Here is a 72,089-nt window from a genome sequence, read left to right as displayed (position 1 = left end):
CCATGCAGCTTCAGCACGATGCCACAGTTCATCAAGATTAGTGACTGGGGCATTGTGACGAGCCAGTTGCTCGGCCACCATTGACCAGACGTTTCCAATTGGTGAGAGAACTGGAGAATGTGCTGGCAGTAGAACATTTTCTGTATCCAGGAAGTCCCGTACAGGACCTACAACATGCGGTCGTGCATTATCCTGCTGAAATGTAGGGTTTCGCAGGGATCGAATGAAGGGTATAGCCACGGGTCGTAACAAATCTGAAATGTAACGTCCACTGTTCAAAGTGCCGTCAGTGCGAACAAGAGGTGGCCGAGACGTGTAACCAATGCCACCCCATACCATCATGCCGGGTGATGCGCCAGTATGGCGATGACGAATACACGCTTCCAATGAGCGTTCACCGCGATGTTACCAAACACGGATGCGACCATCATGATGCTGTAAACAGAACCTGGAATCATCCGAAAAAATTAGGTTTTGCCATTCGTGCACCCAGGTTCGTCGTTGAGTACACCATCGCAGGCGCTCCTGTCTGTGATGTAGCGTCAAGGGTAACCGCAGCCATGGTCTCAGAGCTGATACTCCATGTTGCTGCAAACGTCGTCGAACTGTTCGTGCAGATGGTTGATGTCTTGCAAACGTCCCCATCTGTTGACTCAGGGTTCGAGACGTGGCTGCACGATCCGTTACAGCCATGCGGATAAGATGCCTGTCATCTCGACTGCTAGTGATACGAGGCCGTTGGGATCCAGCACGCCGTTCCGTGTTACCCTCCTGAACCCACCGATTCCATATTCTACTAACCGTCATTGGATCTCGTCCAACACGAGCAGCATTGTTGCGATACGAGAAACCGCAATCGCGATAGGCTTCAATCCGACCTTTATCGAAGTCGGAAACGTGACGGTACGCATTTCTCCTCGTTACACGAGGCATCACAACAATGTTTCACCAGGCAACGCAGGTCAACTGCTGTATGTGTATGAGAAATCGGTTGAAAACTTTCCTCATGTCAGCACGTTGTAGGCGTCGCCACCGGCGCCAACCTTATGTGAATGCTCTGAAAAGCTAATCATCTGCATATCACAGGATCTTCTTCCTGTCGGTTAAATTTCACGTCTGTAGCACGTCAACTTGGTGGTGTAACAATTTTAATGGCCAGTAGTGTACCTCAACAAGGTCCTGTCCTATTACCATTATTGACTCAGAGAATACTACCAGTGAAAGAAAAGTAAAATACTGAAAATGGTGAGCTTATTTAACTTCGGTAACTTAGATAAAGAACTGCAATTTACAAAACTGAGTACTATCAAAAACTATTATTTAACAGTCGTGAACTTGTTGCTTACTAGAACAGCTAGTTAAGGAATGAAGACTAAAAATGTAATTTAAATAAATGTTGACAAAATATCACTTCATGATAATATGTTTCATGTGTGGATTGCAAATTTGCTCACATTTGCTAATTACGTAACAGTATAATGAAAATTACATATTCTTCGGCAAATGAAAGATTACGAACTTTCCGGAAATAACATGTTACAACAGAAAACAAGTAATATGAACATTTGCATTTCTAAAATCAGTAACAGCTGGCATTACAGTGAGCAACGCAAAACTATGCACTAAGCGTACTGTTTTGCAAACAATTAATTTTTAAGCGCATGTTGGCAGTACAAATTATTTTGCTGCTTTTCTGATTAATTTTAAGTCATGGTATTAACTGTGTTTTCACAACTGCGTTCGAGTCAATACTTTTGGTTCTGCTCTCGCGTGATTACAATGTAGTGATTAGTTCGTAATTACAGTCTATATACAATTAATAATCATACAATAATTTTTGCTGGTGTACGTTCTTTAGTAGTTTGCAATATGAGATTACAATACGTTCGGTTTATTTATTCCAAATTTAATTAAGTATTTCTTTTGTTTAATTTTGGTCAAAATTTCTTCCGACTGTTGTCGGGTGCTAGTGCCATTTAAAAAAATCTTAATTAACCGGAAGTGCAGGTCCGTTATATGGTGCTGTGGCGCCACTCCACGAATTTCCGTTTCGCTTCCGGTTCGAAGTGATGAACCAATGTTCCATCGCCTGTGACGATATATGACAAACAATTGTTACGATTAGCCTCCTAACAAGCAAGGAACTCCAAACAGATTGTCCCACGTTGCTCTTTATGGTCGTCTGTTAGACGGCGAGGAACCCGTTGAGTACCCCAACCGGTGGATGAGTATGTCAGCCCTACCAACAGACACAGCCAATTGTGCAGCCAGGTGTTAAATTTGATCCATCGATCATCTCGAATGAGAGTGTCCGCACGTTCCAACATCGCAGGAGACACAGCTGCGTGCGGAAGGCCGGCAAGCGGGAGATTGGACGGGGTTGCGCGGCCTTGTTGCGATGACGACAGATACCTCGCTCAACGACTCACCGTGCTTTTATTCACTGTCAGATCTCCGTATAAATTCTGCAAGTGCCTACGAATATCCCCAATGCTCTGATTCTCTGCAAAAAGGAACTCAATGACAGTTCTCTGCTTGAAACGGATCTCCATTACAGACACCGTTTTGAAGGCTACGTATAGCGCTGCCACCTACTGGAACTTCATGAAACTATAGAAGCTTGAGCCGTAGTAAAGTTGGCTTTGAAAAGCGCGTAGCGTGAAGCAGTCGCCCTCCGTTTTCTGGCGGTGGCGCCTTTGTCGCAATTGAAGGCTTCGGTGTCTCCCTCTAGCGGGAAAGGGGGAAAAGTGGGCGGTTTGCGTGGGTTTAAGAAGTGGCTGTATGGGCTCTCGTGGAGAGTTGGCAGTCGGGGCATCAAGAAGCGACTTCTCTGCCGGTGCTAGAGGGACAGCACGCAGACCGCGGCATCATCGTAGGCGACGCGAGCAGCGGCTCCGCGGTATGGGGCGTTAACTGCTCGTCGCGAAAGGAATCTTCCTGAGCGTGGGTCCGCAAGGGGCCTAAACTGCAGTTCGGCCGTATGCTGTCGACCGGCGTGGATGTTCTGAAAATCGGCGCGCTTTCCTGCGTCCGTTGAAACGGCTGACAGCGGGCGGCTCGGCAGAGCATTTGGAGGAGCTGCGTTGGTTCAGTCCTGAGAGTCGTAACGCACCAGAAGTTGAGTATTGATTGTTAACAGATTTTATGAAGCTTAAATGAATTCAATATACTTATTCTTGTTAATTATACCAGCCGTATTTTTTGGGGGGTTTCCTGCCATTCATTCTCGTCTGCCCACCCGCGGGAAGGTGGTAATATTAGAAAGGCTGGTCCGTTTGTCCCCTTTTGAGGAGGAAGGAGGGGGAGTCAGAGTAAATCTGTGGTTCGGATTGGTTCTTTCCCCTCCCAGCTTACCTACGGGTTTATTCGACTGTTAGCCTCTGCCATGTCTGTGAAAGTCTGAAGCAACAATGACTGTACTGTTCAAAATGAAAGGCACTAAGACCTGATCCATTCTCCCGCCTGCCATAACTAGTATTACTAGACTCACGTGTGAAAGGTACTCTAAGAAAGAAGAAAAATTCCTTTTGCCTCGTGGTAAGAAGTAGGCAATTGCATAACGAATTCCTATTCATCTGGAAGCTGTAACTTACGTAAATTTGTGTTTATGCATATTTGGCTATAATAAGCAAGACTGTTAATGTACGCCGTAGTGGATTTTTTATATTGTTTCTAATCAGCAAAAACTGTTGTGTGTTTTTCCAATTCAATACCTTTTAAGGTTTTTACTCATCGTGCTTATGTGTTTTACACAGGTAGTTGGTTATTAGTGTGTTTTCTTGCCATGCAAAAGTTTGCCATTTGATTACCGGTAGAAATTGTTGCCTCGAAAGGAGAATGTTGTAAAAGTTCGCAAGTCCTACCTGACGAGCGTGTGTGTAAGTTAACTGGCAGAAATTTGTTAAATTTGTTTTTTTATATATTTTGGAAATGTTAATGTTATTACCTGTGAGTGTCTCCCCGCCCGTATGCATGACTCATACGTTTTGCTTTTTCTATTTTGAGAACTTTTGTAAACAGGATTGTCCTTATATGTTGCAGACAAGTTAGATTTGCGCTATTTAATGAATGGAGTCAAATTCACTTGTAATTTAGCTGACTTGAAATATTATACAGTGTCGCGTTGTATGCGTTAAGTTGCTTGCCTGTACTTGCCTTTTACTGGCGTGAAATTTTTTATAATATAATAATTTAAAAGTCCTTTCCTGTCGTAAATTGCGACTTATTTGTGAAATGATTGTTGGTCTCTGTTTAAAAATCGTAAAGTCTTGCACCAAATTTGAATAAAGAGTGTTATTGAAAATTGTGTGTAATTTCTTGGTACCTACTTCCACTTTACATTTTGTGTGCTGATTGAGATTAATAACCTTTGGTGAACCAGTAGTAATTTTACGGCTCAAAGCTGAAACGAGTATATTCCACAACGTCCCAAACAAAATTCCGCATTTTTTCAACCGAAACTTTGTTACTGAATGCTCCGCGTATCTCTATTAATTTCCTAGTTTTGATTTTTTTTTTAACGACAATCTGAGTTTTGCACCTTGTACCGTGGCTGCTGACTGCCCCGCTTCGCTGTGGCCTATACTCACAACTCGAGCGCAAACAGAAGCGTCTGCTAAGCTACTCGTAGACAGAAAAAGAGCAGGCTGGGAAACCACAGCTACCAGCGCGGGGCTAACCACCGAGCCCAGCAGGTGAGTGTAGCGGAGCGGCACAGGGTGACGCCGCAGGGGGCATGGCCTCACCAACAGGTGGGTTATGACGCGGAGAAAAAACAAATACTCTCAGCTCAGCGCCCTCGGTTGGCTCAAGACGATGTCTTCCGTGGAGAAGTACATCGCCCTATCGCAAGGTACGAAGAGTCCTAACCCACAAGGGACTTTTGTAAATCCAAAGAACTGTTTACCCACTTAAATATCATCTGCATCTACTACATCTGTACACCGCAAACCATGTTACGATGAGTGGTAGATATTACTTTGTGTACATCTTTCACCTCCCCGACCAGCACCACCGTTTTCGAGCTCGAATGGTACGTGGGAAGAATAACCTGTTTTAAGCCTGTAAGTAGGCAGTTTAGGTTTTTATGTTGGTAACGCCACGTAGCGCTCTGTATGAAAATCGTTGACTGTGGTGTGTGCAGTCTGTGGCTGATTTGAATTGCTGGAATATTCGCTATTGTAGTGTTGGGCAGTTGGATGTGAACAGCGTGTAGCGTTGGGCAGTTGGAGGTGAGCCGCCAGCAGTGGTGGATGTGGGAAGAGAGATAGCAGAGCTTTGAGAGCGGACAATCTGGACGTGTGTACATCAAAAAACGAAATTTGTAACACTGGATGTCATGAACTGCAATTTATATTATGCCTTTTGAACTCTATTAAGGTAAATACAATGTCTGTTCTCTACCAAAATCTTTCATTTGTTATCAGTAGTTAGACCCTTCAGTAGTTAGAATCCTTTATTTAGCTGCCAGTATTGGCGTTCACTGTATTGCAGTAGTTCGAGTAACGAAGATTTTTGTGAGGTAAGTGATTCATGAAATGTATAGATTATTGTTAGTCAGGGCCATTCTTTTGTAGGGATTATTGAAATTCAGATTGCGTTGAGCTAAAAATATTGTGTGTCAGTTTAGTGATGATCAGAACAAGTAATGAGAGAAATGTCTGAGTACGTTCAGTTTTGCTCAGCTGTTTGAAAGTCAAATAACGTAAGAGATTTATCAGCACAGTCATTTATAATTTTTCTGAGGGGACGTTTCAAGCCTCCGTGTGAGATCGAGTCCAATTTTACATTCAGGACTTTATCACGAGATACATGAAGGGGGTCCCGGCCGAAGTTCGAATCCTCTCTCGGGCATGGGTGTGTGTGTTTTCCTTAGGTTAAAAAATGGTTCAAATGGCTCTGAGCACTATGGGACTTAACTTCTGAGGTCATCAGTCCCCTAGAACTTAGAACTACTTCAACCTAACTAACCTAAGGACATCACACACATCCATTACCGAGGCAGGATTCGAACCTGCGACCGTAGCGGTCACGCGGTTCCAAACTGAAGCGCCTAGAACCGCACACCCACACCTGCCGGCTGTCCTTAGGTTAGTTTAGGTTAAGTAGTGTGTAAGCTCAGGGACTGATGACCTTAGCAGTTAAGTCCCATACAGTTCCCCACAGTCGTTTAATGAACAAAGTAAGAGCATATGGACTATCAGACCAATAGTGTGATTGGATTGAAGAGGTCCTAGATAACAGAACGCAGCATGTCATTCTCAATGGAGAGAAGTCTTCCGAAGTAAGAGTGATTTCAGGTGTGCCGCAGGGGACTGTCATAGGACTGTTGCTATTCACAATATACATAAATGACCTTGTGGATGACATCGGAAGTTCACTGAGGCTTTTTTCAGATGATGCAGTGGCGTATCGAGAGGTTGTAACAATGGAAAATTGTACTGAAATGCAGGAGGATCTGCAGCGAATTGACGCATGGTTCAGGGAATGGCAATTGAATCTCAATGTAGACATGTGTAATGTGCTGCGAATACATGGAAAGATAGTTCCCTTATCATTTAGCTACAAAATAGCAGGTCAGCAACTGGAAGCAGTTAATTCCATAAATTATCTGGGAGTACGCATTAGGAGTGATTTAAAATGGAATGATCATATAAAGTTGATCGTCGGTAAAGCAGATGCCAGACTGAGATTCATTGGAAGAATCCTAAGGAAATGCAATCCGAAAACAAAGGAAGTAGGTTACAGAACGCTTGTTCGCCCACTGCTTGAATACTGTTCAGCAGTGTGGGATCCGTACCAGATAGGGTTGATAGAAGAGATAGAGAAGATCCAACGGAGAGCAGCGCGCTTCGTTACAGGATCATTTAGTAATCGCGAAAGCGTTACGGAGATGATAGATAAACTCCAGTGGAAGACTCTGCAGGAGAGACGCTCAGTAGCTCGGTACGGGCTTTTGTTAAAGTTTCGAGAACATACCTTTACCGAAGAGTCAAGCAGTATATTGCTCCCTCCTACGTATATCTCGCGAAGAGACCATGAGGATAAAATCAGAGAGATTAGAGCCCACACAGAAGCATACCGACAATCCTTCTTTCCACGAACAATACGAGACTGGAATAGAAGGGAGAACCGATAGAGGTACTCAAAGTACCCTCTGCCACACACCGTCAGGTGGCTCGCGGAGTATGGTTGTAGATGTAGATGTAGAAGATTTCACACACATTTGAACATTTTTTTACATGAAGGGGAACACACTGTACTAAGGTGCGTAGGAAGCCAAACGGGCGACTTCGACCAGGAGAAGCACCACAGAACATTTTAATTCCCATTGTCTATAATTTTACAAATAAATTGATAAAACTTTGTCAGTATGACCAGGAAGGATTCAGGATTCACACTCATAGCAGTGGAAGCTCAAAAACGTGACAAAATAATTTTTTTACATGTGATATTTCATCATTTTTTTCATTTACTATTGACTGCATTTGTTGCTGTAAGTACACTTTTCTTCATAAGTAAGAGAGATTCTTCGATGAATTTTGCAAAGCACACAAAACGTACTTACAGGTGTTTGAAACTCTAGAATTTATTTAATTTATGAAACAATGAATGAACAGTTACATTTTAAACTTCATGTTTACAAATAACTCAAATTTTATAGTTAATTATCTCAATTTTACCACTGTTTTCAATAGATTTGGAAAATTCTAGAGTTTCATACATCTATAAGTAGGTCTGCATGCTGTGTAAAATTAATCGAAGAATCTCTCCTACTTATGAAGAAAAGTGTACCTATAGCAAGAAGTGCAGCCAATAGTAAGTTAAAAAGAAATTCACTTAAAAAAGTTATTCTATTATGTTTTTGAGCTTCCACTGCTATGATTGTGAATTCTGAATCCTTCCTGGTCATGCTGGCAAAGTTTTATGAATTTATTTGTAAAAGTATAGACAGTGGAAATTAAAATGTTCTGTGGTGCCTCTCCTGCTCAAGTCGGCCCGTTTGACGTTCTAACCCCCTTGAATGAATCTCCTAGCAACATACGCTCTTGTACCTACAGCAGTGGAACACTGTCGAGTTCGTATCCCACTGCTGTCCAGGTCGTCTCCAGGTAGGTCTTCCGCCTCTAATCTCATTGACTGGAGTAGAATTGTCTTCAGTGATGAATGCCACTTCGAGCTGAGTCTCGACGAGACGACCCGGAAAGCCGTGGGATACCAACCTGACAGCCTCCCGCCACGCGATCCGACAACCAGGAATGTTGGTCTGGGGTATCATATCCTTTCACAGGAGGACGCCTTTCGCTGCCTTCCGCGGGACCCTAGCAGCAGCCGCCCGCTGTGGCCGTGCGGTTCTAGGCGCTTCAGTCCGGAACAGCGTTGCTGCTACGGTCGCAGGTTCGAATCCTGCCTCGGGCAAGGATGTGTGTGATGTCCTTAGGTTAGTCAGGTTGAAGTAGTTCTAAGTTCTAGGGGACTGGTGACCTCAGATGTTAAGTCCCATAGTGCTCAGAGCAATTTGAACCATCACTTCGCCCGTGACCACCCGCATCACATGTTCCTCAGTAGATGGGTAGGAAGGTGAGGTACTGCTGAAAGACAAGATCGTTCATCTGATTTGACTCCGTTTCTTCTTGTGTGGTCATATTAAATGTCTTGTGTACGACATACCTGTCGAGACCGAAGCAGACCTCCTGGCAAGAAATTTCGTTGCCGGTGGTATCCCTCAAACATAACTAGAGTTGTACTATATTGAATACAGCACCCTGTATATGTTTTACAGTTAACATTATTGCAGTGAATTTGAAGTTTTAAACTGTAACTCTCAACTCTGTCGTTTCTTAACCGGGTTACCTACCTGAGACTTATACATTTGTCCTTCAACATCGTTTTTGATAGCATCATCGTTACTGAAGAAACATATATGTGTAGGGTGAGTCAATGTTTGGTCTTTCATCTACACCTACATGACTACTGTGTGATTCACACTTGTTTGGCGAAGCGTTCATAGAACCACTTTCAGTCTACTTCTTGACCATTCCACTTTTAAATAGCATTTAGTAAGATGAACACCTAAATCTTTTTGTTCGGGTTCTTATTTCACTTTTTTTTTTTTTAATAATGATTGCTTTTCCCTTTGAAGGTGTGTGCGAATAAAATATTTTCGCACTTGGAACAGGAACTCGGGTGAAACTGCGCGAAAAATGTCACTGTAATGAAAAATGCCTTTTCATGATTTGCACCCCAACTCGCTTATCATATTTGTCCTGTTTCACCATAACAGAAAACGAGCTGATCTTCTTGAAACCCTTGCGCGGCACAGCTGTATGTCGACGGTATTCTACCGCCAGTTTTGTTGCCCTTCATGGCAAGCCATCCTGGGCTTTTATTTCAGCGAGATAATGCTGTCTTCGTGCTTGTCTAACCTTACCTTGACCAACAAGGTCATGGGATCTCTCCCCAATTGAGAATATTAGGAGCACTATGGCAAGCGCCCTCCGACCCCTTCGGAATGTTGTCGGTCTAAGGTGCACGATATCCCTGAGGAGGACATCCAGCAACTCCGTCAACCAATGCCAAGACCAATAACAGTTTGCATAATGGTCGGAGTTTGACCAACATGTTGCCGACTTGCTCATTTGTGAAGCTCTTTCTCTTGAATAAATCATCCAATTATTCTGAAATTTCAATCATTTGTTTATCTGTACATTTACGTCACATCTACCAATTTCCGACACATTCCGATAGTATTTCTTGTTGTCAGTCATTTTTTTGTCCATGAGTGTATCATAAGATATTTATTCTATAACGTGTTTGTGCTGATGTCTTTGATAACGTGTGAAACATGTTTTTCTTTACCAGTAGTGTAATTTTTGTCTGATTTCAGCGCAAAATATGTAGTTGCATTTTGGGGAGGGGGGAGAGGGGGGGCTGTCATCAGTCTTCTGACTGGTTGGATGTGGCTCTCACGAATTCTTGTTCTGTGCCAACCTCGTCACCTCTGAGTAGCACTTGTATCTAATGTAGTAATTATTTGTCGAATACATTCCAATGTCTTCCCCATTAGTTTTTACCTCTACAGCTCCGTCTAATACTATGGAAATTATTCCCTGATGTTTTAAGGCTTGTCCTATCGTCCAGTCCCGTTTTTTTGTCAGTATTTTCCACACGTTCTTCAACTCACCGATACTGTAGAGAACATCTTCAGTTTTTATATTACCAGTCCCCTTCATTTTCAGCATTGTTCTATAGAACCACGTCTCAAACGCTTAGATTCTCCTCGTCTGTTCCGGTTTATTCACAGTCCATGATTCACTACCGTGCTCGAAACGTACGTTGTCAGAAATTTCTGTCTGAAATTCAGGGTTATGTTTGATACTAGTAGGCCTCTCTTACCTAGGGCTTCCCCTTTATCTACGCTAGTCTACTTCTTATAAATTGCTTGCTCCGTAACTTTCCTTTCAAGATAGCAGAAGTACAACACATCGAGCACTTCGTGTCGTCCCACAATTTTGATGCAAATTCTATCGCTAACATAATTCCTGGTACTTCTGTCTGTCGTTTGTTTACTCTTAATCCATGTCCTGTGCTCTTATTGTATTCGACGTGTCTCGTAATTCTCTTTACGTAATAGGAATTGCACATTCAGCTGTATTTTTGCTTGTGCAAGAGTGACCACGCATGGGCATGGTTGGTACTTGCAGCAACTCCAGTTCTTCACAGACTTATTTCAGGATCTTCCTCTACATGTCACAAAACCTGCTGTTCCATCTCCGGTGTACGAATTGTGCAAAACCGTCAGAGGCCTGTTTTCATCGCTGCTAGTTATCCACTGTCTGTGGGTCGCTGGAATAACCTGTCGAAAAAATGGAAATGAGCGTTCGGCGTCATTGGCCGGGAGGCCCCGTACGGGGCAGGTCCGGCCACCTTGGTGCAGGTCTTATTACATTCGACGCCACATTGGGCAACCTGCGTGCCGGATGGGGATGAAATGATGATGAAGACGACACAACACCTAGTCCCTGAGAGGAAAAAATCTCCGACCCAGCCGGGAATCGAACCCGGGCCCGTAGGACCGTAATCCGTTACGCTGACCACATTTTTTTTATTAAACAATCACGTAAGGAACATAAGCACAAAAACAAAGTCACATTTCAATATATTTAGTGCCATTTTTGAGCTTATAAAACATAACAAAAATTTTAAACTGACAATAGCATCTTCAGTCGAGACAGAGACATAGAACTAAAACGCAAACATATTAAAGAGAATTACAAAGATAAGTAACTGACTGTCTTAACTAGAATTGCAGTTCTGTCAGTTGATTCAAATCCGTCCAAACTCTTCACACAAAGTCATTTGGAGCATACAGACTAATAACAAAGACACGCACAGGCAACATAAATTAAGGAAAACGTCATAATGAAGTTAATATACACGGTTGAGAAGTTGGGAGCAGTCCTGGGAAAGGCGTAACCCCTTATTCCTAGTGTATTTTGTCCGCTACATCGTCATGCATGTGATTTGTGTCCATACCGGCGTCGAGAACTACTCTATGCCTTGTTTTAAAAAAATTATGTCTAACATGTTACCAAACATCGTCCTGACATTTGGGTAACGTTTCATCTTCCAACGTGCCGTTCTCATATATGCCTCGAAACTAATGAGAGTATCTTCACTATTGTAGATGATGGTATATGTCACACACTACTCCAACAGCCACATCACGGTGTTGTTCTTGGTAGCGGGAAAATTTTTCGTGTCCGGCCAGAGCAGGATGTCAGCGCAGTGGCTGGCTGGGGTGCTGCGGGTAATCAGGTCCAGCCTCTGCTGCACCCATTTCCAGTTAATGAGATGACCGCCACAAGTGATACACTCAGCTATCGGGGCGGACAACCTGCCGAAGATTCTTCCTGATAAATGGCACGTCGCGGATGTCGTTCGGCGTACATTTCAGTGGCCTCGGCTAATACATAACAGAAAATCGTGTCGGGCATTTCCCTCGTGGTATAGTTGGCCTCCAGTACTCTGTTTACAGCCTAATGTGTTCACACTGCACGGAGTCACCAATCACATTTTGCTAAAGTACTGCGCGGACAGGTGACTGACGCAGCAGATCGTTGCACCGCTGCAGCTGCTGTCAGCGCAACCAACACAGCCCTGCATCCATTCAGACATGCACAGTGAACCATAACAGTAAGATAGCATACACTTTTACACTAACTGGTTGACGTGAGGTAGAGGGAGAAGAGGTAGGCGGAGCATCTTCGTATTTAAGCTTATGCCCGTCACTTGCTGGCACCAGTTGACATTACAGCAACTGAGAAAAGTGTTCCACCTACCATCTTCGTGCCATGGGTATAAGTCTTATTGTATTTTATTCTTATAAGCATTTTGTCATATTTTATTGTCAATCTAGTAAGGTTTCTATTACTTTCTAAATTAAATTACAGGTCTGATGATGGTCATGTGATATGACCGAAACCGGTCTCCTATGTTCTTGTAGCATACGTGGTGTGATCAAGACTGAATTTTAAAAAGAAAATTAAAAAAAAAAATTTGATCACTGTTCCATGAATGTTTATTAAAATTGGACGTAGATAATGCTGAAACTAGTAATTCAGTGTAAGACACGTGGGAACACAAATTTCGGGCAATATCCCAAAAGTGGATGACAAATGTTGGACATGTGACGTCACCGGATGTCACCGAACGTGCTACGTTTGAGCCTATAGGTCTGTCGCACCTGCTCATTCCAAGTCAACTATTGACGTCGGTGTGGCTCCCGGCAAACTGCGCGACTTTGGAGCGTGGGACTCGGGGTTCGAGTCTTGTTTCTGGCAGGCAAGATTTTATCATTGCAATTATGTGTTTACATTGAGATATGATTCATTATTTTATTTACCGGTCTGACGATTTCCGTCGATTTATTGCAAAGCACAGAGGAACAAAAATCTACCGTATTGCGTCACAAGTAAATGAGTGCACGGTTCTGAATTGCGTCACTATTAGGAAATCACCCTAAACTAAAACTAAACTCCTCCAGAACAGGCCATGAAGGCACAAAAGTACCGACCGGCAGCCGTATCACCTTCAGCCCACAGGCGTCACTCGATGCGGATAAGGAGGGGCATGTGGTCAGCACATCGTTCTCCCGGCCGTATGTCAGTTTTCGAGACCGGAGCCGCTATTTCTCAATCAAGTAGCTCCTCAGTTTGCCTCACAAGGGCTGAGTTGCCCCCGCTTGCCAACAGCGCTCGGCAGACCGGATAGTTACCCATCCAAGTCCTAGCCCAGCCCGACAACGCTTAACTTCGGTGATCTGACGGGAGCCGGTGTTACCACTGCCACCGTTGGCTAGGAAATCACCCACATTTTCTTTACTAAATAATGTCTCTACACAAAGAACGAAGGAAAAAGGAAAGAAACAAAACAAACAAGAACAGTTTTAACTTACAGCAAGGGGATCCTCCAAGAACTCTAGATAGGAATCCCTGAAGGGAAGGCGAAGTTACTTTCGAAATGAAATGATAATTAAATCGACACCTTAGCTGCAAATAGGCTTTGATATACATCATTGGGGACATATTGAAAATGTGTGCCCCGACCGGGACTCGAACCCGGGATCTCCTCCTTACATGGCAGACCCTCTATCCATCCTTTTTTTTTTATTTTGTTCGATTTTGTTGGATGCGGATGTTCCATGACACCCGTTCAAGTTCAGTGTTGAACCGTTGACTCAATTTCTTTTTTTTTTTTTTACTACAGAAGGCGGCTAACGCTGAGCTACCGTGCCGGCATCCATCTGAGCCACCGAGGGCACAGAGGAGAGTGCGCCTGCAGGAACTTATCCCTTGCTCGCTCCCCGTGAGACCCACATTCTCAGCATGTCCACACCACTACATTCGCAGTGCGCCTAATAGACGTTTTCCCATCATACTCATTACTCGTGGCAGATTAATCTGCCAAATCCCGTACGAGTTGGGGCATAGCGTGTGCATTTGCCCAAGAAGGTCAATGGCCGGGTAGCCATATTTAACTATATATGAAGGTAGTATCTGTTCCCGAAAGAACAGATACCATTGATGATCGTGCAGCGTCTCTAGAATGAAATGGTAATTGAACCGTGGATTTAATTTCATAGATTATTCTTAAAAATTTATTTTATTTACTAGCGATTCATCAAGAACATTAACAAATTTAATCACACTATGTGAGAGTGGAAGTAGTTGCCAGGGAGTAACTGATGAAATCAAAATCAAATTGCTTTTAACGAATGGGAATTTTATTCCTAAAAGCTTTTTTTTTAGAAACAGATTTAAAATTATAAACAAAAAAGCACCCTCTAAATAACAAGTTACAATTTATTCAGAGGCAGAAAGAAACAAATTTTTGACTGTATGAGCTTTCGGACTGAGAACCTTGCCCCTCCCTTTTGACACGGCCGTAGTCACGAGCGCTCACAACCTCTGAAAGACTACACAGGTGCAAATCTGCAACACACCAGATTACCTTAAAGTAAAAGTTTTAACCAATCACACAAGCACACAAACTATGCACCCCGAAGGAAGGATGGAAATGGTACAAAACACTAAAATTAAAAGATTAACTTGCCACCGAACGTGCAACTTGATTTTAACTTCTAAGAAAAGTCTTACGGTGGAAGTGTGGCAAATTTATATACTAAAATGACCATTTAAGTAAAAGCCCATGAAACGCAATCTTACATAAAATTATACAAGGTTGGGCAAACATGCTCTACAGTACACACATACCGCCTCTCAAGATGATAGGCAAGATGAAAACATATTTCAGGAATTAGGCCGTTACACTTCAAGCAATAAATTCGTTAACACACGGAAATCCGTCAAACATGACAGAGGCAGCTATCAACGAACGGCTGATAGATAGGGAGATTACCGGACAACCCGAACCGCAGGTTGCTCTAATCTGCCCCTACTCCACAAGGGAAAAACGGACCAAACAACTCATAATAACCACTTTCTCGCGGGTGGGCAAACGGAGAAGAATGGTGGGACGACCCCAAAACAAAGCGGCTGGTGACCTCACCAAGAACACAAGTAGAATTTAACAAGTAAATGAAACAACGTATCACCAATCACTTAACTTCTAATAAACTGCGATTTCTGACGGAGATCTGGCGCAGTACCCCCAAATCGCTCTGCCGAACCGTCCGCTGCCAGCCGCTTCAACGGACGCAGGAAGGCGCGCCGATCTCCCGTCTCACGGCGTCGCAGCTCGCACCGGCCAGACCGATGTCGTGGGTTGACTCCTGGTGCTCTCGTGTCGGCCGCGAAGCCACTACCCCCGGCTATACGGCGCGGCCCACTGGATTCACGTGGCGACCTCACATGCGCCGACGCTCAACACGGACAAGTCATCTTGTGTCTCAGTGCGCGACCGACCAACCGATCGATCCAACCGCCAATGACCGTCGCCTGAACAAACTCAAGCAGACTGGCGGCCTAACGCGCAGACTCAGACGCAGGAACTCAGCCCCGACCTGGCGACCGACCACTCGTTGAGTTCTCTTACTGCACCACAAATTCGGACAAAGACTAGCAAGCTGGGGACGAGAGACTGACCCAGACTGACCGACTGGCGAGTTTTTCTTTTTTTTTTTGTTTATTGATTTTCAATTCCCCCCGAAGGGGGCGGGCTGGCAGCAGCTTACTACGCTGCTCTACAGCCTACAGACTTTTTTTAAATAAAGGAAGAAGAAAGAAACAAGATAAAACAGGCGATAAAATGGTGATGTAAAGTGTAAAATGGCGTAAAAATGCGGAAAGTTAAAACAGAAAGCAAAAGGGGTTGGCAATGTAGATAAAATACACAGGAATCAGACAAGTAACATAGTAGACACACAATTAAAAAACACGGCGACAGTCTGGTTTCTGTTCACAAGAGATAAAGGCACACCCAGCAACAGTATGATGGCCGTTCGCAACAAGTCCCAAAAAACACAACACGGAACACTCACTGTAAAACACGCACTGTAGAACACTCACTGGAGAACACTGCACGAAAGTGGCAGCACAAAGATGACACTCCCGAGCCAAAGACAGATGGGGGGGGGGGACCTGCAGGAGGGGGAAAAACAAGGAGGGAGGAGAGGGAAAAAAACGAAAAGGGGGGGAACCAAGGAGGGAGAGGACTAATAAAGGGGGAGAAGGGCAGACGCGAGAGGGAATGAGAGGAGGGAAATGTAAAAGGACGCGGGGGAGAGAAGGGGGCAAAGAGAGGGGAGGTGGGGAAGAAAGAGGATGGAAGGGGGGGAGAGGGAGCCTGGGAAAAGGACAGAGGAAAGGAGGGGGAGTGAGGATCAGAGTTGATAGGAGGGATAAATGGAGGGAGAGAGGGCATCATCCGGGAGGGGGAGTTGATGGAAGCCACCTTGAGAAAGGAGATGTAGGGTGTAGAGATGGAGGGTAGGGGGGACATAACGGTGAAGACGTGGCAGGGGTCGGGGATCGGAGAGGAGAGGAGCAACCAGGGGGTGAGGGGGTTCAAGACGGCGGGAGGTGTAGAGGATGTGTTTATGTTCGAGGAATAGGAGCAGATGGGGGAAAGGAATGAGATCATAGATGATCCGCGTGGGGGACGGTAGGCGTACACGGAAGGCGAGGCGGAGTGCATGACGCTCAAGGATCTGGAGGGACTTACAGAATTTGGGGGGGGGGGCAGATATCCAGGCAGGACTGGCATAACAGAGGATGGGACGGATTAAGGATTTGTAGGTGTGGAGGATGGTAGAGGGGTGCAACCCCCATGTCCGGCCGGAGAGGAGTTTGAGGAGTCGGAGGCAGTTGTGGGCTTTGGATTGGATGGAGCGGAGATGAGGGATCCAGGTGAGGTGACAGTCAATGGTGAGGCCAAGGTAGGTGAGGGTGGGGGTGAGGCGGACAGGACGGGCGCAGACAGTAAGGGAGAAATCCAGGAGCCGGAAGGAGCGAGTGGTACGACCTACGATGATTGCCTGGGTCTTGGAAGGGTTGAGTTTCAGGAGCCACTGGTTACACCATGCAGCAAAAAGGTCAAGGTGATTCTGGAGAAGGCGTTGGGACCGTTGGAGGGTAGGAGCGAGGGCGAGGAATGCGGTGTCACCAGCATATTGCAAGAGGTGTACTGGAGGGGGGCGGGGGTTGGGGCATATCTGCCGTGTACAGGAGGTAGAGGAGAGGGGAGAGGACAGAGCCCTGGGGCACACCTGCAGAGGGTTAGAAGGTGTAGGAAGTGGCATTGTGGATGGTAACATAGGAGGGGCGGTGGGAGAGGAAGGAGGCTACCAGACGGATGTAGTTGATAGGAAGGGCGTAGGTTTGGAGTTTAAACAGGAGACCGGGATGCCAGACACGGTCGTAGGCCTTTTCGAGGTCAAGGGAGACAAAAATGGCGGAGCGACGGGAGTTAAGCTGGAGGGAGAGGAGATGAGTGAGGCGGAGGAGTTGGTCATCAGCAGAGAAGGAAGGTCGAAAGCCACATTGGGTGTTTGGGAGGAGGTGGTGTTGGCGGAGGTGGTGATGGATGCGCCGGGAAAGGATGGATTCCAAGAGCTTGCTGAACACCGATGTGAGACAGATAGTACGATAGGAAGAGGCATCAGATGGAGGCTTTGACTGGCGAGCTCGTAGCGTCCCTTAAATGCACGTGAACAGGCAACCTTTCCCCTTTCCCACCAGAGGGAGACACCAAAGCTGCGATTGCCACAGCGGCGCCACCGCCAGAAACGGAGGGCGACTGCTTCACACTACGCGCTGCGGCGCGCTCTTCAACAGCAATTTTTACCACGGCTCAATAATTAAATCGACACCTAGCTGCAAACAGGCGATTATATACATCATTGGGGACATATTTTCAACAGGTCGATTTAATTACCATTTCATTCTAGAGAAGCTGCACCGTCATCAATGGTATCCGTTCTTCCGGAAACAGATACTACCTTCATATACTCTCGAGAAAATTTAAAGAACCTGCGTTTCAAACTGAATGCCAAACGATTCTACTGTCGCCAACATACCTAGCGCGTAAAGGCCACGAAGATAAGATAGGAGAAATTAGGGCTCATACGGAGACATATAGACAGTTGTTTTTCCCTCGCTCTATTTCTGGGAGAAACAGGAGAAGAAATGACTAGTAGCGGCACAGAGAACCCTCCGCCACGCGCTGCACGGTGGCTTGCGGAGTATCTGTATCGATGTAGATCTATGTGGATGTAAAAGTACAATAACTACTTTTACAACTGATCACATGTGCAAAAAGTGTTCGAAATTTGCACAGTTTTCTTGAATGCAAGCATTGCACCGCTCAATCGTCCCTTCACGCCCAAGCCGAACCGCTGCTTGTGCGGCGTGGTATGTCATCTGGTGACGTCTCATGTTCAACATTTCTCATCCAGTTTTGGGGTATTTCCCGACACTTGTGGATCTGTGTGTCTTGTATTAAAATACTTATCACAGAATCTTATACGTCGCTTCGAGGGTTTTTAAACCTTAGTAACAATAACCTTGTATAATTTCAGTAAGTTGTGTTTTAGATTTGCCCAGTACCTCCTCCTGTACGAATATGTGCCAATTTTTTATCACTTTGCTCAGCTGAGGGTGTCATTCCTGAAGATAACGTAACAGCTGCACCCCAAAATCTATTAGGAGATACACTACTGGCCATTAAAATTGCTACGCCAAGAAGAAATGCAGATGATAAACGGGTATTCATTCGACAAATATATTATACTAGAACTGACATGTGATTACATTTTGACGCAGTTTGGGTGCATAGATCCTGAGAAATCAGTACCCAGAACAATGACCTCTGACCGTAATAACGGCCTTGATACGTCAGGGCATTGAGTCAAACAGAGCTTGGATGGCGTGAACAGGTACAGCTGCCCATGCAGCTTCAACACGATACCACAGTTCGTCAAGAGTAGTGACTGGCGTATTATGACGAGCCAGTTGCTCGGCCACCATTGACCAGACGTTTTCAGTTGGTGAGAGATCTGGAGAATGTGCTGGCCAGGGCAGGAGTCGAACATTTTCTGTACCCAGAAAGGCCCGTACAGGACCAGCAACATGCGGTCGTGCATTATCCTGTTGAAATGTAGGGATTCGCAGGGATCGAATGAAGGGTAGAGCCACGGGTCGTACCACATCTGAAATGTAACGTCCACTTTTGAAAGTGCCGTCAATGCGAACAAGAGGTGACCGAGACGTGTAACCAATGGCACCCCATACCATCACGCCGGATGATACGCCAGTATGGCGATGACGAGTACACACTTCCAATGTGCGTTCACCGCTATGTAGCCAAACACGGTTGCGACCATCGTGATGCTGTAAACCGAACCTGGATTCATGCGAAAAAATGACGTTTTGGATTCGTGCACCCAGGTTCGTCGTTGAGTACATCATCGCAGGCGCTCCTGTCTGTGATGCAGCGTCAAGGGTAACCGCAGCCATGGTCTCCAAGCTGATAGTCCATGCTGCTGCAAACGACGTCGAACTGTTCGTGCAGATGGTTGTTGTCTTGCAAACTTCCCCATCTGTTGACTCCGGGATCGAGACGTGGCTGCACGATCCGTTACAGCCATGCGGATAAGATGCCTGTCATCTCGGCTGCTAGTGATTCGAGGCCGCTGGGATCCAGCACGGCGTTCCGTATTATCCTCCTGAACCCACCGATTCCATATTCTGCTAACAGTCATTGGATCTCGACCAACGCGATGAGCAATGTCGCGATACGATAAACTGCAATCGCGATTGGAAACGTGATGGTACGCATTTCTCCTCCTTACACGAGGCATTACGACAACGTTTCACCAGGCAACGCCGGTCAACTGCTGTTGGTGTATGAGAAATCGGTTGGAAACTTTCCTCATGTCAGCACGTTGTACGTGTCGCCACCGACGCTAACCTTGTGTGAATGCTCTGAAAAGCTAATCATTTGCATATCACTGCATCTTCTTCCTGTCGGTTAAACTTCGCGTCTGTATCACGTTATCTTCATGGTGTAGCAATTTTAATGGACAATAGTGTAGATCTACGTAGATTGCCACGTAATTCATCCTCAGTTTCGCTGGCGATGTGATACAGCACCCGGGAGGAGGACACGCTAGTCTCTGGAGCGGCGCCTCGCACCAGATAGTGGGCCCCACGTAAAGTAAGCAAGCGGCGCCGGCGTCTCGTTTTTGTGCGCCTTGGGCAATGACCTCGTGGCGCAGGTAGCGGTCTGGGTTGGTCTCGAGCCCGCTGGAGCGCAGCAAGGCCGCGTGAAGCAGGTGAGCGGCAGCGGCCAGCCGAGAGGAACGGCCGGCCCGGGCGGTGGCTGCGGCCCCACAATGGCCCATCCCCTGCCGCCTCCACTGTGCACCTGCGCCCGGCTAAATATAGGAGCGCCGTGGGAACCGCCGCGAGGCGCCTAGCCGCGTCCCGGCGTCGCTTTTCTTGCTGCGCGGCGCCGCGGGCCGCGACGCGCTCCACAGCTACCGTGGCGCCGCCTCGTTATCTAAACCAGCCGAGACAACATGGGATGGACCACAGGCAGGAACATCCACGAGAGGACCTACATCGCTGATGAGCCAAAACATTATGTCCACTGCCCCACCCGGACGTTGGACGCAGCCTGGTGGCTTTGCGGGCACGTGACGCTGTAAGAAAAGTATGTAAGCGGAGCTAGTGAGTATATGGGCTGCAAATGGGGGAATCCATTGAGATACGCGACTGTGACAGATTACTGTTACGCAGAGCCTGTGAACGAGTATCTCGAAAAGAGCGAAGCCAGTCGAATGTTCACGTGCTACCGTCGTGAGCATCTACGGAAAGAGATAGAAGGGCTGCCAAAGTATCACTAGGCGTTAAATGGTTGGACGTCCACGACTGTTCACAGAACATGGGTTTAGGAGGCTTGTCTGCCTTGTAACGTAGGATAGATGCTGATCTGTGGCATCTCTGTCGAAGGAGCGGAACGCTGGTGCACGCACAAGTATTTTGGAGCACACCCTTTATCGTACATCGTTGAACGTGGAGCTCCGCAGTAGACCACCCCTACGTGTACACTTGGTGACCCAACATCGTCAATTACAAAGGCAGTTGGCACGGGACCATCGGGATTCGACAGTCGATCAGTGGAAACGTGTCGGCTTGTAACCTCCCCCTCACTTATCGACCTTAATGACAGTGAAAAATTAAACCGCGTGTACCTAATGGAAATTCGGGAAAAGCAATCGTCACCGAAGTTAATCTGTCGGTAAAGACGGAGGAAAGGGTTACATCTAAATGAAAGGAAAAATGCAAATGAAACTGGTGGAAATTAATTTTGAAAAGGGGTAAAGTTAATAAAGAAAGTAAATGTGCGGCCGTTACGTTAACAACTAACTAGCGGTAATTAGATATTTGAGATTTGGGGGAAATTACGGTCGCCAGTCCTAAGGACAATTACTATAGTAACTGAAAAAGAAAGGTTATTAACATATAATTAGCACTAGAAGCGTGACAACTGAAGGTTGACACGTGTAGTGTGAAAACTGAAAGTTTGCCAGAAGTACTAAATTTCGCTACACTCTGACTTAATTTTGCAAAAGAATTAATAAAACCGGAAAATCGAAAGTTAATTTAGTGGCTGAAGTTAATAGTGAGCTTTCTTTCTGAAGCACATCGAAATTCAGTAAAATACGGTTAGTCTTGGACTACCTCAACAATCATTTCAAAAGCTACTTGAATCTACGCAATTATGCTAACAAAACTCGCACTCTTAATTTGTGCTCGTGTAATCTAAATATTGTAGCCAGCTATGAATACTTTAACTGAACTCTGAAATTAAGGCAGTGAAATTGAATTATATTATTTTAATGCTGGCGTTTGAATTTCAACGACACTCGGGTTCATTTCGGAAAAGGAAGGGACCCTGCTTGGCAATGCAATTGGGACAATGAGCAACAAAGGTTCATGCTAAGTTGCTGTAATTTTGCGAGGCAAATGGAACAGTTTGAAAAGCTGAGGTCTGCCATACAGTTCTAAAACTTTACTTGCTTCCAGTCTTCCTTGTTGGTTGATTGAAGGTTTGAAGCCGTCGATCGAGGAGGTGGCGACAGTCACTCATTGTCGGCCGTCGCTGTTGCAGAAGCTGGATGCTGGCGCGCCTTCTTCTCGACACGGTCACCAGGCGAAACGGGCTCTTGATGCGTGCCAGCTAATGCTTCCCGTCCGCGACACCATGTCAGAAACTATCATCGCAAGTCGAGCGCAATTACATGCTGCCAAACCCCGAAAGCGCGGCAACTCGCGGGAGCTTCACACAACACACCTGCTCCACACACTTTGATTCTTCACACGACCTATCGATGTATTCGTTCGATAGTATAGTTTTCCCTAGGCCAAACCCAGCGTAAAATACAAATAATATTTACAAAACAAACCAATTATACATCGACATAAATGCATATATATATATATATATATATATATATATATATATATATATATATATATATAGTACGGCTGAAAGCAAGGGGAAACTACGGCCGTAATTTTTCCCGAGGGCATGCAGCTTTACTGTATGATTAAATGATGATGGCGTCCTCTTGGGTAAAATATTCCGGAGGTAAAATAGTCCCCCATTCGGATCTCCGGGCGGGGACTACTCAAGAGGATGTCGTTATCAGGAGAAAGAAAACTGGCGTTCTACGGATCGGAGCGTGGAATGTCAGGTCCCTTAATCGGGCAGGTAGGTTAGAAAATTTGAAAAGGGAAATGGATAGGTTAAAGTTAGATATAGTGGGAATTAGTGAAGTTCGGTGGCAGGAGGAACAAGACTTCTGGTCAGGTGACTACAGGGTTATAAACACAAAGTCAAATAGGGGTAATGCAGGAGTAGGTTTAATAATGAATAGGAAAATAGGAACGCGGGTAAGCTACTACAAACAGCTTAGTGAACGCATTATTGTGGCCAAGATAGATACGAAGCCCACACCTACTACAGTAGTACAAGTTTATATGCCAACTAGCTCTGCAGATGACGAAGAAATTGAAGAAATGTACGATGAAATAAAAGAAATTATTCAGATAGTGAAGGGAGACGAAAATTTAATAGTCATGGGTGACTGGAATTCGAGTGTAGGAAAAGGGAGAGAAGGAAACGTAGTAGGTGAATATGGATTGGGGCTAAGAAATGAAAGAGGAAGCCGCCTGGTAGAATTTTGCACAGAGCACAACCTAATCATAGCTAACACTTGGTTTAAGAATCATGATAGAAGGTTGTATACATGGAAGAACCCTGGAGATACTAAAAGGTATCAGATAGATTATATAATGGTAAGACAGAGATTTAGGAACCAGGTTTTAAATTGTAAGACATTTCCAGGGGCAGATGTGGACTCTGACCACAATCTATTGGTTATGAACTGTAGATTGAAACTGAAGAAACTGCAAAAAGGTGGGAATTTAAGGAGATGGGACCTGGATAAACTGAAAGAACCAGAGGTTGTACAGAGTTTCAGGGAGAGCATAAGGGAACAATTGACAGAAATGGGGGAAAGAAATACAGTAGAAGAAGAATGGGTAGCTTTGAGGGATGAAGTAGTGAAGGCAGCAGAGGATCAAGTAGGTAAAAAGACGAGGGCTAGTAGAAATCCTTGGGTAACAGAAGAAATATTGAATTTAATTGATGAAAGGAGAAAATATAAAAATGCAGTAAATGAAGCAGGCAAAAAGGGATACAAACGTCTCAAAAATGAGATCGACAGGAAGTGCAAAATGGCTAAGCAGGGATGGCTAGAGGATAAATGTAAGGATGTAGAGGCTTATCTCACTAGGGGTAAGATAGATACTGCCTACAGGAAAATTAAAGAGACGTTTGGAGATAAGAGAACCACTTGTATGAACATCAAGAGCTCAGATGGAAACCCAGTTCTAAGCAAAGAAGGGAAAGCAGAAAGGTGGAAGGAGTATATAGAGGGTCTATACAAGGGCGATGTACTTGAGGACAATATTATGGAAATGGAAGAGGATGTAGATGAAGATGAAATGGGAGATACGATACTGCGTGAAGAGTTTGACAGAGCACTGAAAGACCTGAGTCGAAACAAGGCCCCTGGAGTAGACAACATTCCATTGGAACTACTGACGGCCTTGGGAGAGCCAGTCCTGACAAAACTCTACCATCTGGTGAGCAAGATGTATGAAACAGGCGAAATACCCTTAGACTTCAAGAAGAATATAATAATTCCAATCCCAAAGAAAGCAGGTGTTGACAGATGTGAGAATTACCGAACAATCAGTTTAATAAGCCACAGCTGCAAAATACTAACACGAATTCTTTACAGACGAATGGAAAAACTAGTAGAAGCCGACCTCGGGGAAGATCAGTTTGGATTCCGTAGAAATACTGGAACACGTGAGGCAATACTGACCTTACGACTTATCTTAGAAGGAAGATTAAGGAAAGGCAAACCTACGTTTCTAGCATTTGTAGACTTAGAGAAAGCTTTTGACAATGTTGACTGGAATACTCTCTTTCAAATTCTAAAGGTGGCAGGGGTAAAATACAGGGAGCGAAAGGCTATTTACAATTTGTACAGAAACCAGATGGCAGTTATAAGAGTCGAGGGACATGAAAGGGAAGCAGTGGTTGGGAAGGGAGTAAGACAGGGTTGTAGCCTCTCCCCGATGTTATTCAATCTGTATATTGAGCAAGCAGTAAAGGAAACAAAAGAAAAGTTCGGAGTAGGTATTAAAATCCATGGAGAAGAAATAAAAACTTTGAGGTTCGCCGATGACATGGTAATTCTGTCAGAGACAGCAAAGGACTTGGAAGAGCAGTTGGACGGAATGGATGGTGTCTTGAAGGGAGGATATAAGATGAACATCAACAAAAGCAAAACGAGGATAATGGAATGTAGTCGAATTAAGTCGGGTGATGTTGAGGGTATTAGATTAGGAAATGAGAAACTTAAAGTAGTAAAGGAGTTTTGCTATTTGGGGAGCAAAATAACTGATGATGGTCGAAGTAGAGAGGATATAAAATGTAGACTGGCAATGGCAAGGAAAGCGTTTCTGAAGAAGAGAAATTTGTTAACATCGAGTATAGATTTAAGTGTCAGGAAGTCTTTTCTGAAAGTATTTGTATGGAGTGTAGCCATGTATGGAAGTGAAACATGGACGATAAATAGATTGGACAAGAAGAGAATAGAAGCTTTCGAAATGTGGTGCTACAGAAGAATGCTGAAGATTAGATGGGTAGATCACATAACTAATGAGGAGGTACTGAATAGGATTGGGGAGAAGAGGAGTTTGTGGCACAACTTGACCAGAAGAAGGGATCGGTTGTTAGGACATGTTCTGAGGCATCAAGGGATCACCAATTTAGTATTGGAGGGCAGCGTGGAGGGTAAAAATCGTAGGGGGAGACCAAGAGATGCATACACTAAGCAGATTCAGAAGGATGTAGGTTGCAGTAGGTACTGGGAGATGAAGAAGCTTGCACAGGATAGAGTAGCATGGAGAGCTGCATCAAACCAGTCTCAGGACTGAAGACCACAACAACAACATAAAAATAGTAAAACAATTACAATATATAAAGACACAGAAATGTCATATCTTGAGGTAACAAAACAAGGAAAAAATTATGGTACAATAGATGGAAATAGGAGGATATGCATTTCCGGCGTTACAGGCTCTTCGGCTGAATCACATTTTGTTACACCAGGCCGCTGGTCGTCTCCACAAAGACGGTCATCGAGGTGAACGACGGTTCGAAACGTGCAGCACACCGCGTACGCAGGATGGAGGGAGCAGTATTATGCTAAGGAAGACACTCCTGCGCTGGCATGGGATCTGTGATGCTGATCGAGGACACGCTGACAGCTGCGGATCACCTGCACGCTTACTTGCTTGATGTCTCCCCCGACGGCGATGTCATCTTTCAGCAATATAATTGGCGTGTAACGGAGCCAGAACCGTGCTACAGTGGCTTGGGGAGCATTATAGTGAACTCACGTTGATGTCTCGGTGGCAAAATCCTGTGGAACCCCTCTGGGTCGCTATCGGGTGTCACTATCACGTGCGCAAACCAGCGGCCCGTTATTTGCGCGAATTACGAGACCCGTGCGTAGACATCTAATGCCACATACCTCCGCAAACCTACCAACAAACTGTCGGATCCCTGATACGCAGAAATAGTAATGCCTTTCGTCCCAGAGTGGGGCAAACAAACTATTAAGCAGGTGGTCATATTGTTTTGGCTCATGAATGTACTGGGTGAATCAGCTACCCCTACCGTTGACGCTTCATGCAACCCAGGCCTTCACAAATTACGTTTTTGAAAGTAAAAGAAGGAAGACTAGCGTAAAAATAGAAAATGTAGGCAGTACATTAGACAAAGAACCAAGGAGGTTCTGAGCAGACGGCAAGAATGTACAGAATGTTTTCTGAAACCATGCTGATTACGTATCAATAGAGCGTTCCCTTCGAGGTGATTCGTAATGTTTGAATACAGTATATGCTCCAAAACCCTACTGCAAACCGAGGTCAATGATATAGGTCTGTAGTTCGATGGATTACTCCTACTACCCTTCTTAAACACTGGTGCGACCTGCGCAATTTTCCAATCTGTACCTGCAGATTGGAAAATTGCGCAGGTCGCACCAGTGTTTAAGAAGGGTAGTAGGGGTAATCCATCGAACTACAGACCTATATCATTGACGTCGGTTTGCAGTAGGGTTTTGGAGCATATACTGTATTGAAACATTATGAATCACCTCGAAGGGAACGATCTATTGATACGTAATCAGCATGGTTTCAGAGAACATCGTTCTTGTGCAACGCAGCTAGCTCTTTATTCTCACGAAGTAATGGCCGCTTTCGACAGGGGATCTCAAGTTGATTCCGTATCTCTAGATTTCCGGAAAGCTTTTGACACCGTTCCTCACAAGCGACTTCTAATCAAGCTGCGGGCCTATGGGGTATCGTCTCAATTGTGCGACTGGATTCGTGATTTCCTGTCAGGAAGGTCGCAGTTCGTAGTAATAGACGGCATCATCGAGTAAAACTGAAGTGATATCAGGTGTTCCCCAGGGAAGCGTCCTGGGAGCTCTGTTGTTCCTGATCATTATAAATGACCTGGGTGACAATCTGAGCAGTTCTCTTAGGTTGTTCGCAGATGATGCTGTAATTTACCGTCTAGTAAGGTCATCCGAAGACCAGTACCAGTTCCAAAGCGACTTAGAAAAGATTGCTGTATGGTGTGGCAGGTGGCAGTTGACGCTAAATAACGAAAAGTGTGAGGTGATCCACATGACTTCCAAAAGAAATCCGTTGGAATTCGATTACTCGATAAATAATACAATTCTCAAGGCTGTCAATTCAACTAAGTAACTGGGTGTTAAAATTACGAACAACTTCAGTTGGAAAGACCACATAGATAATATTGTGGGAAGGCGAGCCAAAGGTTGCGTTTCATTGGCAGGACACTTAGAAGATGCAACAAGTCCACTAAAGAGACAGCTTACACTACACTCGTTCGACCTCTGTTAGAATATTGCTGCGCGGTGTGGGATCCTTACCAGGTGGGATTGACGGAGGACATCGAAAGGGTGCAAAAAAGGGCAGCTCGTTTTGTATTATCACGTAATAGGGGTGAGAGTGTGGCAGATATGATACGCAAGTTGGGGTGGAAGTCATTAAAGCAAAGACGTTTTTCGTCGCGGCGCGATCTATTTACGAAATTTCATTCAGCAACTTTCTCTTCCGAATGCGAAAATATTTTGTTGAGCCCAACCTACATAGGTAGGAATGATCATCAAAATAAAATAAGAGAAATCAGAGCTCGAACAGAAAGGTTTAGGGGTTCGTTTTTCCCGCGCGCTGTTCGGGAGTGGAATGGTAGGGAGATAGTATGATTGTGGTTCGATGAACCCTCTGCCAAGCACTTAAGTGTGAATTGCGGAGTAATCACGTAGATTTAGATGTAGATGTAGATGAATGTCTCTATAAGATGAATCAAATACCAATTGGAATCAAGCTTGAAGATGAGAAATGTGTGCCGGATGATGGAAACGGATACAGCATCACAGAGGCAGAAGTAGGAAAGGCACTGAAGGAGATTAAGAATCGGAAGTCATGTGGAATCGATAACTTGCCAAGAGAAGTGTTGAAGAGTTTGAAAAACAGAGAAAATAAGGAAATGATGTACCTCTTGAGTCATGTCGGGGCTGCTGGCGTCACCTTTCGAATCCCTGGCGCTACGAGCTGGATGCGTTACGTGATGTCCCTCTGGTTTGAGGCCACTAAGATGTTTGCTCGAGGTTGTTGATGGGGACGGGGTGTGTTGTGGCGTGGCGAGTTGGGGAGTGGGAATGTAGCGAGTGAGAGGTACGCTCGGCGAGTAAGGCGAGCACTCGCACTAGGGCACGGAGTCCGGCGAGTGGTTGCTGGGCATACTTGTGGGCCGATTTGAATCCGTGGCTGCCTTCGAGTGCCGTCTTCGTGCGTAGCCTGGCCAGCCAGCTCTGGCACCTGGCACATCGACAAGAGAGTTGAAGCGTTTCGTTGTGCTGAATTCTGGGCGCCCTTTGGAAGCGGCAAGCTTCAGCTTCGATTCATGAACTTCAGTTGTTTGGAGTCTGAGGTCTTAGATGTTATTATTGAGTCCTTCGTGTTGGTATTTAGTAATTTTACTTAACTGAAGATGTCATCTTTGAAGGCCATCCTGTTTTCTATTTGGTAATTTTACTCAAATGAAGCTGTTGTTAAAGAAGGTCTACCTGTTCTCTTTTTTGGAAATTTTACTTAACTGAAGCTGTTAACATTGGAATCCTGCCTGTTCTGTATATGATAACCTTTCCTAACTGAAGCTGTTATCATTAAAGACCTGGCATTTTCCATTTGGTAATTTTCCTTAAATGAAGCTCTTATTATTGAAGACCTTCCTGTTGGTATTTGGTAATTTTACTGAACTGAAGCTGTTATTATTGAAGGCGTTTTCTATTTGGTAATTATACTTAACTGAAGCTGTCATGATTTGGCCTGCCTGTTAACTTTTGATTTAATTAAGAGCTGTTTATAATTTGGGTTAGCTGAAACTATTATCAATCAATGTCTAACTGTTTTTATTGTGCTGTTATTGAGATTTGATATCTTACGCAGTCTGTGTTGTAATCAACTGAATCTGTGATTGCCAAAGGCCTACGTGTTTCGGAGGTATTTACGTAAATAAGGTAGTAACAGAAAATGACACATGATGTTACATGAACCCTAACCAGTCGCATTACATCCCTTTATCCATAACTATCGGTTACACCTCTGTAATGAGACATATGACAAAGGGGAATGGCCTGATGAGTTTCCTGCAACGATAACGATACGATTTGACAAAAAGAGAAATACCAAAAAATCTGTAGAGGATAGAACTATCAGCCCAACTTCTCATCCAGCTAAGTATCGCTGAGAGTACTGAGTAGAGGGCTATATGTGGCAAGCTGGAGAGATGGATTGGGGAGGAACACTTCGGATTCAGTAGAGGTAAATGAACAAGAGAATCATAGCCAGGGGACGGATATATTGAGAAAGCTAAAAAAATTTTAGTTTTTTATTGATTTGGAAAACTTTCGACATAGTACAATGGAACACGCTTTTGGGATGTTTTGAAGAGGAAAGGAGTAGATTGTAAGGAGAGACGATTGGTACAGACCCTATATTTACAAGAGAAAGTAAGGAAAAGGATTGGAAATGAACTGTCTGAAGAAAACAGCATTGGAAGGGGCGTTAGATTCGTTGCCTCTCGCTTTTTGTTGTCAAGCTTATACCTGGAAGAGAGTATTGCGAAAGGCTTAGATGGAAAAAGAGGAGTGTCTATTGTTGGAAAGAGAATAGAGTGCATACGATTTGCTGATGACATGGCATTAGCGGCAGAAAGTGAGCGAATTGTAAATAAAATGCTAAAAGAATTAAATGATGCTTGTGTGAAATACGGGATGAGAATCTATACAGCAAAAACAAAGAGTATGGTGATCGGCAAAGGAAGGACATTGGCACGTATTAAGATAGGACAAGTTGTTATTAGGCAAGCATCTAAATATCTTGGAAGTACGATTACTGAAAACTTGAGATGCCATCACGAGGTGAAAACTCACATTGCTGTAGCGAAGGAGACATTCAATAGAAAGAGGAGATTATTACGTATCAAACTAGATAAAGATCTGAGGAAAAAAATTGGCAAGTGTTTTATATGGAGCGCATCACTCTATGGAGCGGAAACATGGAGACTGAGATGTGAGGATGAAAAAAAGGCTAGAAGTATTTTAGGTGTGGATGTAGTGGAGAATAGATAGGATAATCTGGATGAAAATAGTAAGTAACGCAAGAGTGTTGGGAAGTGTTGGTGAGAGAAGAAGGCCACCGCGGGATAGAAAGTAAGAAGAACTGAATGGGACATTCTACGAGATGGGAGCGCCTGCTAACAGACGCTTTGGAAGGACTAGCCTTTGGAAGGACTAGGCTGTGGGAGGAGATGGAAAGGAAGCGGGAGATACAAGATGACAGACGACATCAAGCAAAGGGGAAATCACGCAGACCTGAAGGGGATGGGAGAAGGCAGGAGAGCATGGAGAGCTACCACGTGAAATTCTGCCTTTGGGCAGAACACTGATGATGATGACGATGATAAATCCCGCGCGATATTTTCATATTTTCTTTCTCGCTACGTGCAAACTATTGATACTCCAGAAAAAATAAGCAGGGCCGTTTTGTAGGAAATTTAATGTAGTTAAATTTTGTACTGGGATACGTTTTCGCTGGAGGCCACGGTTTCCGAGTTATTCAATAAAAACGCACAACTTGACCTTGAAAAACACCACTCATCACTCGAGAGTCAGGACTTCTAGAATGTTGTTCCTGGAATTCCACCCTACCACTGTACAAAAATTTCCGACTGCGCGAACTATTTCCGATTTTCGACCTTCCTTGGTTTCTATTGAGTGAGCTATTACGCCACTAACACAGTCGCCTACTTCATTAATGTTATTAATTTAAACATGCCCACGACGGTAATGAACGAAAACCGACTTTTGTAAACGCTACGCTAAAACTAATTACGTTGACAGTTCGATCCAAACGTAATCTTACAATCACAGTAATTTCGTAGTCAGAAGACCTGACGAATACAGCGTAGTAATTGCTTATTTTATGTTTTTATAATTCACAAAACTGTTGGGTAAAATTTACACAACGTCAATGTTACAATTTATGGATGTCCATCTTATTGCATGGACGGTGGATTCCAGCTGATGGTATATATGACAAAAAGTACCATCACAGCTGCGTCTTGAGAATGTCTTTAATCTATCACACGCCTAGCTTCGGCGGCACATTACCGCCATCCTCAGGTCCTACCAATGCCAAAATATCTGATTTCCTCGGCGCATTTACTGTGGGGTACTTGTTACTGGCACACATGGGCTAATGCACGCCATTCTGCACAGGAGTCAAAGAAGTGTGATCCAAATGCAGATTGTATTTGTACCCTGAATTAAATGAGTGAAAGCTGCTAATTCTGATATTGTTAACAAGAAACGACTATAAAAATATACATATTGAGAGGCCAATGTTGGACCACGCAGGCTGATGAACGGGGGTCGACAAGAGGTTCGTGAACTTACACCACTTATTGCCCGAACCGCCCGTTTCTGAGCCAAAAATATCCCTTGAGAACTGGAAGGGTTACCTCAAAGTATAATACTACACGTCATAAGCGAATAAAAATAAGCAAAGTAGACTACTTACTACAGATAACGTTCGAATGGTAAAAGTGGCAGCACTAAGTCTTTGAACAAGATCCTGAACTTGGGCTTTCCAAGACAGTTTACTATCTATCTGAACACCTATAAATTTGAATTGTTCAGTTTCACTAATCATATGCCGTTTCTGTGAAATCAAAAGTCATATTTTATAGAGTTGTGTGTTAGAAACTGTGAAAACTGTGTCTTATCTGTGATTTAGCGTTAGCTTATTTGCTACAAGCCATACGTTCATGGCTTGAACTGCACTATTTGACACAGTGGCAACGTTGCACACAACATCCTTTACTACCAAGCTAGTGTCGTCATCAAACAGAAATATTTTAAAATCATCTGTAATACTAGACGGCATATCATTTACATAAATAAAGAACAGGAGTGGCCCCAGCACTGATCCCTGCGGCACCCCCCCCCCCCCCACTCCGTACACCTGCTCTTCCAAGTCCTCTGCTGTCTTTCACATTGTTACAATGTCATCGGCAAACGTCAATTTTTTTTTTCTCTCTGAACTTTTAATTCCATCTCCAAATTTCTCCTTGGTTCCCTTTACTGCTTGATGAATGTAGAAATAGAATGACTTAGGTGATACGCTACAGCTTTGTTTCGCTACATTCTGAACCACTGCCTCCATTTCACGTCCTTCAATTCTTAGAATTACAGTCAGGTTTTTACAAAAGTTTTACATTATACACTCCTGGAAATGGAAAAAAGAACACATTGACACCGGTGTGTCAGACCCACCATACTTGCTCCGGACACTGCGAGAGGGCTGTACAAGCAATGATCACACGCACGGCACAGCGGACACACCAGCAACCACGGTGTTGGCCGTCGAATGGCGCTAGCTGCGCAGCATTTGTGCACCGCCGCCGTCAGTGTCAGCCAGTTTGCCGTGGCATACGGAGCTCCATTGCAGTCTTTAACACTGGTAGCATGCCGCGACAGCGTGGACGTGAACCGTATGTGCAGTTGACGGACTTTGAGCGAGGGCGTGTAGTGGGCATGCGGGAGGCCGGGCGGACGTACCGCCGAATTGCTCAACACGTGGGGCGTGAGGTCTCCACAGTACATCGATGTTGTCGCCAGTGGTCGGCGGAAGGTGCACGTGCCCGTCGACCTGGGACCGGACAGCAGCGACGCACGGATGCACGCCAAGACCGTAGGATCCTACGCAGTGCCGTAGGGGACCGCACCGCCACTTCCCAGCAAATTAGGGACACTGTTGCTCCTGGGGTATCGGCGAGGACCATTCGCAACCGTCTCCATGAAGCTGGGCTACGGTCCCGCACACCGTTAGGCCGTCTTCCGCTCACGCCCCAACATCGTGCAGCCCGCCTCCAGTGGTGTCGCGACAGGCGTGAATGGAGGGACGAATGGAGACGTGTCGTCTTCAGCGATGAGAGTCGCTTCTGCCTTGGTGCCAATGATGGTCGTATGCGTGTTTGGCGCCGTGCAGGTGAGCGCCACAATCAGGACTGCATACGACCGAGGCACACAGGGCCAACACCCGGCATCATGGTGTGGGGAGCGATCTCCTACACTGGCCGTACACCACCGGTGATCGTCGAGGGGACACTGAATAGTGCACGGTACATCCAAACCGTCATCGAACCCATCGTTCTACCATTCCTAGACCGGCAAGGGAACTTGCTGTTCCAACAGGACAATGCACGTCCGCATGTACCCCGTGCCACCCAACGTGCTCTAGAAGGTGTAAGTCAACTACCCTGGCCAGCAAGATCTCCGGATCTGTCCCCCATTGAGCATGTTTGGGACTGGATGAAGCGTCGTCTCACGCGGTCTGCACGTCCAGCACGAACGCTGGTCCAACTGAGGCGCCAGGTGGAAATGGCATGGCAAGCCGTTCCACAGGACTACATCCAGCATCTCTACGATCGTCTCCATGGGAGAATAGCACCCTGTATTGCTGCGAAAGGTGGATATACACTGTACTAGTGCCGACATTGTGCATGCTCTGTTGCCTGTGTGTATGTGCCTGTGGTTCTGTCAGTGTGATCATGTGATGTATCTGACCCCAGGAATGTCTCAATAAAGTTTCGCCTTCCTGGGACAATGAATTCACTGTGTTCTTATTTCAATTTCCAGGAGTGTATTATGCTCCACACATGTTACCCTTGCTACCTCCAGAATGTGTAGGTGCTCAAAGATTCCATGTTGACATTTATCTCCTACCATTTATTACAATGAAACAATCTGCGCTGCGCCGGCCGAAGTGGCCGCGCGGTTCTGGCGCTGCAGTCTGGAACCGCGAGACCGCTACGGTCGCAGGTTCGAATCCTGCCTCGGGCATGGATGTGTGTGATGTCCTTAGGTTAGTTAGGTTTAACTAGTTCTAAGTTCTAGGGGACTAATGACCTCAGCAGTTGAGTCCCATAGTGCTCAGAGCCATTTTTGAATCTGCGCTGCCCAGAACGATGATTAGTGAATAATACATAAATTTGGACAACGGTGTCCGTGGACCGCAGCGATCTGGTGCTTGCTATACATACATTAAAACAACAGTCGAGATCGCAGTAGTATTTGTTGTAATAAACAAACGTCCTGTATGTCTCGCCGCGCGGGGTAGCCGAGCGGTCTCAGGGCGTCTCGTCACGGTCCGCACGGTTCTCTACGTCGGAGGTGCGAGTCCTCCATCGGGCATCGGTGTGTGTGTCGTCCTTAGCGTAAGTTAGTTTACGTTGGATTAAGGAGTATGTAAGCTTAGGGACCGATGACCTCAGCAGTTACCACAAATTTCAAATTTTTCCTTCATGTCTCATCTAAAGATGAATCCGAAATAGGTCGGAACTAGTTATGAAACTTAACTGACTGGAGTTATTTGGAACCAGTTACACCAGTGTCCCATCTGCAGTTACATCCGCCTTGACCATACTTTATGGTCGAACCACTCTGCATACTCGCAGCCTCTACGTATGGGGTGGGGTCGAGAGCGGGCGGGGGAGGGAATTGGAGGACCCTGGCGGATGTAAAAGTTTCGTCGTACACCATCCTGTGTGAACTGTTATAATAATCAAGGCCAGTAATTTTCCGCTCTGTCTGCTTCCAAGTGACGTGGATAAACCTCTGCCGACACGAAGAATCTGCAGTCTGTCGGCAAAGCCGAAGTTCTCCGGAAGCCATTAATAACGGGAAAACAATGGCATATCCCGCCGGCGTTAATGCGCAGTGCGCCGTTCGCAGTGCGCCGTGTTCCTGCGTGAAGCGTGCAGGCCCGCGGCCGGGCATTCCGTTTAATTTCTTTTCCTGTTTCTTTTTATTTTCGATAAGACGCCGGCACAAAGCAGCCGCTAGGGGCGCGCCCGTCGGCGGAAGCAGACGGCGGATCGGAGGGGACCCAGGAGCGCCTCCGGGAAAGCAAATTAGGGGCTACCGGCTCACGGGACGCCCGGACGTAGACGCCGCATTCCTAGCGGGCATCTCTTCTCTCTCTCTCTCTGTATGTGTGTGTGTGTGTGTGTGTGTGTGTGTGTGTGTGTGTGTAACGAGGGGTGTCAGGATGCTACGTGTCTCCTGGAGAAACTGGAGGGCACCGAGGAAAAGAAAGTGGACAAGTGCGAACAGCGCTCGCGCACTGAGGGTTCCATACAAACATAATTGTGAATATGGTCAGTACACACATCATCAGATTATTTGACTTGTCGCTCTAACGAAGTAGGTGAGTGTCAGCAATGTGTCTCGTGGTCTTATCGTGGCGTGTTTATCTTCTGCCGTTAGGTCAGACGATAGAAATGCCACTTACACGCTTAGAGTAGCGGATTGACGGTGACCAACTTTAAACAGAACTTCATTAATTTTCACACACATTTATTAAAATAATAACAAGCATAAAAATTACTTAACTTGGTTCTGGATGTTATTTACAATTGACAATCTGAAGTTCCTTTGGTATTGGTACGTTAATCTTATTCTCACATATATCTCTGCTGCTTGACAAAAGTGTCTATCCATTTATCTTCATGGCTAAGTACAGGAATATGGTAATCTTATTAGGTGCAGACTGAAACTTGACTATAGACTGGTACAGACTCGTACAGACTGTTGCAGACAAATGCAGACTGACTAATCGGAGGTCTGTACACTCGTTATAATACCTCGCGCGTTCATGTATCACTGTGCGAGTGTGATCCGCGAGGAGAAAAGGTTCTACGTAAGTAGCAATATCACTGGTTGCGTTACATATTAATACGCAGATCGGCGGGAGCAGAATTTGGTCCGTCTCTGTGGCAGCGCCATCTCGTAGTGTGGAGACGGACGAGCGTTGCGCCTGCGCTGTTGTGCTTAGCGGGGCGCGCTCTAGTGGGAAAGTTGTGTACGCGCTGACATCCTGTAAGTTGGTAAGCGTGCTACAGACAGCATGCAGAATGGCCTGTAGGTGGCATCACCACTTGCGACTTGCACCAGGGAAGAACAGCGTTCTCTTTTTCCGTAGTGAAGGTATGAAACCTATTGAAATTCATCGACGAACGAAGCTTCAGTACAGTGATGCATGTTTGTCACAGCAGCAAGTCTACCAGTGGAATAGGAAGTTCGCAAATGGTGTGACTTCAGTGGAAGATGCTCCTCGTCCAGGTCAGGCACAACGAGTTGTGACTCCACAGAACATTGCAGCATTTGAAGCCATAGTGAAGGGAAACCGACGAGTGACACTGAATGACATTGCATCATGTTTACAAATTAGTCATGGGTCAGCACACCACATTGTGCATGATGTGCTCCAGTTTCACAAAGTGTCTGCAAGATGGGTGTCACGGCAGCTGACTCCTGAAATAAGAGAACGACATGTTGATGCTTGTGAAGAATTACCGCCCGCATCTCGTGGTCGTGCGGTAGCGTTCTCGCTTCCCACGCCCGGGTTCCCGGGTTCGATTCCCGGCGGGGTCAGGGATTTTCTCTGCCTCGTGATGGCTGGGTGTTGTGTGCTGTCCTTAGGTTAGTTAGGTTTAAGTAGTTCTAAGTTCTAGGGGACTTATGACCACAGCAGTTGAGTCCCATAGTGCTCAGAGCCATTTGAACCATTTGAAGAATTACCAAGTGATTTCCATATGTTTGGACCACTCAAAGACGCAATGGGAGGAAAGAGGTTCCGTTCTGATGAAGAGGTACGCCACGCGGTGCATGAGTGGTTGCGCTAACTACCAAAAGAATTTTTATCTAAAGGAATTTATGCACTTTGTAAGCGCTGGAGGACTTGCATTAACCGTGGGGGATATTATGTTGAAAAGTGATACAGCTTTGTACCACTTCTGAACAATAAATAACATACACTCCTGGAAATGGAAAAAAGAACACATTGACATCGGTGTGTCAGACCCACCATACTTGCTCCGGACACTGCGAGAGGGCTGTACAAGCAATGATCACACGCACGGCACAGCGGACACACCAGCAACCGCGGTGTTGGCCGTCGAATGGCGCTAGCTGCGCAGCATTTGTGCACCGCCGCCGTCAGTGTCAGCCAGTTTGCCGTGGCATACGGAGCTCCATCGCAGTCTTTAACACTGGTAGCATGCCACGACAGCGTGGACGTGAACCGTATGTGCAGTTGACGGACTTTGAGCGAGGGCGTATAGTGGGCATGCGGGAGGCCGGGGGGACGTACCGCCGAATTGCTCAACACGTGGGACGTGAGGTCTCCACAGTACATCGATGTTGTCGCCAGTGGTCGGCGGAAGGTGCACGTGCCCGTCGACCTGGGACCGGACCGCAGCGACGCACGGATGCACGCCAAGACCGTAGGATCCTACGCAGTGCCGTAGGGGACCGCACCGCCACTTCCCAGCAAATTAGGGACACTGTTGCTCCTGGGGTATCGGCGAGGACCATTCGCAACCGTCTCCATGAAGCTGGGCTACGGTCCCGCACACCGTTAGGCCGTCTTCCGCTCACGCCCCAACATCGTGCAGCCCGCCTCCAGTGGTGTCGCGACAGGCGTGAATGGAGGGACGAATGGAGACGTGTCGTCTTCAGCGATGAGAGTCGCTTCTGCCTTGGTGCCAATGATGGTCGTATGCGTGTTTGGCGCCGTGCAGGTGAGCGCCACAATCAGGACTGCATACGACCGAGGCACACAGGGCCAACACCCGGCATCATGGTGTGGGGAGCGATCTCCTACACTGGCCGTACACCACTGGTGATCGTCGAGGGGACACTGAATAGTGCACGGTACATCCAAACCGTCATCGAAACCATCGTTCTACCATTCCTAGACCGGCTAGGGAACTTGCTGTTCCAACAGGACAATGCACGTCCGCATGTACCCCGTGCCACCCAACGTGCTCTAGAAGGTGTAAGTCAACTACCCTGGCCAGCAAGATCTCCGGATCTGTCCCCCATTGAGCATGTTTGGGACTGGATGAAGCGTCGTCTCACGCGGTCTGCACGTCCAGCACGAACGCTGGTCCAACTGAGGCGCCAGGTGGAAATGGCATGGCAAGCCGTTCCACAGGACTACATCCAGCATCTCTACGATCGTCTCCATGGGAGAATAGCACCCTGTATTGCTGCGAAAGGTGGATATACACTGTACTAGTGCCGACATTGTGCATGCTCTGTTGCCTGTGTGTATGTGCCTGTGGTTCTGTCAGTGTGATCATGTGATGTATCTGACCCCAGGAATGTGTCAATAAAGTTTCCCCTTCCTGGGACAATGAATTCACGGTGTTCTTATTTCAATTTCCAGGAGTGTATTTGACTCACCCTCGTGTCTGCAGTAGTTCCTCAAACTATCCTGCACATAAAAAAAGAAGCGAGCAGTATACTGAGAGAGAGAGAGAGAGAGAGAAGATTTAATAAAACATTTTTATTTAATTATTCAAACATGACTAAAACTTAAATTTTATGTTTGCATGCAGTAATGTCCGTCTGTTATGTTTATGACGGATGGTGAATGCAATGTATGTTCAAAAGGCAAAAGATAATTTTTGTTTGATGTAATTATAACAGGTTTCAGATTTTTTTACTTAACTTGTACTGCGAAACTTTGCTACTTGCCGAATTTCATAATTCGAGGTCAACGGGAAGCAACCTGCAGGTTTCGATGAGTGAGTTTTCGAGTATAAAAACATGTGACACAGACGACCGTATCTTTTTATTGCATTTACTTAGCAGCTTTCATTTGTTACACCACCAAGCAACCATAGAGCTTACTATGTGACGTAAATTTGAACTTGGTGCGCCAATTCGCTCCTGACCGACCGATAAAAAAATATTAAATATTTTTTCATGATATGTAATTACCAACCAATAATTTTAGGATTTTTTTCTGTAAGTGTACCGCGAAACCCTGCTTCTCCACAGATTTCATGGTTCTAGGTCAACAGGAAACACCCTACACTTTTTGAAGAGTGAGTTTTCAAGTGCAAAAATACATGCACAAATAGCCGTATCTTTTGACTGAAGTGCCTTAGAAGCTTAAAACTTTTACACTGGCAAGGAACCATGTATCAGAATATGTAACATAAATTTGAACCTGATACGTCTACTCGTTCCTGAGAAAAAGGTTACTAACTATTGGACAGAAAGACAGATGGACGGACGGACAATAAATCTATCCTACAAGGGTTCCGCTATCACAGACTGAGGCGTGGAACCTTAAAGCAAGTAGCTCATCGGACAAAATATCATTTCTATTTTTATTTGTTTAGCGTATGGGACTATTGTTTTGCAAGACACTCGAAGGAAAAAAGTTCAATATATAAGTTTGTAAAACTAAGATTAATTACAGCTGTCCACTCCCCAGAACATATTGTCTTCTTCTGCGGGCAGTAGCCGGCCGCGGTGGTCTCGCGGTTCTAGGCGCGCAGTCCGGAACCGTGCGACTGCTACGGTCGCAGGTTCGAATCCTGCCTCGGGCATGGATGTGTGTGATGTCTTTAGGTTAGTTAGGTTTAAGTAGTTCTAAGTTCTAGGGGACTAATGACCACAGCAGTTGAGTCCCATAGTGCTCAGAGCCATTTGAACCATTTTTTTGCGGGCAGTACGCGAACAATAGACATATACTACACTTAGACTACACCGAAACGGATATATATATCAAAAAAGTTTTGGATCAACTCGGTTCAGAGAGTTGCGGAACCTGTACAGAAAACTGGAATAGAGATCAGTGTAAACATTTCCGCCCTTTTTGTTGCTCATGAAAACCACACATTGCATGTTGTACCAACACAAGCGACACCTTCAGAGGTCGCGGTCCAGATTGCTGTACACACCGGTACCTCTAGTACCCAGTAGCACGTCCTCTTGCATTGATGCATGCCTGAATTCGTCGTGGCAGACTAACCACAAGTTCATCAAGGCACTGTTGGTCCAGATTGTCCCACTCCTCAAGGGCGATTCGGCGTAGATCCGTCAGAGTGGTTGTGCGTCACGTCGTCCATAAACAGTCCTTTACAATATGTCCCAGGCACGTTAAATAGGGCTCATGTCTGGAGAACATGGAGAACATGGAGAACATGCTGGCCACTCTAGTCGAGGGATGTCGTTATCGTCAAGGAAGTCATTCATAAGATGTGCACGATAGGGACGGGAACTGTCGCCCATGAAGACGAATGCCTCGCCAGTATGCTGCCGATATGGTTGCACTATCGATCGGAGGATGGCATTCACGTATCGTACAGCCGTTACGGCGCCTTCCATGACCACCAGCGGCGTACGTCGGCCTCACATAATGCCACCCCAAAACATCAGGGAACCTCCACCTTGCTGTATTCGCTGGACAGTGTGTCTAAGGCGTTCAGCCTGACCGGCTGCCTCCAAATACATCTTCGACGATTGTCTGGTTGAAGGCATACGCGACACTCATCGGTGAAGAGAACGTGATGCCAATCCTGAGCGATCCATTAGGCGTGTTGTTGGGCCTATCTGTACCGCGCTGCATGGTGTCATGGTTGCAAAGATGGACCTCGCCATGGACGTGGAGAGTGAAGCTGCGTATCGTGCAGCCTATTGCGGACAGTTTGAGTCGTAACACGACGTCCTGCGGCTGCACGAAAAGCATTATTCAACATGGTGGCGTTGCTGTCAGTGTTCCTCCGAGCCATAATCTGTTAAAAAAAATGGTTCAAATGGCTCTGAGCACTATGGAACTTAACATCTGAGGTCATCAGTCCCCTAGAACTTAGAACTACTTAAACCTAACTAACCTAAGGACACCACACACATCCATGCCCGAGGCAGGATTCGAACCTGCGACCGCAGCGGTCTCGCGGTTACAGACTGTAGTGCCTAGAGCCGCTTCTAGTTCTAGGGGACTGATGACCTCAGAAGTTAAGTCCCATTGTGCTCAGAGCCATTTGAACCATTTTTGAACCAATAGGATGTTTCACTCTCTCCAAGCTAGCATGCAGCCACAGATTGGGTTGGAAAGGGTGTCTTAGAGCCGTTGTATCCTCTTTTGAGGCAAGTTGACCCGCAACTGTTGTCCTCGACATGCTGAGACGCAGTCGAGCTGGGAACCAAATGCTGTGTTCGGACAAGCATTACACCAGTCGAATGAGAGGTAACCCATGACGATGCTGGAAGTCTGTGACTTACTGTTGTGCGATAAGAATTCCCTCAGTCAGTACCAGCCGTGACCTGAAGTCATACGCAGTGGCTCCCGACGCCATTATTCTAGGCGTAGCACCCCTTCGCCTCCCCAGAATATTGGAAGAATGGTACTTCTCCACACGTTTCCGCCATACTCACCGACAATGGTCGCATGCGGTGGTGCAGAACTGCTATTCACAGCAGCCGTTCGTGCATCCCACTCCAAACTCAGCAGTTTGTTTTGTGGTGTTAATAGCAGCCTACACAGACTCACTAGTCCGGCTGGTGCTAGTGTCCGAACAGTATGTTGCAGGGAGTCCATATGAAAGTCGTCATATGAAAGGCGCAAATGTGATGGGTTTACCATGTACGTACTACACAATATGGCGTCCGCCACTGGTAACTTAGTGGACAGCGCGACGGAATGTCATACCTCACGGCCTGGGTGCGATTCGCGGCTGAGTCGGAGATTTCCTCTGCTCAGGGACTGGGTGTTGTGTTGTCCTTATCACCATCATTTCATTCCCATCACCACGCAAGTCGCCGAAGTGGCGTCAACTCGAAAGACTTGCACCAGGCGAACAGTCTACCCGACGGGAGGTCCTAGCTACAAGGTATTTCCATTTACACAATATGGCGAGCCTCGCTTCTGGTGGTCAGATTTGGTGGATCGGAACCCTAACTATGAGTGTGCATGCCCTTACGTTGCCATGCATTTCAATATTGGGCCACTGTCACGTGCGACTCCCCCTCAGATCGAGATATCGCACGATTCGACCAAATAGCCCAATGGAGACCGTCAATTAAGCCCCTTTGAAACTCTGTCGGGTGCTGATAACGTTGTCTCACAGAAGTACGATTCTTCACAGTGATCACTTAAAACAGAAAGCCCCTGGTGTACCCTACCAGGCCTGTTAACAGGACTGTTAACGACACTAATGCACACTGGAGGCCGTTCTGCCTGTCGTAGAGAATGTAATTCTAATCATTTTACATACCCGCAGAGGGAGTGTACTTGTACGAAGTGACGTTGACATCCGACGATGTCTTCTGGGTGCTTCACTTTTTTTTGTTAGGAAGTGTATTTTAAGCACAAATATCGTGCTTCTTGCGAATTCTGTTTAAATTTTTTCCAAAAATGGAGGGAGGTTTCAAAACACTGGTCATTTCTGATGGGTTTATCAGGTCACGAAGATAGTAGAGAACGTCTGAAACAATTTCAACCATTAGGCATTGATTGTAAGAAAATGAAATACCTACAGCCGTCCTTATGGTCTTACTTATTGTGTAACTACCAGTTTCGGATTTCAGCCCTTAGTTGATGCAGGAGTTGTTATCACGATCCAGAAATACGCTGCTTCAATGGCCAAAATAACTGGTTAACGCAGACTATGTGTAACTGTGATGTCAGCACTTGATGGTTGGAGTGTTGATATCACAGTTTCGAATGGTCTGCGTAAAGCAGTTACGTTGGCCACTGCGTAATAACTCCTTCAGCATCAACTAAGGCCTGAGGATGCCGCACTGAAGCGCCGAAACTGGCAACTAAACAATAAATAAGATCATAAGGACAACTTTTGGTGTTTCTTATTCTTACAATAGTGAGCGGCCGTGGCCACAAAGACCACAGCTAAAAAGTATGGACATAAAAAAAAATGGGATTGAGACTGATGCTGTTAGCCGGCCGGAGTGGCCGAGCGGTTAAAGGCGCTACAGTCTGGAACCGCACGACCGCTACGGTCGCAGGTTCGAATCCTGCCTCGGGCATGGATGTGTGTGATGTCCTTAGGTTAGTTAGGTTTAAGTAGTTCTAAGTTCTAGGGGACTTATGACCACAGCAGTTGAGTCCCATAGTGCTCAGAGCCATTTGAACCATTTTTTTTATGCTTTTACCGACGAACCGGTGAACAAGATACCAGGATGGGTTTCAGGATAGAAGTCAGTTAATTACGAGCTGGAGTACGTCCTGGTGGATGGGCAGTTCGGGGTTATTGCGCTGGGGGGGGGGGGGGGGGTAGAGCTTTGTGGTTGAGTTTTGGAAGTAGTCGCGAGTCCAGCAAAGATACAGTCATACAAACATTTTAGATCCTGCGCACAAGCACAGGTCAGGGACGATAGGTATGAGAAGAGACTGAAAACTTCCGGATTTACAGCGTGGTAGTTGACGGCGAACCATCAGCTATGGCGTCTGGTATTACCAAGTCGCAGTAGACTTTACCGTTTTCCCGGACTTAACGCTGCTTGGGTTGCAGCAGCGACTAGCACACAGACGTACCTCCCCCTGCAGGGTGTCGGCTTGCTGGCTCGTACAGTGAGCGTGGTCCAAGCCGTACAGGTGAGCCAGGCCACAGACTGGAAGTCGGCGTTGCGAGAGCCCAGCGCTCATTACGGCAGGAAAGTTTTAATTACTGGCCGAGTTCCGCACTGTGAGAGCACTGCCCCATCTCGGAGAGAGTCGGTTCTACGCCCGCTGCGTACAACGCGCTGCTATAGCGGCTACCGCACGCCTACTGTGCGCTTCCTCTGTGTCCGCCACAGGTTTCTCTTCTTCATACTTGTGGCGGACAACTGTCCCAACCCACAGGCCGTCAGTTTCGTGTGTCACAGATATGAATCAACAAAATCTTCTCGGACTTTCAGTCGTGCCAGATGCTTACAACACCTGCGCTTTTTTCCAGTCGCTCGGGACTTTGCGCTGGGCAAGAGATTCGCGATAAATGAAAGCTAAGTAAGTAGCCAATGCAGTAGAGTACTCTCTGTAAAACCGAATTGGAATCCCATCAGGAACTGGCGATTTATTTACTTTCAACCCATTCAGCTGCTTCACAACCCCAGGGATGTCTATCACTATGTCCTCCATACGTGAATCTGTACGAGACTCAAACGGCGGTATGTTTGTACGATCCTCCTGCGTGAAAGATTTCGTGCTTTGACACTGGAAGTCAGTGTCCAAGTTACGTAATGTTTTAATATCAATTTTTTTGTTACGAGAGTTACTCTGTTTTTAGGAAATGAATTGATACTGACTTTTGCATCATTCTGTTTCTGACATTATCCATACTACAGCCAAAAAGTTCATTATTACGTGATTTTCGAAAAGTTGGAAAAGTTTTATTCTGATAATCTAATAAATTAATGTTCATTGTCAGTTCTTTTTCTGATTATCTCGGTTCATACAAAGGGATAGGATGGATACTGCTTGTATAATGACGGAGGAAAATTATATACCTGACAATGGTATTCAAACAATAAAATTCTAGCTACGCTGGTCAGTCTATTACAGTTCTAGTTATAAAAAGTATAGATCTTACTTCACTTCATGATGCCGTTGGCTTGTCGAGTGGCTTCAGTTAGCAGTAAATAGGGCACAGGTTGATCTTCTTGCCATACCATAGCCAATAACAAGGTCCCACAGTACTCTTGAAGTTTTGTGAATTACTCTTGCTGTATTTGTACTGTGGCCAGTAAATTCCATATGTCCACATTAAACATCCGCCGAAACAACCATTTCAGTTTTCACTGCTCAGCGCTTCGGAAACAGACTTTTTGTCTCCGCACTTTCGCATAACCACACCGGCGAATAAACGCCACCAACGACACCACCGTCTTCTCGCGACTTCTCACTGCTACTTTTTTGGCGCATAAGGCAGACTTCGCAAAACGCATAGAAAATGTATGACCATCCACAGAGTTGTGGTGTTACACTTCCCATCGCGGCAAGGTCCACGGTTCGTGAGTCACCAATGTGAATGCGTGTCTAGAAATAAACTTGTGTGTTAAACCTACTAATTACATGTGTGGCAAACGAGGGTGATGTCGCATTTAAAGAAATATATTTTATCGCAAAGTAATCAAGGTTTAAATGCTACAAATAGTTTCATTCGCTTGAAGTGGAGGTAAAACGTAACGTTAACAAAAACCGTTTTAAATTTTGTTATTTGACGATATTTCTATATTTGTCATTAGCAGTGCGTGTTTTAAAAAGAACAAGAGATAATTTAATAACTAATGGATCTAAACTAAATTTTCTAATTGGTATTCTGAGAGGGGGGAGTTAATTTAGATAGCATAGACGTTAACATCAATTCACGCGCGCTGTTTATCTCGTGTAATAATAAACTCCCTCACCTGATAGCTTACTCACTCCTAGCGTTCTGAGTTCTACAATGCACGTACACCTAAAACTCAAGATAGTAGCTACCGACTGAAACATCGCAATAAACAGGATACTAATCAAGTTTACAACGAACGGGGTTGAAGTGCTTGACAGGTAGTTCTGGCCGTTTCCTCCAACCACTACATGTGGATGCTAGGATGATTAGTTCAACACATCACGGTCAATTCTTTCCCAACTGCTCTGTAATTGTTTGCTAGCTTTTTGCTTGGCAGTCACTCCATGTAAGTGTGCAGAGGGGAGTGTTTCCACCTTGTTCCTTGTCTGTGGGGGAAAACTGCGCGACTGCTGCGGTCGCAGGTTCGAATCCTGCCTCGGGCATGGATGTGTGTGATGTCCTTAGGTTAGTTAGGTTTAAGTAGTTCTACGTTCTAGGGGACTGATGACCTCAGATGTTAAGTCCCACAGTGCTCAGAGCCATTTGAACCATTTTTTGAGTAAACAAACTATAGTTTCCCATTCTGTCATCTGCAAATGTTACAAGAATCTGGTTATAACTGGGGTCAAGAGGCAAAGGACGCATGAAAGACATTTACATTGGTGTGCAAAAATAAGGACAATAGTAACTTTCACAAGAGGTGTCACCGCCAAATATCCTAGTTAAATGAAACTTGGACGCTGCTTTGAAAGAACTACTACAGTATGGTACGGTAGGTATCTGAAAGAAATACGAAACGAAAATATCAGAAATGACTTTTTTGCTCAAAGACAAACGTTACAGTGAAGTCACTGCTATTAAGAATTGTCACCTGAACATAACATAAGGCGTGACACAGTTTTTAATGGAGTGTGTGACCACCACAGACAGCAACACATGATCTGCAACCTGTTCCGATACTGACCATAAGGCACTACCTTTCATAAAAATGAAGGCAGGGTGAATGCACCCCTGAAAAGACGCCCGTGGGGAAGAATCACTGCATCACAATGCTGTTGACTGGTGAGTATACTGTGTTGAAAGATCTGGAGGTCAGTACACCCATGCATCACCACGCCTCCCCACCCCATAATATCTGGACCACCAAAACGAAATGCTGGACATACCCTCATGTGGCAGGAGCTCGGAAAGCGTAACGCATCCAGGAAAATGACGAACATGATCGTTTTGATGGTTCAGCTGTTATGCTGTGGGACACATAATGTTGAAGTGCGTACTGACCTCCAAATCTTTCAACACAGTATACTCACTGGCCAGTCTCATTGTGACTTTGTACGTCTCCACCCTGCGCTTCTCTTTAGGAATGTGCTCTTTCCTGGTTTCATTTTTATGGATGACAATGCACGACCGCGTCCAACAGCGCAGTTGGAGGAGCCCTTGCAATGAGAGGACATTCGGCGAATGAAATGACCTGTCCATACCCTCGACTTACTCCCATCGAGCACTTGTGGAATACTTAGGGTAGACATATTGCAGAACGTCCACATCCATCAACGACCATCTAGCACTTGTGAACTGCTCATCCTGTCGTAACAACTCCTCGTTGACAGCATGGAAGCACGTTGCAGAGCATGCACTGCCATCCGTGGTGATCACACACTATATTAAGAACCTTGTCCCGTCTGTTTTAATGCCGAGGGAACCACACAAACCGCGGTGGCATCAGTGTAATTATTGTCTTTGAACAGAAGTGTCATTTCTATTCGTCTCATTCAGTATTTATTTCAGTTACCCGCGCCCTTAAGTTTTGCGAGAGAATACTAATTTACTGAATATGTATGCATATAATTTTTAGTCAGAATTAGAAAAAATACTGTGGTGTCACTGCCAGACACCACACTTGCTAGGTGGTAGCTTAAATCGGCCGCGGTCCATTAGTACATGTCGGACCCGCGTGTCGCCACTGTGTGATCGCAGACCGAGCGCCACCACACGGCAGGTCTCGAGAGACGTATGAGAACTCGCCCAGTTGTACGACGACGTTGCTAGCGACTATACTGACGAAGCCTTTGCTCTCATTTGCCGAGAGACAGTTAGAATAGCCTTCAGCTAAGTTAATGGCTACGACTTAGCAAGGCGCCAATTGTCACAGTGCATGTATCTTACGAGTCTCATTTGTATAGTCAAGAGAGATGTATCACAAGGATTGATTAAAAGTTAAGTATATTCCAAAGATACGTATTTTCTTTATAGTATTCAATACGTATCCTGTTCCAGACTTGACGCCAGTCGGCGTGTGTGTACGCGTGCCTTTCGGCTTCCTCCTCAGTGTGGCGTGACTAGCTTGTTACGCCACAACAAATACTTACATATTTATACACACATAATTCGTATTTCCCATAAAAGAAGGTAAGTCAGTGTACTGCACTACATAAATTCTGAAATAAAACAAAATGTACTTATTAAATGAAACAACAAGTTCACTGTTACCAGTCACCGTTTTTAAATTTAGTCTTAATGGTACGTGTAAGGGCTTCTTCTCTTTTCCTGTATGCTGGGAAAGGTTTTGCAATTTGATACACAGCTTTATAATGCAGAATTACAGTTGGGAAAGTTGCTTCATAGATTAGAATATGATTCCATAACCAAAAATGTCAAAGAGTACACCGAGTTCATCGTACAGAAAACGAAAACTACACAGAAGAGAAAACTAGCCAATCTTATAAAGCAACAATTACCTCCCAAACCGAACCAAAACAGCCAAAAGAAACGCACATTCTACACACCGTTCCTCAACAACACGAACATAACATTCACTGCAGAAGAAGAGCCACTACTCTGCAAAGGCTTAAAACACAATGTTCAAGCTCCGCTGGATCAAAAGAACCAAGAAAAGCTCATCACTTGTGCAACACAGACCTCGACCATCGCCTTTAAGAAGCAAACTGACAGAATATCAGCCTGCCACAAAATTAACGAAATCATTGAAAAGGAAATTGCAAAACCTTTCCCAGCATACAAGAAAAGAGAAGAAGCCCTTACACGTACCATTAAGACTAAATAACGGTGACTGGTAACAGTGAACTTGTTGTTTCATTTAATGTCAGTAACAGTCACGGTAAAGCCTAACCTAAAAATGTTCGCATTATATATATATATATACTCTTACTTCATTGAGAGCCTGTTTTCGTCGTATGCATTGCAATCTGTACGACGACTTCCCATTGATTCCACACCTTACAGTAAGCACTGTAATTGGTAGTAACCAAACCAGTTCGACCTTCTTGAAGAAGCACCGTGAGCCGTGCTCACTCCCAACTATGCGTTTTCGTGAACTTCGCTGTCCATCTGTGTTTGGTTTCCTGCCCTTGCCGCGGTTACGCCGTGGTTCTTCTTCCTTCAACGTGTGGCAGCAGTGATGTGTATCGATATTTGCGCCGTGTACCATCTTTGGTTTGGTGCATATAGTTTCCGGCAAAGGGGTCTGAGTGAATCGGTCGGTTGTTGCGGACGAGGGAAGTTCTCCTCGCGGTGCAGTCGGCTGGGGCCGCTGGCAGCTCCTGCGCAGTGTCGGAGCGTGTGTGGAGCTGTCCGATCGCTACGAGCTTCGTCGTTCGCCGACTCAGGACGTCAAAGTTGAGTGGTGGTTTCAACCACGCAAACCACTTCTATTCATGTTGTGGTGGTTCGCTTCGGTGGTTTGCTATTGGGGAGGTTTTTTTGTGAGCACCACCGAGTGGTTCTACTGCTGAGATGTAGCCGCCATGCGATGCAATTAGCTATTTTCGTCTACTACGATGTGAGTGCACCAGTGAATCTTCTGTCTTGTGGCCGTTAGTGTTCTGGTTATCTGCCCTGGGCACTGACGTAAATTCGGGCAGTGTTCTTTCGAGCGAGTTAACTATTACCGTGTTTCAAATTCAAGTGTACCAGCGGAATTTTCTGCTAGTGGCCGTTAGTGTTCCGGTTACATGCCCTGGCCACTAACGTAATTTCAGGCAGCGTCCTTTCCTCACCTGTTGTCGCTGTCCGACATGGTGTGTAATTTTGACAGCTAATACATACTCGATTGTGGATTATCACGGTTGTGGCATTGCCGGTTTGAGTTCTCATGTACTGATTGACGGGAAGCAAGTCGTTGTGTCGGTCGGTCGGTTGTTGTCCGCTGGCTGGGTTCCGACGGATCAAGTATAGCTGGGCTCACCACCTGTCTCACCTAAGTGAACGAGGGCAGACCGACCTCCCTGGAGACCTTCTGAGTGCCACCGGTGTTTATCTGTTGTCAGCTATTTTAAATTTTAGGCTTATGGATATTGTTTGTTTCTTAAAATTTTGCAAATTAATTTAAATTTATCTTTCATGCTTAAACACTGCGGCCTTCTGCCTTTAAAGATTATGGTAATATATTTTGAACTTTTGAAGTTTGATTGTGGCCCTCAGCCATTCGTATTGCCCATGGCATATGTTGTTTCTTTAAATTATTTTTTTGCTATCTTAATTGAATTTTGATTTTATTAAAGATTTCTTGTTGGCCTTCTGCCTTTGACGGTCTATGGTAATATGTTCTAAAATTTTGGAAATTAATTGTGGCACTCAGCCATTTGTATTGCACTTTGCGTATGTTGTTTTTTGAATTATTTTATTGCTATCTTAATTGGATTTTTATCTTGTTAAGATTTATTGTTGGAGGCCTTCGGCCGTGAAAGAGTTGCTAAATTATAATAAATGACAATTAGAAGCAGAAACTGACTTCAACCCCTGGCCCTTTCCACAATCCTATTACCTGTTCTGCCCAGCGGGTTTAGCGGGCGTTTCACACCGCCTTTTTTTGACTCTCGTGGGCTCGTGTTCTCCCCTGAACTGTGATTTTAAATTGCGTACTTTTTCGGTGTCGTGTTGTGTCATCTCGTATTTTTTGGCGAAATTCTCCACAGCGTCTCTCGTTTTGCTTCTATTTTTGTAGTCTTGGGATGTCACATCTAAAACACTTGGGAGGACTTGAAAATCTCCGGTCATTTTCAGTGTTGCCTCTATAGCGGGCTAGCAGAAACTGGCTCGGAAACTGTAGTGATTATAAGAAGTCGTGCAATATTGTCGCGTGTTTCCAGCTTCGACGGAGACTCTGAGATGTGCGACTTTCATGTTGTAGTGCCGTAACATACCAGAAAAATGTCGCGGGACAGCTCTGAAACTTCTCCCCGCGACTTGTGTTCCGCGACTTTGTCGCTAGGTCTGTACGCGGCTTTAAATTGCTTGCAGACGATGCCGTGCTTACCGTCTAGTACAGTCATCAGAAGAGCGAAACGAAAAGGAAAATGATTTAGTCACGGTATCTGTATGATGCATTAAGTGGCGACTGACTCTAAAAAATATAAATAGTGAGATCCTCATCAAGAGTACTAAAAAATTCCGTTGAATTTCGATTACACGAAAAATGACGCATATTTCAAGCCTGTCGATTCAGTCAAATACTGGGGGTTACAGTTACGAACAAGGTGAATGGAAACCGCCACAAAGATAATTTTGTGGGGAAGGTGAACCGAAGACTGCGTTTTATCCGTGGAATACTGCTAAACAGAATGCTTACAATACTTCTGTAGGTCCTCTTCTGTAATACTGCTATGCGGTATGGGATCCTTACCAGAAAGTACTGACGGAGGAAATCGAAACAGTTTAAAGGAGGTCAACTCGTTTTCTGTTATGGTGAAACAGTAGAGATATGATAAGCGAGTTGAGGTGCAAATCGTGAAAACAAAGGCATTTTCCCTACAGTGAGATTTTTCACGAAATTTCAACCGACTTCCTGTTCCAAGTATGACAATATTTTATTCTCACACACCTTCAAAAGGAGAAGCGATCATTAAAAAAAAAGTGAAATAAGAACCGGGACAGAAATATGTAAATGTTCATTTTTCTAAATGCTATTTAAGAAGGAAATGGTCAAGATGTAGACCGAAATTGGTTCTATGAAAGCTTCGCCGAACAAGTGTGAATCACACAGTAGTCATGTAGGTGTATATGAAAGACAAAACATTGACTCACCCTGCACATTCATATTTCTTCTCCGATGATGATGCTGTCAAGGACGATGTTGAAGGGCAAATGTATAAGTCTGAGGTAGGTAACCCAGTTAAGAAGCGACAGAGTTGAGAGTTACAGCCGAAAACTTCAAAGTCACTGCAATAATGTTAACTGTAAAACATATACGGGTGCTGTATTCAATACAGTACAACTCCAGTTATGTTTGGGGGACACCATAGGCAACGAAATTTCTTGCTAGGAGGTGTGCTTCTGTCTCGACATGTATGTCGTACACAAGACATTTAATATGACCACACAAGAAGAAACGGAGTCAAATCAGATGAACGATCTTGTCTTTCAGCAGTACCTCACCTTCCTATCTGTAACAGCTGTGATACTAAATGTGACACTTCTGTCACTAAATGTAACTGGGTTTTCTCTTTTGATGCTGTCAATTGTCAGGATGAGCATTCTAAAGTATTCTGTCAGGGTGAAAATATTAAATAAATTAACTTTTCTCTCTTAACAACATGTGGGCAGGGTGGGTTCTTCCTTGGCTCGGGTATGAGGTCGAATGAAACATCATTTGTACATAAGATACCTTTTATTGAAGATTTGTACAACTGTATCTTACTGAATGTTCTGGTTCGGAGAGCGGCAGCTGTGTCGTTTGTGAAGTCTTCTGCTGCGGCAGCGGCGGCGGCGGCGGCGGCGGCGTCTGATTACGCGTAGCGGTGTGTATCTCGTGTCGCCGTCTCGCACAGTTGACTAGAGATGGGCAAAACTGTTCTTTTCAGAGATTGGATCAGAACTGTTCACTCCCTGAAATGAATTAGCTGTTTTTCATGACTCACCACTCATTTACAAAAGAAAATAAATGAAAGGCACATTGCCCTTTAAACTTGGTTTATTCCAGTACTATACCTGTATTTTGATCTTATTTGATCCTATTTTGAAGTAACATAGATAATGAGTAAGAATTTTGTATTGTTTATTGAAATTTCCACGATATGACAAAGTTTTTGATTATTGATTTATTTTGCACTAGCGTGGTTTTTTGGGTGATCGGAAAATGTTGTAACTTGAGATTTACATTAACAATATATTTGGCTATAATGTATTAAAATTTCATTAACCTCATACAAATACATCGCAAGCCATATATTTTTCCTTTCGAAGACGCCTAAAATCGCAAAATCCGTACCAGAATAAGAAAAAAAAATATAAATTTGACTGTAAAACGAAAGTGCTGCATATAGCCTTACGCAGAATAAAACAAGGAAAATATTGGTGTATCACATTTTGCGATACGTTTATCGGTTCGCTCGTAATTAAAGCGTAAATTCGAGTGTCCATAATAAAAATCCTATAGTAAGAGTAGTCATCAGGAACCTAATCTAATCAGTTTAAACAAATAAAAATAAAATAAAAACAATTGATGTATACATAACATAATAATGTAATATACATAGCGGTATTACTATGAAGAACAATATCCAGTGGGGGCAAACTCCGATGCAGAGGCGCTGAGTCGAGCAGGTCGAGCCGCGAGCTGTATTACTGCGTGAGCTGAGACCGCAGAGACCAGAGTGACACCAGAGTCGCTTTGCTCGACGCTCTGGCTAGAGTCGAGACGGTGGGGTGAGCGTTGAGCGGGCGAGTTCCGAGGGTGGGGGGAGCTCACCCGCTCCGAGACAAAAATTAATCGTCCGCTCCCTTGCGAGCAGGTTTTTGCAAGTAGTTCCTATGTTATCCGCTAGGTGGCTCTCTGTCCTGTTGCTGGCATCAACTGCCCAGAGGGCAGGACGTGCGACTGAAACGATCGCCGACAGAGTGCGATGCGAAGTTAAGCTGCGCCAGACACTGCACAGTGCACACGGCAGACGACGCACAGAGACGGCCCGGCATATGTGAAACACAAAATCCAATGGGGCACTGCACAATGCAGGCAGCCAAGGTAGAAGCAGGACAGAGGCCGGCGCTGGCTGTGTTGTGTGGCGTGCACTGTGCTCTGACCAGCAGAGGCGCTGCTGATATGCTCCCTCTCTCTCTCTCTCTCTCTCTCTCTCTGCCTGGGAAACGTTTGGAGCTACCGTTCTTTTTTTCTGAATCACTGATTGTTCACTCCTTTGAAAGATTGAACTCTATGAATTAGTTCAAGAGCGGATCCCCCATCTCTACAGTTGACTGGAGACGCGCAGCGCGAAGTGGCCCGTTTAATTATTGCGAGCGAAGTCGTGCATCGGATGGTGATACCTTGGATGTGGCGTCCCAGTGTTTCTCTTCTCTAAGCGGCCGCGTGTGTTGTGCGTCGACCAGCGGAGCGGCGCGGCGGGGCAAGGCCAGTGTCCCGGACTCGAACCACGGACTCCCGCTTACCAGTCTTCGGCTGTCAGGTCTTCATCCCAGCTCACAGGTGACTGCTGAGGTGAGGCCGTCTCCTTCCCGTCCTCACGAGTCACCCGGGTATGTAAAAACCAGACTTCAAATACCTTTTAACTTCTGTCTTCTGGCGCCGCGGCTGCTGCTTGCTATTCCATTACAGCGGCGGACTTGGTTCGTCTGCGCATGATGCAGACTCTTCTTGCATGCCGGTCTTCAGCACCGAGACTGACTGAAAACTATTGCTATTCTTCTTTTCTTCCTTTGTCTCTCGTCTTCGTCTCCGTCTCCGTCTGTCTGGCCCACTGCGTCTCGCGTATTTATTCACTTCAGTTTACTGGAGGTGAACGACCTTACGGTCATTGCCTCTTCTGTCACGTTGAGAAGCTCCTCGAAGAATCTTCTTAACGTCGGTCATTGGCTCTTGGGATGTAGGCGAGGGCCTTTGCTCACATACGACAACTGAGAAACACGTGAGCCGTCGGGCGATGCCCTGACGGCTGAATCGACAGCGCCCGCTTATGTGGAACTTGCTGACTTCACGGTCATTGTCTCTTCTGTTCTGCTGGTCTGCCCGCTGTTTGCGATATGTAACTCTCTAAACTAAACCAAGTTTTTCATTTATATCCTAATTTCTAGTTCACTTTGATTTCACTAATTTATTTACTTAAGTACCACTCAACATGTCCATCTACTGGGGAACATATGATGCGGGTGGTCACGGGTGAAGTGAAGGTTCAAATGGCCCTAAGCACTATGGGATTTAACATCTGAGGTCATCAGTCCGCTAGACTTAGAACTACTTAAACCTAACTAACCTAAGGACATCACACACATCCATGCCCGATTCAGGATTCGAATCTGCGACCGCAGCAGCAGCGCGGTTCCGGACTGAAGCGCCTAGAGCCGCTCGGCCACAGCGGCCGGCGGGCGAAGTGAACTGAGGCTCAGTCTTGTTGCACGATCACGTGGGATAGCGTCTGACAAAGCGAGGAAACACTCTTAAGCACCCCGTACACTGGTACAGTGAAGTTGGAAGGAGCCGGATACAGCTTGTAAACAATTTGACTATGCCGAAGCACAGCTTCACAGAAAATATGTCTTGATGGCTCTCTACAGCTGTTTGTATTGTGCTTTACGGATACATGAATTATGTGGCTACTAAGAATTCCATCTCTGACGAAACACTCTCGATCTCTGAGGTAAGTAGTATTCTGACTGTACATGAGTAGATCTGAATCCAGAAGACAAAGCATTTCGCCGGAAAGTGATGTTCCATGTGCTTCCAAGCCACTTTATGTGAAAAAGGGGCTTTCCCCGGAGCGGCATTTTTCCTGTACGTCAGAAGGTTAGCCCGCAGTGTGGGAAGCAATCAAAGATATCTAGAAAGATATACGACTCACCAGGAGCAGTATTTCCAGATTCTGGGGTGGGCATCCTCAAAGCATTATTTTTAAATGGCTTTAGAATGAACACACACGGGTGTGCCAAACAGAAGGACGAAAGTAACTTTCGCGTGATGTGCCACTGACGAGTAACATAATTTTCCATTGTTTGACAAGTAACATAGCTCGATGGGAGTTGAACCACACATAGGAAGAACTACTACAGTACAGTGAAGTGACAAAAGTCATGTTGAGCCATGCTACCGCTATAGCCGTCTGTAATTTTTTTGTAAAGGTCTTATTTTGATCAAACTGCGGAGGTCATTGGTCCCTAAGCCTACACACTATTTAATCTAATTTAAACTAACTTACGCTATGGACAACACACGCACCCATGCCCGAGGGACGACTCGAACCTCCGACGGGGGGAGCTGTACGGAGCGTGACAAGTCGCCACAGACCGCGCGGCTACCCAATGCGGCCGTCTATAATTATGAAAGTGTTTCAGTGAAGGATTTTGTGCCCGAATAACTTCTCGATTATGTCCCTTAAATATATTGGATTCATGTCGGATGATTGGCCAAATCAGGCTCTACAGGCGATGTCATGTTGTTAGCAAAGGCACTCGCGTCGGTCGTCTTCTGCCACAGACCATTAACGCCAAATTTCGTCGCACATACGTTCGTGGTACGTCCCACACCTATTTCTGCGATTATTTCACGCAGTGTTGCTTGGATGGTAGAACTCACAGCTCTATGTAAAGGCCACTCCTCTCATGTACATCTACGTCTACTTCGATACTCTGCAAATCACATTTTAGTGCCTGGCAGAGGGTTCATCGAACCACTTTCACAATAATTCTCTATTATTCCAATCTTGTACAGAGCGCGTAAAAATGAACACCTACGAGTATCTTTTCTTGCGAAGTCTGATTTCACTTATTTTATTATGATGATCGTCTCTTCCTATATAAGGTCAGCATCAGCAAAATAGTTTCGCATTCGGAGGAAAAAATTGGTTGTTGAAATTTCGTAAGAAGACTGGCGCAACGAAAAACGCCTTTGTTTTAATGGCGTCCACCCCAAATCCTGTATCATGTCCTTGACGTTCCCTCCCCTGTTTCGCCATAATACAAAACGTGCTGTCCTTCTTTGAACTTTCTCGCTGTAGTTCTTTAATCCTATCTGGTAAGGATCACACATCGCGCAGCAGTATTCTAAAAGAGGACAGACAAGCGTAGTGTAGGAAGTCTCTTTGGTAGATCTGTTACATTTTCTAAGTGTCCTGCCAATAAAACACAGCCTTTGGTAAGCTTTCTACGCAACATTTTCTGTGTGTTCCTTCCGATTTATGTTGTTCATATTTGTAATTCCTAGATATTTAGCTGAATTTACCGCCTTTAGATTTGACTGATTTATCGTGTAACCGAAGTTTAACGGATTCCTTTTAGCACTCATGTGTATGGTCTTACACTTTTCGTTATCTAGGGTCAACTGCCAATTTTTGTACCATACAGATAGATCTAGAAAAGGCATATGACCGGGTTCCTAGGAGGAAGTTATTGTCTGTTCTACAAGATTATGGAATAGGAGGCAAACTTTTGCAAGCAATTAAAGGTCTTTACATGGATAGTCAGGCAGCAGTTAGAGTTGACAGTAAATTGAGTTCATGGTTCAGAGTAGTTTCAGGGGTAAGACAAGGCTGCAACCTGTCTCCACTGTTGTTCATATTATTTATGGATCATATGTTGAAAACAGTAGACTGGCTGGGTGAGATTAAGATATGTGAACACAAAATAAGCAGTCTTGCGTATGCGGATGACTTAGTTGTGATGACAGATTCGATTGAAAGTTTGCAAAGTAATATCTCAGAGCTAGATCAGAAATGTAAGGACTATGGTATGAAGATTAGCATCTCCAAAACGAAAGTAATGTCAGTGGGAAAGAAATATAAACGGATTGAGTGCCAAATAGGAGGAACAAAGTTAGAACAGGTGGACGGTTTCAAGTACTTAGGATGCATATTCTCACAGGATGGCAACATAGTGAAAGAACTGGAAGCGAGGTGTAGCAAAGCTAATGCAGTGAGCGCTCAGCTACGATCTACTCTCTTCTGCAAGAAGGAAGTCAGTACCAAGACTAAGTTATCTGTGCACCGTTCAATCTTTCGACCAACTTTGTTGTATGGGAGCGAAACCTGGGTGTATTCAGGTTACCTTATCAACAAGGTTGAGGTTACGGATATGAAAGTAGCTAGGATGATTGCAGGTACTAGTAGATGGGAACAATGGCAGGAGGGTGTCCACAATGAGGAAATCAAAGAAAAACTGGGAATGAACTCTATAGATGTAGCAGTCAGGGCGAACAGGCTTAGATGGTGGGGTCATGTTACACGCATGGGAGAAGCAAGGTTACCCAAGAGACTCGTGAATTCAGCAGTAGAGGGTAGGAGGAGTCGGGGTAGACCAAGGAGAAGGTACCTGGATTCGGTTAAGAATGATTTTGAAGTAATAGGTTTAACATCAGAAGAGGCACCAATGTTAGCACTGAATAGGGGATCATGGGGGAACTGTATAAGGGGGGCTATGCTCCAGACTGAACGCTGAAAGGCATAATCAGTCTTAAATGATGATGATGATGATGATGATGATGATGATGATACAGATATCTCTTCTAAATCGTTTTGCAGTTTGTTTTGATCTTCTGATGACTTTACTAGAAGATAAACGACTGAAACAAATTAAGATGGATACTCAGATTTTCTCCCAAATCGTTTATATAGGTCAGGAACAGGGGAACGCCAGAAATCAGATCTATTTTCTCGATGACTTTCCGACAGTTACTACGAACTGTGACCTCTCTGACAGGAAATCACGAATCCAGTAGCATAACTGAGACTGTATTCCATGAGCACGGAATTTCACTACAAGCCACTTGTGTGACACAGTGTCAAAAGCCTTCTGAAAATCTAGAAATACGGAATGAATTTGAAGTCCCTTTTCAATAGCATTACCCAACACTTCATGTGAGTAAAGAGCTTATTGTGTTCCACAAGAACGATGTAGTCTAAATCCGTGCTGACTGTGTGTCAATAGACCGTTCTCTTCGAGGTAATTCATAATGCTCGAACACAATATACGTTCCAAAATCCTGCTGTATATCGACGCTAATGATATGGGCCTGTAATTTAGTGGATTACTCGTACTGACGTTCTTGAATAGTGGAGTGACCTGTAGCACTTTCCAGTCTTTGGGTACGGATGTTTCGTCGAGCGAACGTTTGTATATGATTGTTAAGTATGGAGTTATTGAATGAGTAGACTCGGAAAGGAACTTAACTGGTATACAATCTGTACCGGAAGACTTGCTTTTGTTAAGTGATTTAAGTTGCTTCACTACTCCGAGGACATTTGCTTCTACGTTACTGATGTTGGCAGCTATTCTTGATTCGAATTCTGGAAATTTTACTTCTTCTTTTTTGGTAACGGAATGTCGGAAGGCTGTGTTTAGTAAGTCTGCTTTGGCTTTGGCCTCGCGTCGTCTGTATTGAAAAGTAATACCTGAACTTTGGTATTCTCGGCGCACTCTTGACTCTGTGGATCTCAGAATTCTGAATTCCCTAACGATCGGAATGTCGCATGCGCCTAGCTCCAACTATCATCCCGCGTTAATTCTCGTCTTGCGGCTACAATCAAGTCGGAAACCTTTTCACAGGAATCACCTGACAAGGAAACCTCCCCATCGCACCCCCCTCAGATTTAGTTATAAGTTGGCACAGTGGATAGGCCTTGAAACACCGAACACAGATCAATCGAGAAAACAGGAAGAAGTTGTGTGGAACTATGAAAAAAATAAGCAAAATATACAAACTGAGTAGTCCATGTGCAACATATACATTACCATGGATAATGCGCGGTCAGAAGCGCCGTGGTCCCGTGGTTAGCGTGAGCAGCTGCGGAACGAGAGGTCCTTGGTTCAAGTCTTCCCTCAGGTGAAAAGTTTAATTTTTTATTTTCGCAAAGTTATGATCTGTCCGTTCGTTCATTGACGTCTCTGTTCACTGAAATAAGTTTAGTGTCTGTGTTTTGCGACCGCACCGCAAAACCGTGCGATTAGTAGACGAAAGGACGTGCCTCTCCAATGGGAACCGAAAACATTTAATCGCAAGGTCTTACGATTCCTCCACAGGAAAACACGTCTGATATATTCTATAAGACACTGGTGACGGCATGTGCGTCACATGACGGGAATATGTTGTCGACCCGCCTAGCTTGTACACTTGGCGAATGGGTAAAAAGATTCTTCTACCTTGCCCGATTTAGGTTTTTCTTGTGGATGTGATAATCACTCCCAAAAAAGTGATGAAAACATAAGAGTTTGTCACATAAACTGCAACAAATGAATGCAACAGTTTCACAGTCACACAGTTTTCCCTGTGCTCTGTCAAAACCTATGTTTTTAACGTTTTCAAATTTTTCCGTGTGTAGACCGTCAAATTCTGCCTGCATATGTCCAAGCAAATCTGAACATGTCCTGGAATTTTGGAGAGCGAAGTTGATTATGTGTAAGTACCTGAACTTTCATAATTGTCTGAAAATAAAAAATTAAAATTTTCACTCGGGGGAAGACTTGAACCAAGGATCTCTCGGTCCGCAGCTACTCACGCTCACCACGGGACCACTGCGCTCCTGGGCCCACGTTATTATTGATGTTGCATGTCATACACATGGATTACTCAGTTTGTATATTTTGCTTATTTTTTCATAGTTCCACACGACTTCTTCCTGTTTTCTAGATTGATGTGTGTTCAGTGTTTCAAGGCCTATCCACTGTGCTAACTTATAACTAAATCTGAGGGGGGTGCGATGGGGAGGTTCCCTTGTGAGTAGTAACGACGGCTCCGCCAATGCGCTGCCCTTTTATACCTCGTGTATGCGATACTATCACCATCTGTACATATAGATATCGGTATCTCATATCGGTGTATAGAAGAAAAGGTAGAGGAATCAGACGAATGGAATCATACTTTTATTCAAAGATAATAATAACTACACTGCAGTCACCCCGATTTGTGGTAGTCCCCTGAACAGTAGAAAAGTCAGGACATGGTTCTTAATAAGGCGTATGATCACGACGGACGATGATGCATGCTCTGCAAACTGCTCACTTGTCGGCTGCAAAGTTGCTAACAAGGGAACATCCCCGTCGCACCCCCTTCAGATTTCGTTATAAGTTGGCACAGTGGATAGGCCTTGAAAAACTGAACGCAGATCAATCGAGAAAACAGGAAGAAGTTGTGTGGAACTATGAAAAAAATAATGAAAATATACGAACTGAGTAGTCCATGTGCAACATAGGCAACATCAAGGACAAAGTGCGTTACGGGCGCCGTGGTCCCGTGGTTAGCGTGAGCAACTGCGGAACGAAAGGTCCTTGGTTCAAGTCTTCCCTCGAATAAAAAGTTTAATTTTTTATTTTCAGACAATTAAGGCACTCACAAGTAATCAACTTCGCTTTCCAAAATTCCAGGACATGTTGAGATTTGCTTGGACATACGTAGGATTTGACGGTCTACACACGGAAAAATTTGAAAACGTTAAAAACATATGTTTTGACAGAGCACAGGGAAAACTGTGCGACTGTGAAACTGTTGCATTCATTTGTTGCAGTTTATGTGACAAATTCTTATGTTTTAATCACTTTTTTGGGAGTGATTATCACATCCACAAGAAAACCTAAATCGGGTAAGGTAGAAGAATCTTTTTACCCATTCGCCAAGTGTACAAGTTAGGTGGGTCGACAACATATTCCTGTCATGTGACACACATGCCGTCACCAGTGTCGTATAGAATATATCAGACGTGTTTTCCTGTGGAGGAATCGGTTGACCTATGACCTTGCGATTAAATGTTTTCGGTTCCCATTGGAGAGGCACGTCCTTTCGTCTACTAATCGCACGGTTTTGCAGTGCGGTCGCAAAACAGACACTAAACTTATTACAGCGAACAGAGACGTCAATGAAGGAACGGACAGATCATAATTTTGCGAAAATAAAGAAAGTACAAATTTTATTCAAGGGAAGACTTGAACCAAGGACGTGTCGTTCCACAGCTGCTCACGTTAACCACGGGACCACGGCGCTCATAACTCATATTCTCCTTGATGTTGCATATGTTGCGCATGGACTACTCGGTTTGTATATTTTGCTTATTTTTTTCGTAGTTCCACACAACTTCTCCCTGTTTCCTCGATTGATCTGTGTTCGGTTTTCAAGGCCTATCCATTGTGCGAACTTATAACTAAATCTGAGGGGGGTGCGATGGGGAGGTTCCCTTGTAAGAAGCGCTTATGGTAGGAGGTACCAAGCGTGCCACACGCGGTCGGTGGGATTTAATTCGGGAGAACGGACAGGCAAGTCCTTCGATATTCTACCGTTCCAGGAGGTCCACCAACTGCTCTATTCGATACCATCTCACACTGCCATCCACAAAAATGAAATGAGGGACGCACTTGGGAAAGGGGTACAGTGCCAGGGCCGAGTGCTCCGTGTTCAAAGATTTGGAGGTCAGTAAACCCATGCAACATTACGCGTCCCTACACCATAACGCCTAAACTGTACAAACGGTCATTTTCGAAAATATTCCGGGTTGCTCTGGTCATATGAGAGTATGTCAAGAATCACTAAGCAAACTGCTCTCATCCTACAAGAGCACACAACAGAGCCGTTTTTGGGCCAGTCCCTACGCTCTTGGAGCCATTGCAAATCTTTTGTTTCAAAGTCATTAGTATAATGCACTGCTACCTTATTAGATGCCTACATTTTTCACTGAGATTGTTTTATTGGCCCTTGTAACCTCAAAAATGGCGACATGTGGTAAATAAGTAATTGCAGAATCATCTCAAGTCTTGGTCCTTCTGTAACCGTAACTACTCTGCAATGCTTCCAGGATAAATTAAGTCGCAATTTTCAGTTGTACGCGTGAGTATAAGAAAACCTTAATGAATTATTAGACATGCGACTGAAGACGGATATGATCGTAAGTACGTTATCAAACCTACGCCGTTGTTCCCTACATATTTGTTGTACTCATTGGCTCATTACACCGATAAATATGTGCAAACTCGATTGGCTTGTACACAACGCATTCGTTTACGGTTTGACAAGTGGATGAGGATGAATCGGTTCTGTCCTCTTTTTATCATTGACTTCCGAAGTGCGTGCTGTATGCCATAGTTACTGATATCTCTCACGGAGGTTGTGATTTCACAGAGTCCCTCGTTGATAAAAAAGTTTTATTGTGGTTAACACTCTTATAGCTCAACTTAAGCCATTCGTTTAAAAAAGCGTGACAAGTACACAGCTGCTTGCTGTATCTGAACATTTTGTCGAGGAAAAGTGTGCGACCCAGTTTCTTTCTCGGCAAAGTAACGGCCGTAGAATTGCAACGTTCTGCGCAGTGGTAGCTATCCTTCTCGCGTGACCATCGCATCGTGTGCTTCCGTGTCTGCCAGACACTATGTGTGTGTGTGTGTGTGTGTGTGTGTGTGTGTGTGTTACGTCACATTCTCCGTGTTCGTCACGGTCCCATTGTGGCCACCACGGCAAGTTGTGCAAAGCGAAGAGAATGCATCAGCTTTTGCAAGAAGCGCTGCAATACGTAGAGCAAAACACTTCGAAGGGTGTAAGAGGCATGTAGATGCCTCAAGGGGATATCAAGGTTAGAAAAATAGTCAGCCAAAATCAGCGCAAAGCACGTATAAAGTAGACCATCTTTGCTGATCGTTTCGTCCCTACGAAATTGTTACACGTTTTTTTCTCGGAAACTTACGTTTGAGACCTTGGCTGCGTACAAAATGCAAGCTGCTTCTCGCAAAGAAGAAAACAGCAATAAGCCGCTGTTAATAGTGCTATTTATTTATGCAAATAACGCTGTTACCAGTTTCGAACTGATAGGTTCATTTTCAGTTGGCTGTCACGCTTGTTTTACAAGAGACGTAAACAATAATAAATGTGATATAAACGTAACAACTGTCTATAGATGACCCTGACGGTTCTAAACAGGTAACGGTTTTGTTTGTGTAAATAAATACAATTATTAACAGTGGCAGGTTGCTGTGTTCGTCTTTGCAAGAATAAAATGCTGCACCCAAAATCTTACATAAGCATTGTTTGGCTCAAATGGCTCTGAGCACTATGGGACTCAACTGCTGTGGTCATAAGTCCCCTAGAACTTAGAACTACTTAAACCTAACCAACCTAAGGACAGCACACAACACCCAGCCATCACGAGGCAGAGAAAATCCCTGACCCCACCGGGAATCGAACCCGGGAACCCGGGCGTGGGAAGCGAGAACGCTACCGCACGACCACGAGATGCGGGCCAACATTGTTTGCTTTTTAAACTTTAGTAGATGCTGTGTTTGCAGGCTAAGTTATCGGAAATCAGGGGCACCTATTATGCAGACAACTGTTGTTCATGAATGCCCAAATTTGGCGCCAGACATATGAAAACAAGCGGGAATCAAGAGGTACTAGACACGTAGCAGCAACATATTGTGTTTCGCAGAGGACACACTTTCGAGTGAAGTTTTTCAAAAAGATGTATCGTGTTTCCGCGTGTATTTTCAGAAGAGATTAGCATGCAGATGAGGACGGATACTTCAAAAACAACTGTAAGTAATCACAAAATATTGTTGCGATATATTCTCGGGCAACAAAATTATGTTTCTAGATATAGTGATTCGTTGACTCGCCAAAAAAATTGACAATATTAGCATCATTTAGTTGCAGATGGCAAGATACCGACAATGAATAATGTCAAGAGGCTCTTCCCAAATCCAATAATGTAAAAAACCATAACGACGTAAACTGTTTTTAGCCTGCTTGCATTAGAATAACTAGCACTTAAAAATGCTTGCATTTTACAGAACTGAATAAAAGTGTCCCTTAATGATGGCACTAAGATTCTCAGACATCTTTGAGAATATGTAACCCACGCCCGGGTTCCCGGGTTCGATTCCCGGCGGGGTCAGGGATTTTCTCTGCCTCGTGATGGCTGGGTGTTGTGTGCTGTCCTTAGGTTAGTTAGGTTTAAGTAGTTCTAAGTTCTAGGGGACTGATGACCATAGCTGTTAAGTCCCATAGTGCTCAGAGCCATTTGAACCATTTGAGGATATGTAAACAACAGTTGTTCGCGTAATAGGCAGACCTGAATTTACATAATCCTTCATAGTGTGTTTCCATCCTTTTGTGGCCGCTCGGGATCAGCTGAGCGGTCTCAGGCGCTGCAGTCATGGAGTGTGCGGCTGGTCCCGGCGGAGGTTCGAATCCTCCCTCGGACATGGGTGTGTGTGTGTGTTTGTCCTTAGGATAATTTAGGTTAAGTAGTGCGTAAGCTTAGGGACTGATAACCTTAGCAGTTAAGACCCATAAGATTTCACACACATTTGAACATTCTGAACATCCTTTTGTGTCGACTATTTTCACCCTCTGCTACTCCTTAAGCTTCATGTTAACTATTCTTGGCTGCTGTGGCAGATTTCACATTAATTTGGGCCTTCTTCGAGTGTTTATTTTTTCTATTTCTTTATTTAATGTTATTTATGTTATGTTAAGTAAACAAAATTTACATGTATGTAAATGTTGTTCATTTACTGGGAAGCAAAATAAAAATGGCCCGGAAAATTTTTGATGCACTTTCAGAAAGGCAATCCAGTTTGCATCATCTACCCTAGATGCAGGTAATATAAGATGGGTTGCTTAGCTTAAGGTGAATGAAAAATTTTCCGGGCCAGTTTCATTTTGTCCACCCTGTAAATGTATACCACTTACAATAGATGACATTAAAAACTAATAACTTTTGTGAAAGCTTGTTTAAAGCTTCCATAGATTGCAGCACTTCAAAGGAAACGTTTAAAAGACACTTGTACAAAGTGTGTCTATGTGGTGTGAAGTGTCATTTATGCAAATAGTGGTATGGAAAGAATAACATGTACATGTAGTGAAATTGCGAGAATATAGTACGTCTAACTGCGTCTGACTGTTAATCAGTAGATGAGCGTCCATTTTTTCCTATAAAAATTGAATATGCGATTCCATACAAATGAAACTAGTGTCCATTTGTAGTCTATATCCAGCCCGACTAAACATTCTGCCGTAAACTACACTCCTGGAAATTGAAATAAGAACACCGTGAATTCATTGTCCCAGGAAGGGGAAACTTTATTGACACATTCCTGGGGTCAGATACATCACATGATCACACTGACAGAACCACAGGCACATAGACACAGGCAACAGAGCATGCACAATGTCGGCACTAGTACAGTGTATATCCACCTTTCGCAGCAGTGCAGGCTGCTATTCTCCCATGGAGACGATCGTAGAGATGCTGGATGTAGTCCTGTGGAACGGCTTGCCATGCCATTTCCACCTGGCGCCTCAGTTGGACCAGCGTTCGTGCTGGACGTGCAGACCGCGTGAGGCGACGCTTCATCCAGTCCCAAACATGCTCAATGGGGGACAGATCCGGAGATCTTGCTGGCCAGGGTAGTTGACTTACACCTTCTAGAGCACGTTGGGTGGCACGGGATACATGCGGACGTGCATTGTCCTGTTGGAACAGCAAGTTCCCTTGCCGGTCTAGGAATGGTAGAACGATGGGTTCGATGACGGTTTGGATGTACCGTGCACTATTCAGTGTCCCCTCGACGATCACCAGTGGTGTACGGCCAGTGTAGGAGATCGCTCCCCACACCATGATGCCGGGTGTTGGCCCTGTGTGCCTCGGTCGTATGCAGTCCTGATTGTGGCGCTCACCTGCACGGCGCCAAACACGCATACGACCATCATTGGCACCAAGGTAGAAGCGACTCTCATCGCTGAAGACGACACGTCTCCATTCGTCCCTCTATTCACGCCTGTCGCGACACCACTGGAGGCGGGCTGCACGATGTTGGGGCGTGAGCGGAAGACGGCCTAACGGTGTGCGGGACCGTAGCCCAGCTTCATGGAGACGGTTGCGAATGGTCCTCGCCGATACCCCAGGAGCAACAGTGTCCCTAATTTGCTGGGAAGTGGCGGTGCGGTCCCCTACGGCACTGCGTAGGATCCTACGGTCTTGGCGTGGCCGACCACTGGCGACAACATCGATGTACTGTGGAGACCTCACGCCCCACGTGTTGAGCAATTCGGCGGTACGTCCACCCGGCCTCCCGCATGCCCACTATACGCCCTCGCTCAAAGTCCGTCAACTGCACATACGGTTCACGTCCACGCTGTCGCGGCATGCTACCAGTGTTAAAGACTGCGATGGAGCTTCGTATGCCACGGCAAACTGGCTGACACTGACGGCGGCGGTGCACAAATGCTGCGCAGCTAGCGCCATTCGACGGCCAACACCGCGGGTCCTGGTGTGTCCGCTGTGCCGTGCGTGTGATCATTGCTTGTACAGCCCTCTCGCAGTGTCCGGAGCAAGTATGGTGGGTCTGACACACCGGTGTCAATGTGTTCTTTTTTCCATTTCCAGGAGTGTATACACCATAGATTTTATGTTCAGAAACAACCAAATTACAGCAATTCGTGACTCATTTACGAGGCATTAATAATTTTAATGGCGAGTTTTATGACATTATGAACGAAAAGTCTCTGGACAAAGCGACGCGGAAGCACTGGTAGCAAGACCAGAGATGGCAGTATTCGCCTCCTCGTACGTATGACGTCACGTAGGACAAGCTTACTTGCATACATCTTTTCTCTCCACAGATACTGGTAGCAAACCCAAGCGAACAAAATAAATTCTTTCACATGTGCTTTCAGAGTGTAGCAAGCATCTGAACTAACATACACTTTAGAGGCCGATACTTTTTGTCTGGTGAAACAATCTACTTATCCAAACACATCCTCACATTATATGTACATTTGGTGTATTTACTAGACCACTGTACATTCCACATGTCGACCAAATCATCGACTTTACTCTGAATACAAATAAATAAGTACACTTTCACACACTTTAGAGGTCTAGTTTTTATTTTCAGGAGAAGGTGCCTCACAGCTCCTACATATTTCAAAAATGCCATACTGCTGCCTTGAGGTGCTGGTAAAGTACTTTATTTGTACAACCAGTTGCAGTCGCCTGACCATCGTCAATTCATAGAAGTATTCACAGCATCTTGTTAGGCCAAATACAAAATCGTTATCGTCAGGTGATAAAACCATAGGAATATAAATTACGTCGTCAATCTATAAAAACTGTTCTAGGGAGTGTTCACGTTCATGTTAAAACTATAATCGGCTTTAACGCTGTGAACAGAATAGTACCACACCAGAGGCGCCGGATGCCGACAGCTCACATTAACATAGAAAACCCTCATTTTTAGTCCGAGACAGTGTCCTTCAGATGAATTAAAAATAATTCCCAACCTCCAGTCCTGACAAAAGTTTTCAGGAGGTTTCCTTGGTTATAAGCCAATGCTGGGACTAGAAAACTCGTCCCACATATTGTCAAATGGGACTCCCCATGCCTTACTATCAGCCTGCCTAGCATTTGACTGAGAAATCACTGACTCTACATGGGTCACTATTTGAACAGCGCACGGTAACTAGAGAATGAACGCTATTTAAAAAAGTACGAGTGTATAAACTTAAAACTACGTTGTACACGTTTCCTTCCTTCAAGTAGTACGAACGCTGGCTGTAAGCCAATGATAGAGTTTCAGTAACCAGCCACAAACTCATTAATTTACAAAGAGAAATTGTTTCCTATTATGTGAATTTTAGGTGTGTACATATCATGTATTTGGATGAATTTTTACATATTCCGTGAATTCAGCTTTGCTATCGAAAAATCATAGTACCGGTACGAGTATCGTAAAAAAGGAAATTAAAGTTATAAGTCCTCCATAGAGACCTTTCTTTGTGTATTCTTTTTAGTGGTTCTTCATTTCTTACTTTATCTGTACATTTAATTTTCAACATTCTTCGATACTGCAAATATAGGGCCTACACACTGGGTGAGACCCATAACTTTTGCCACCTCAGATTATTTTTATTGCTGATATTCGGGTTTATGGGCATTAGGCTGTGGTCCAAGACATAATTCTCTGTCTAACGTTTCGTCCTCCTATGCTGGAGACATCATCAGAGGCTTTAACGACTCAGAAAGCAGTTATCGTCTAAAACAAGCTCAGCAAGCTAAACTGTTTATATGTATTCAGGCAACGGTCGGTTCGTGACGTCATCAGACTGCTGACTAAGATCGCGGAGTCGCGCCGATTTTAATGGAGCTTGTAGTGGGGAAGAGTTGACCCTGTTCCTTTTCTTTTAGTACTAGGGCCCGCAGTTTCTCTCATTTCTGTTCGTCTTCTGTTACGCTAATGTTGTTTTTCTCCTTTTGAATTTCTATGACCTATTGAACATCCCAGCACAGTAAGGATTATAGATCTTGCTAGAACCACGGAACTAGTCAGAAAATGAATTTGGTGGTTCCATGGCCCCAGTGCATGATCTGCTACTGTTGATTTGCTTAAGGCTGGTGTTAATGCTTCATTTTGTAGTTCCTATGTACACTTAACCGCAGGAGTAAAGGATTTTGTATACTCCTGCTGTGGCAAGTGGCGGGCTAAGTCCTTTCCAGAGACATATATTCACGCATCTTTCTTCTTAATTTAAATGCTGTGTCAATACCATGTTTTCTGAGTATTCTGCTGATGAGATCTGTGTCAGCTTTTACAAATAGAGGGAAAACATTCCCTTCAGTTGTTTTCCTCTTTTTCCTCAGAACCTCTAAACCTAACGGGAGTGTCGTGTCCTATTTACCTCTTTGTCAGAGTAGCCATTTATTCTGAAGGTAGTTCTTAAATGATCGATCTCGTTCTCCAAGAACTGTGATTCACAGATTCGTTTAGCCTGGTCCATCACAGATCTCTTCTTTTCTGCTGTGTATGGTGAACTTTAAGGCGTAAAGTCTACAGAAAGCCCATTCACATAGATAGATACTTTCACAGAAATTCTAGTCGTCGTTCTAAGTGATGGTACTGATCCCTCATGATACATGAAACGGGTCAGATCGCTTTTGCAGAAGCAACGAAAAAAGGTACGCAAAATTTAAAAGAACGCAAAATCCCCAAGACTGGCAAAGTTTTGCATAAGTTCTAAATATAGCGCGTGCTTCAATGCGAGATGCTTTTAATAATTTCCACAACGAAACTCTGTCTCGGAATCTGGCAGAAAACCCAAAGAGATTCTGGTCATACATAGAGCACACCAGTGGCAAGAAGCAATCGATACCTTCACTGCGCGATAACAACGGTAAAGCCACTGATGACAGTGACACTAAAGCAGATTTATTAAACACGGTTTTCCGAAACTCCTTCACCAAAGAAGACGAAGTAAATATTCCTGAATTCCAATCAAGAACAACTGCCAAGATCAGAAACGTAGAAGTACATACCCTCGGTGTACCAAAGCTGCTTGAATCACTTAATAAAGGCAAGGCCTCCGATCCAGATTGTAAACCAGCCAGGTTCCTTTCAGAGTATGCTGATACAATAACTCCATATTTAGCAATTATATACAACCGCTCGCTCATAGAAAGATCCGTACCTAAAGACTGGAAAATTGCCCGAGTCACAGGAGTAATCGGCTGAATCACAGCCCCATATCAATAACGTCGATTTGCAGTAGGGTTTTGGAACATATACTGTGTTGGAACACCATGAATTACTTCGAAGGAAACGATTTATTGACACGTAGTCAGCACGGATTCAGAAAATATGCTCTTTATACACTTGAAGTAATGAGTGCTATCGACACAGGGGATGTGAAATCGATTCCATATTTTTAGATTTACAGAAGTTTTTCTACACGGTTCCTCACAAGCGTCTTCTAACATGACAGTAGGATCCATCAAACTGTTAACTACTAACCGCGCAGTGCACTACAATAACAGGTCGTGTCGAGTTCATGTAGGGTGGCTTGCCAATGGAATACACAAACGATGAATACATCGATTTCTGGTGCTGGGTGCATCCGATAACCAAGCAGTTGCTGCTGCTCGTTCGTATGTTGCACGGCACCCTCAAAGGTGCCAGCCTGATAAAAATGTCTTCCGTCGCCTGGAGCAACGCCTTCGGGAAACCGGTGACCTTCGTCCACAACTAATGGACAGAGGTCGTCCAAGGACTAGACGTACTCCACAAACAGAGGACGCGATTCTTCGAACCTCGGCGAAATGCCCGTTACATTGCAAGCCAGTTCCAGATATCTAAGAGACTTGTTGATGAAGTTTTGCACGATGAAAATCTGAATCCATATCATTACACCTTAACACCAGCAGTCGGTAAACCGCATTCGACAGGTAGAATTTTGTGAGTGACTTTCGCACCAAGTGGAAGATAATGGATATTTTCTAAGTAAGTGATACGCACTGAGGAAACTAATTTCACTTGGGAAGGTATTTTCAACCTCCGCAACAGCCATTATTGCTCAGAAGACAACCCTATGTGGCTTTCATTCACGCTTGGGCATAAACCTGTCGGCTTGATCGTTGGAGGGGTGCTTCTGGGCCCTTATTTACTGCCAGACAAGTTGAACGCTCCCCTGTATCGTACGTTTCTTTGTGCAATATTTTGCCTGACGCATTAGGAAACGTTCCACTTGGTGTTCGGCGACAGCGATGGTTTCAGCGTGATGGTGCACCGCCACACTGTGGAATGAATGTGCGTAACTATTTAAATCAAGCTTTCCCAGGGAAGTGGACTGGTCGTGGAGGTCAAATTTTCTGGTCTCCACGTTCAACGGAACTTAATCAAAAATGGTTCAAATGGCTCTGAGCACTATGGGACTTAACATCTGCGGTCATCAGTCCCCTAGAACGTAGAACTACTTAAAACCTCACTAACCTAAGGACATCACACAAACCCATGCCCAAGGCAGGATTCGAACCTGTGACCGTAGCGGTTGCGCGGTTCCAGACTGAAGCGCCTAGAACCACTCGGCCACACCGGCCAGCGGAACTTAATCCGCTAGAGTTTTATTTGTGGGAACACGACCTATCAGCTCACCTGCATGCCACTTCGGCAATAGTGGACGCAGGTGTCTTGCGTAGCGCCCAACACAGTATGATCCAGCGAGTGGCGAAGTGTCTGCAAATGCCTGCTGGTCGCTTTGAACATTTTCTCTGAAGTGAACGTTGCTCGCCTGTGTATATCAAGGTTCTCTGAAGATAAAATAAAATTAGTGAAAAACAATACAGATCGCAATGGTTATTTTATTTAAAATGACAGGTTTCGGCCTAGTCTTAAGCCGTCTGCAGAATAGCACTGTGAAGGATGGAAATCGTTCTAGTTTCATAAAGAAGTCAGTGACTCAAAATAAAGTAATTTATAAAACAGACAGTTGACATCAGTCTACATCTACATCTACATATATACTCCGTTAACCATCAAGCGGCGAGTGACGGAGGGCACAATTCACGCCAAAGTCATATTTCCCCCCCTCTGTTCCACTCGCGGATCGCACGAGGGAAAAACGACTGTCTGAACGCCTCAGTACGAACTCTTATTTCCCTTATCTTTGGATGATGATCATTACGCGATTTGAAAGTTGTTGGTAATAATATATGCTCTACATCCTCGGTGAAGATTGCATTTCGGAATTTAGTGAGCAGCCCCTTCTGTTTAGCGCGTCGTCTATCTGCAAGTGTGTCCCACTTCAAACTTTCTATGAGATTTTTAACGCTCTCGCGATGGCTAAATGTACTAGTCACGAATCTTGCCGCTCTTCTTTGGATCTTCTCAATTTCTTGAATCAGACCCAACTGGTAAGGGTCCCATACAGGCGAACAATAAGACTGAACGAACTAACGTATTGTAAGCTATTTCCTTTGTTGAAGGACTGCATC

Source organism: Schistocerca nitens, chromosome 2, assembly GCF_023898315.1.
Source record: "Schistocerca nitens isolate TAMUIC-IGC-003100 chromosome 2, iqSchNite1.1, whole genome shotgun sequence".
Lineage (NCBI taxonomy): Eukaryota > Metazoa > Arthropoda > Insecta > Orthoptera > Acrididae > Schistocerca > Schistocerca nitens.
Note: the sequence above shows the minus strand (reverse complement) of the source record.